Here is a 72,089-nt window from a genome sequence, read left to right as displayed (position 1 = left end):
GCAGTATGTTTTGTAGACTATGTTTCCAGTAATTCTGTGATTACTCTCCAGTAATTGTGTACTAATAATGCTAGTTGCTTATATACAACTTTGAAAATAAATATGAGGCAACTTCATTAGCAATGGACTCTCAAGAGTGATTTCATAATGAAGATAAATTTCCTCTATTTAGTATGGAGAGGCTGCAGATATATTCAGATATAGACAGGTGTAACATCACTAAACAGATGGAATTGAAAACTCACAAATATTTTTGGCTGGATTTACATCGGCTACCTTTTAGGAATTTAACTGAGGCACATAAATTAGATATCTGGTCTCATTCCATAGTCGGCAGAGATCACTGATCGCGGAGATTACACAGAGATCACAAAATAAGACAATTCAGGCTACCAGAGATTGGCAATCAAATAAGAGAGCAGACCTGAAATTAAAGACTCAGGGTGTAGCTCAAGGCTTTACTGGGCAATCTGGAAGAGAGTTTTATCATAGTTTTCAAGGCATTTAAACACCAGAAAGAATCCAAACGAGTTTTAGGATTGATGTGAATGCACCTTCAACAAGAAACAATGACAATGGTAATTCTGAACATATCACATCTTTCTGCACCACTGTGCTAGCAGGGATTATCTGACAGAAGTGGCGTGTAAAATCACAGCTTGTAAACTGAGATTCATTAACGATCCCTACTAAAAAGTGGAGATGTTATTGCATGACCAAGCCCATCCTGGAGTGATACCCATGCTCCTTGACCTACTACTTCCTTTCCACTTTTTCTTGAATGTATAGCAAATTTCTTGCTTTCTGCACCAATCTGATAGCTACTGAGCAGTTGCTGTGCTGTGAGCAATTAAATAGCTGTCAGGGGTGGCAATACATGATGATGGATTAGGCAAACCTTACGGTTTGCAATTTTGGTCAGTGAAATTTGGAAAGAACTTCAGCATCTTTGGCTGAAAGTCCCTCGATTAATGTCAGTGATTAATTATTAACAAATGTGCTGTTGTTATTTTAATAAGCCTCTCCATATGCTTATCGAGCTGTGGAAAAGCTCACACCTCTCTTAAAAAGTTTGCTTCACAATACAGTCACCTGTTCTGTTTCCAGAATGAGCCTGTATTCATCCCTGAGGGGACCTGCTGTGTGTGGAGGTCAAGTCCCACAATGTGTTGGCTTCACAATAACAGTGTGAGAGGTCACAGCACAACAGATACAATCCTCCAGCTACTATTCAAGTATGGTCTGGAGGTCTGGAACCAAACAAACGATCCACACAATCCTCACTTGATCAGTTAAAAAAATTCCCCAAATGCTCACCACTCTGCCAGAAATGAAAGTCACATTTTTGCTGCCAAAGGGATCTTGGAGGACCCTTCACAGCCAAAGAGCTCTATCCATCACAGACTAAGCACTAGACTCGCTGTCCCTGAATGGCTCCATCCACCGCCCGGCTCACAGCGACTCTCATACTCATCAGCAGGAGCCAAAACTGCACACTGCTCAAGGCACCTCCTGAGAAAGAGCAAGACATGGCAGTAAGCTCACCTCCATCCAAGACGTTTGTCCTTGAAAGAGCCCATCCCTTTCCAGCCAGTGCTGACTGTCTGCCAGCCATGGTTTATCCCCAGGTCAGCCACCTGCCCGTTGCAGAGGCCATTCTTGAGTTCCTGCTCTGTTGAGGAGTCTGGGGGCTCAACATGACCCTGGCAGATCCAAAACCCCTGTCATCTGCAACAGGGCTCCACTTTGTGTGCAACCATTGGGGTGGATTCAGGGTTGGCAGGAGCCTTGCCCTGGAGCAGCAGAGCTGTGCCACAGCTACCATTTGCTGTGTCTCCAGAAGGAGCAAGATCAGGCATGAGGTGCTGCCAGCAGCCAAAGCTCTGGGTGGGCACTGCTGACCTGGGCTCTGTTGCCCGCTGTTCCTAGAGTTGCAGCAGGGACCTTGGATGATGTTCTACATCAGACTCACAGGGAAGTTATGATGATAGACTGAATGAGCCAGCACCAGAAAAGCTGTTATTGGGCTGCATAGGGTCATTCTGACCCACAATACTCTCCTGGAGTCTCCATGAGGTATCTTGTGAAAGCCATCAGGTCCCCCAGAAGTATGCACGCAGTCCTGTGGTGAACAGAGCTTTGACTCAAGCACTAGCATGAAGTACCTCGGATGCATTTAATTCTGCAGACACTGCAGTGAGTAAAAGAGGCTGCCTGTGATGAGGACATCCCCCAGGACAGACACCCACACCTACCACAGTCACAATTTCTCCTTGAAACACTTAGCACACATAGTTATCTTCCTTAGAGAGGGAGTTATACACTGAGGGGGGGTTACCTGACTTCTAACCATTGCAGAATGTTGCTAAGTTTGACCTCTTTTTCCTTCTCTATTCACTGGCTGAAAAACTGACTTCAAACTCAAGCAGGTGCTAAAAATGAAAAATCAGATGTATTTCAATATTCATACATACATCAGTCACATAGAACATAGCCAGTTTCCTGGTAAAACACCTGTGGAGCCAGAGAAACCACTGCATATTAAAAATGCATTAAAGGTCATAGGTCAAGATTGAAAGGAGAAAAGACTTTGTACACTTTCATATATAATCTCTTCTACTCAGAGGAGAAGCATTAGCTTCATGTAGAAATGCCTGGGCAGATGTGTCCATGCCATTGTTGTTGTTTTAAATCACATTTATTTTCAGATCACAGCTTTGTTAAGATCATTAGTCTGATGACCTAGCAAGACGACAGTTAATGTAGTAATTTGCCCTGGGCTGTTTTATTTTATAAGCAGCATAAGGGAAAATACTGGAACTTGGAGTTTGGACAGAGAAGTGTGAATGAGGCTCCATGTACTGTGTCATTGCCTCTGTCAACAACAATGAATCTAACAAAATACTTTTTCTTTCCTCAAAAAAAATGCAAGGAATCATCTCATCCTGTGAAACAGTCATGTTGTAAAAACAAATTAATCCTCTTAAACTGTTTTGAATTTCTCAAATGAGAGAGTTAAGTGCTGATCCTCATTCCTGATGCTGGCACAGAAAAGGATAGGATGTCCCCTATAATGGATATCCAGGTGGTCATGATTATTAAAATACAGAAGAATAATAATGAACCAGACTCTTATTATGGACATCAGAGTATTGACTAGGAACATATAATATACATCAGTTCTTTCTTCCATATGTGTGCTCTGCATTTTCTGTATTTTAATATACTCAGAGGCAATGCTCAGACACAATTGAAGCAAGTAGGGATGGACTAGCAGTCAGAAAATGATCTGTAATTTAGTATTTCTTCCATGACTTTTGACTCCTTTACACCAACAAGCAAACAGACCAATGTTGCAAATGTATTTCTCATGTGGAACTCTATCGGCACTTGGGCTTTAAATCTGCATTTGAATCAGTTTAAGTAGTACCACTGAACACAAAATTTCACTATAACATGTACTTCACTTTGTATAGCTGGTAGTTGCAAGTAATGAGCAATCTTTAACTACACCACAATTTATTCACTGGTATTATTTCTAGTCCAGCTGCACAACTGCATATACTATCCAGTAAAGGAAGCAGAAATCAAACCACATTGCTTACATAGCTTATCATACCAATTCTAAATCTCAAGACTCACAACTGAAATCTTGCTTGTCCTGAAACACTTCTCTCAGCATCTTTGTTCCTCAAATATTTGCATTCTAAAATTCTCAGAAGGAAACACAAAACATTGCAGGATAGAATAATTTGCAATTGATGCTTTTTTTTTTTCTATTGTTCAGTGAGTCCTAGTCGAGCTTCCCATGGGAAAAAAAGTAACAAGACACAAACAAGAAGACATTTCAGGAAAAATAATAATAATAGACTGGTCAAGTGTCTTCACTGAAGAGACACTGAATCCTGACACTGAGATTGTTTACCTGAGGTAAAAGAACTCTAAAAGGATATGACAAAATATGCAAATCAATGACTAACTATGAGAAGGGGTATCAACACCTTCTGTAATCTTTGTCTCAACATCCATGAACAAGAGAACAATAAAATTAATAGGAAATGTCTTCCATCTGGCATAACTAAACTGCAGACATCTTAACCAACAGATCTGTGTCAGAATTTAATATGATTTAAGGAGATCAGACATTTGCAAAGATAATAAAAAATATCTACAGACATAAGAATAAATACTTATAAATCTTTTTGGAAAAAAAGTTTTACCTGGTTAGGTCTGTACCACTTATGACATTCAAGAACTTAAAACCCATTAAATAGGTATTACTGGCAAAGAAACAGATTATGTTTAAAAATTGAAGTTAACTGAAATAAAGCAAACACTTTAACAGTAAGGGGTTTAAACATTACCACAACTCTGGAGGGGTATAGTGGCTTCTCCATTGATAGGACATTCAAAGAAGGATTGTTTTTTGAGGGGGTTGTTTTGCTTTTTTATTATTGTTTTTGTTTTCCTCCTGAAATATTCTGGTCCATGACAGACCCTGATAAAGCAAGAATTACTCATGGAAATCCTCTGCATTCCACAAAAGGTCAGACAAGAGGATCAAAATAGGTCCATCTCTCTATAAAAATATCTATGAGTATGTAAGATTTGACCTGAAAAATGGCTTCTCCATTTTGATGAGTATATCATTCACAGAGAAATATACATGCAAAAAATTAACTGACTGAAACCTATATAGGGCAAGACACCTGGCTCTTGACACTTCACTTTCCTTTGACCTGTGATAAACTGCAGATGAATCCTTTAACCTCTCAGTACTCTTACTTTACAAACCATGGAGGAGAGAGACATGCAAATGATTATTGAATGCAGGTGCTCACAGCTCGGTAGTGGCAGAGAATGTTAGCCTCCCTTATGCATTGTAACATCTTTGAAATAAATGTCAACTGTCATTTTAAAAGTACTAAGAACAAGCACAATAGGCTGTTCCTGGGTAATTTGTCCTTCTTGGCCCCAGCTGACAGGCACAAATTTTCTGCATCTTCATGAATCACCTTAATGTAGTCAATCAGAAGATATGTAATAAGATTTGTATATTTGCAACTTAGCAGGGCTGCAAGATTTGCAATTCAGTTTTTAAGTATCAGCTGTTTCTTTTCACATTTATTCCAAAGGCTCTGGCAGCCATTTTTACAACAGATCGCATGGATCTGACTGTGTGACACCTCCTTCCCTAATAAGGAATTGGTTTGCTCAATATTCAGGCAAAAGACATCTGAGGCATAGTAAGGCACTGTGTTGCATCAAAAAAAGGCCTGGACATGCACGTAGGATTAACAGAGACCTCTGCTCAATGTGCAGCTGTGGTTTGGCCTGAGGGTCACAAATGCTGTGTCTGTATTCACCTGTGGGCTCCTCCAGCATCCCTGGAGGTAACAGTCACAGCCAGCTAACATCTTTGGGGAAAGAGGGTCTATGTAGCCCTGTGCTATTTAGTCCATTGCAGGAGTGTCTTAAAATTATCTTTCAAGCCCTTTACAACCATTAGCCACTTGGTAATGGTAATTAATACTAGTTAATCACTAGTATTAGTTATATTTCCAAAAGTGTTCACAGATCTACAAATCTTTCTTCTGTTAATGTTACATTCAGTGACTGCAGCTGAACCAGAAGGAAATAATCATCACCACAATTGCTTTTATTCTAGAAGTTGAATTAATTATTATTGCTCTTTTTACTCTTCCCATTTTTGTCTTGATTTTGATAGTAAAATCCCTTATGATGTTCTTATTGGAAGGGATGTGTGCAAAGTGGATAAAAGAACTGTCAGAACTGTATACCTGGACTACAACGTTTTCATCCTTCTCCTCTAACCAGTGAGAGACAGATGAATCATCTCCAAAGTACAGAAGCAGAAAGCAGGGATGAATTAACATCGTGAAAAGCCCACTTCCTTCTGTAACACAAAATGAATTGCATAGGATGCACTTATTTTAACTTAACGAATTAATGTTCTGACAAATGCACCAGAGAAAAGTTAAAATGCCTGCATGCTCTTTGTTTGCCTTAGTTTCTATATCCTGAGTGCTAATTTTGTAAGTGAAAAGAAAAGAAATCACCAGATATATTTAGAAAAGAAATCACTAGATATCCAGCTCAGTAGATGTTTCTGCTGCATGCTATTATTTACCTGCAGGATTCAAAGCTATGCACAAATTCTAAGGTCCGTGCCAATATTTCCACTGGTTCTAAAACAAGCTATGCTCCTGCTCCCACTGATGTAAGGGGCAGAGACTAACATTCATGCTGAGCATAAATTCATTCTACTCTGAGAGGTATTGAAAAGATTTGGTTTTTTTAAAAAAAAGGAGGAGATTATAAACATTATCTCCAGGAATTGTTTCACCAAGGGGCCCTAACATTCTGACATTTTACCAGAGAAACAACTGTTTTCATTCCCTGTTGAAGTCTTCTGGGTAATGGAAAAAGAAACAGCTTTCCTGTGCAGCCTCTGAGCCTGATAGTGGGAACATCTCTACAAACGGATCCTATCAACAAGCTGTGCTATATTTTTTCTTGAGGTTTTCTTTCACCCTGACTTCTTGTTTTACTGGATTGATTTATTATTTGGTATAGGCTATTTTATACACACCAGAAGCACATGCTGTGGATCAGTTTGCCTGTAAGGTATACCTTCCAAACTGCATATCAGATTCAGGATGTGAATCCCTTGTTATGACTTCGTGACTATTTTTTCATAGTAGAGGTGAGTAAATAGTGCAAACCCTCTTTCTCCTACAAAAATACTGACAAAATAGTTTTCATTCCTTCTTCGACATTGCTACATACAAAACACGTGGCAGGAACACATGTAGTTCACCACTAAAAATTTGCTGCTATGTATATGACTCTGTCTGAGCTGAAGTTTCAGCTCCTTATTGATATCCTGGTCACCAGGAGTATTGCAAACTCAGCTTCCCCTGGGCAAACATCACTGTGTGACAGCAAATCAGCCAGTATATACCACAGAATCTATCCAATTTTGGGAAGATTAATTTTTCATTTTTCTTAGCATTTCCAGTTCATTGTTTTTGGGAATCTGACACAAAGTTCCATATTTCAATAGCTAAATTCCTTTTGTTATCCAAACACATTAATTTAACACATATAAGGTAAGCTTATATGCAACTCTCCTGTGATGCAATGTGCAGTATAGATACATTATAAGAGCAGTCAATAATAAGCAGTCAAAATCAAAATGTCTTCCTTCCTTTTCGCTCCATGTCTTTGTCGGTTAAATTCTAATTAGCAGAGGACAGATAAATATGCAGACAGCTTCCATAAGTAGACTTCTGTACTCATAATATTATTAATAATGAAGATATTCCCCACTGTTACCATGGGACCACATGTCTGATAAGGCTAAACTGAATTACTGCATGTACCAAATATTCACACCGAGTAAACAGAAGAAAGGAGAGATGGTAAAGATTTCAGCTCAAACAATGACAGGAACTCAAACTTTTAAAAATTGGAATAATAAAGTCATATTTGCTCTGGGGATAAAACAATCTAGCAAGAATATAGTTAAGTCCTGTAGCAAGGATGAGAGGTGAGAATAGAAGAATTTAAAAGTACAGGATGTTTTCCTCCAGACATTTACAGTCATTATGACTAAGATATTTCTCTTAGTCTTTGTCATACAGCATTTTTTTCTTTAAAAAACATTCTAGTTTGGGGTTGGAAATAATAATAATGTAGTATGTGGGGACAGTCTAATGTTTGGATATCTTTTTAATGTATGGCAATATCTAATATGAATCTAAAAGCTCAGACAGTCCTTATAATACTTCAGGAATTTACACCTGCAAACTTAAAAAATGATAAAAAGTCCTACATACTGTGTGTGTCTAGTAAAGAGTGGAGAAAAGAATCTTTTGCTGCCATTGCATTGCACTGAATGAGCTGAAACCTCTTAATTCAATCAGAACATCCCAGGAGAACACAATTGCTTGAAAATTATGTTTGGCACTAGGTATCACCCTTCCATTTAAACTCCATCTATTCAAACAGCAAAAGAAAGTCCAGCTGCTCTCTGTATCCAGCTGCTCTGGAAAATCCACAGCTAGTACTTGAAGACATTAGATTTTAAGTTATTATATACACACATCATTAACTTTTAAATGTAGAGTAAATGGAATATTTTGATTATATCTGCTAGTACATGACATATATTTGAACCAACCATGAATTTTATCTTTTTTTAAAGTATTTATATCTCCACAAACATGGATATAATTTTCTGATCATTAAACAGGTTCTTAAACTTCCAAAAGTCTGACAATAAAAAAATAGATGTAACTATCTCAATTAAAAGCCACTAGATAATTGATTATTTGATGATACCCCTCTGCTCAGGCATTTTTGGAAAAATTAATTATAATGTCTAACTAAATTGGGCTCATCAACTCACTATTATTCAATGGAAATCTGTGGCATTTACTAAATGAATAGTTTGAATTACATTCTTTAAGTAAATAGCCAAGTTTATAGAGAGTGACAGTAAACTATCTTGTGGATACTGCAGTACAGATTGGTTTTTCTACCTGCATTGCAAGTGCAATTGATTTGGTTTTGGAATGGTTTTTCATCCTGTAAATAGCAGGAGAACATTTTCTCTTTTAACTCTATCTTTTGTATAACCCTATAGGCAGTGGGGTACATGCAAAATTCAACACAAAAACTGAGCCCATACTAAAAATAACATCACTTAAAGATAAGTCAACATTTGAACCTCAGACTGATTCCTTTCCAATTATTTGGTTCTTTGAAAGAGCTCCTGTGGTTTTACAGCCAAGTCAAACTGAACCCAGACAGGGGCTGTTTCCAGGCTCTGACCCAGATATGTCTGATTGTGCCTTGAATGAAAACCTGAAACCTGATCTACCAGAAACCTGAACTCTGAACTCTGAGGCTGTGTCTAAAACTTCAGCAGTGAAACTTCTTGAACAACTCTGGGTAACTGACACCACCAGCTTTCCAGACATTTTTTTTGGCCTTCTGCCACCTTCTTCCTTTCCCAATTCAGCCCATTGTATAGCAGCTAATACAAGTGTTTCTGCCAAACCAGCCCAGTGGGCCATTCCAAAGGCAAGAATAAATGGCCAGAGGGAGGCACTAACTGCTTGTCCTTCCAACGGCACTAAACATTTTATTGTGAAGTTTCCCCTTTAGCTTAGTTGCAGTTTCTATCCAGATCCTCATGAAGACTTCAATATCTACAGGCGTGGCTGCAAACAGTTGTTTGTTATCACTGAAGACTCACTGATTCTGACAATATGAGAACAGCAACTCACAACTTCAAGATTATAGGATAGCTGGTAGCCAGAGTCAGTGCAAAAGTGCAAGGTGTAAAATGTCCTTCAGTCACCAGCAAAGGAACACAAAATACATGGGAGACATTTAGTTTCCATTCCTTTCCTGAGGAGTTGGATGAAGATAGCAATATTGGTTTGTGTTTGCAGCCTGTAAAAGAACTGAGCATATCATATTAGTGTTCACTCTGGTTTGTATTTTCAAACACTGGTAAAACTGAAATGAACTGGAAAAGGAAATGCTGGTAATCCATCTTAATTGATTGACCAATATATCAACCCTTGAAATCTAACAACAAGCCATAAGGTTGGTGTAGCTTAGGGCAAATAATTGAAATAATGTTTTATGCTATATTTCCATGATGGAAACCTCCCTACAATGCACAAAGATCAATACTGAGAATGATAAATGGATGGTTTTGAAAGCTTCGGAAGTCAGCTGGCTGACTTCTAGTTCATGAGGTACGAGAAATATGTCAACCATTGCACAATTGCGCCATTAGTTTTGGAAACTCATTTAATAAATGTTTGTAAAAAAAGAACAAAAGGATTTGTGACCTGCCTGTTTAATAACTTTCTACACATGAGAAGGCAGCTCAGCTGTTTTCTAACTCATCAAACTTTCTTCACACCTGGGAAAGCAAAACTAAAGTCTAAATTCCTGAAAGTTTTCATTCTACACACTGAGTTTACTTTGTGAAACAGAAGTTTTATTGAAACAAATAGTAACTTTGGTAGAGAACCTGGATTTGACTTCAAGATTACCTGCAAAATGAGGGGAGGGTGGTCCAGTGCTCTCAGATTGCCAGAGGAAACATACAAAAGTGGAAAGGAAGAGTCAGCATTTAATATGACTTTCTCATTGATCATCCTGAAGGAAAACCTTGTCAAAACAAAGGAGCTAGGTCTGCTCAACTTCTTGTAAGGTTGTTAGGGATTACGCACTTAACCAGTGAAGATTTCTGCCTTTTCTTTCTTCATTTATTTGGGTGGAACTTAAAAATTATTAGTGAAGTCTGAAGACATTATAGTGACGGTCTCAAAAGGCTTTATGGTCATTCTGATGCAGAAGGTGTAAGCAGATTTATAAATGCCCTTTTTCTGACTAGGCAGAACTTTGAGCTTTAAAGATACATAGAGGTTTGGTTTAGTCTAAATACTTCAGTTAAAATTAAATAGCATATCTCCACTCCAGAGTGAGCAAATGCATAAGAGGCTAACAGGGTCTCACATTAGATATATATCCTATATGTTCTGTGCTTGGAATGTATAGTAATGGTGCATGGAGATTCTATAGTCCATATTATGAAATCCTCTTTTCTCCTTCTATACACCATTTAACTCTTCAGTGAAGCATATGCCAGAATCTCATCTTTCAACGACTTAGCGGAAAGCACTACACAAGCAATAAACTAAGAGTGAACAAGGAGGTCTCAGTTAAGCAGATGTTAAGAGTTCTTGGTCATCTTTCAAAATGAAGACCATTTACCTTCTTAGGACTCAAGGAGGTGAACTAACTCAACTGCTGCTGATCAAGGTGACACGGATGCCACCATCAAAATGTCCTAGCTTTTTGTATTAGACACCTCATCTACTCTCACATTGGAGATAACAATTTCCATTTCTCCTCTCCTAGTATCTTCCTATTTAGCTGTGTGTCTCTTTGGTCTCTTATAAGGTCCCACAAAGGAAACCAAGAAAAGGAAAAGGGAAATCAAAGTACATCACCCAGATCCTTTTAAAGATTACAAAGTGAAGACTTAAACTATCAGAAAAGAGTAGTTAGTAATCTCAGGACAAGGCTAAGAGAGCAGGGGAACAGGCAACCCAGAGATCTGAAGCCACATTAGGCTTTTGTTGGGTTTGAGTTTTGTTGTTTTCTTTTTTTTTTCCAGGCTGTGATCGCAGTGCAGCAAATACTTAACTGAAAGAGAAGACATGATAAACAAGGTCAGATGTAATGACCACGTATGTTGTGCTTTTGCTTTCATGGTACTCCAGATTCAACAGAAGATAGGAAAGAGGCAGCAGATTAAGGATCAAGGCATTCTTTTTGTAAAACAGAAAAGCAGGTTAAAATTGCCCACATCTGAGTGAGTTTGAACTTCCTGCACATGTTTTCTAATCATAAGGCACTTCCACTATGAGTATTTTCTCCCACAAATACACTTCAAATTTACTTGACTACTTTGTTTTATGATAAGCACAGTGCTTCCATGGTGCATTAAGTGTCATCTAGACAATCATAACCAACTGGATTCTCAGGACCCTGTGAACACAAAGCAGCTTTAAATGGAAGATAAGTACCTAGATATTGACTCAGTCACAATGGAGTTACCTCCACAGCAGGATCTTGGATGCCATATAAGTTCTTCCAGGGGAAGCATCACATGTATGGTTTCTTAGAATAGGTGTATGCTTCATTTTGCTCTTACTAGATATATAAAATCTTCTGTGGTTAATAAGGGCAGTGTATTTGATGGTTTCTTTAGGTTAATAAAACACTCTGTAGTGTACCAATTTTTTTCTAAATGAAGACTTGCAAAGTTAGAAAAAGGTTAGAACCTCAGTCTAAGTTCACAGGACTGTCTGTAATCCAAATCTTTTTGAATTTCCATACTCACTTTCGTTCTTGGATTGCTTCAGCCCCGAGATGACAGGTGGGTGTAACCTATCAAACTTACTGCTTACTACAAAATCTTCTCACACAAATTGAGAAATAATTATTGCACACAGCTACTGCATTGTACTTTGGGATATCAGTGAACACACATTACATTTCCTTGCCCTTTCTTTAAAGATGCACAGAGAAACAAGGTATTCTTATAAAATCCTCAAAATTTCTAAGGCATTCCTTTAGATTTCCTGAATGGAAACCTACAGAACAGAACAAGAGAGTTCAGACTGGCTTATTACCAACCCCCACTGCATTCCTCTAAACATTTTAAACCAAGCTGGATTGTTTTTATTAAGATAGATTTGAATCATGAAGTTATATAAGATTAATCCTTAACAAAGTCTGAGCAATGAGTCAGCCATGACTCCTTGATTATTCTTCCTTCACTATATTGTCCAGCAGATAGTAATTTTTTTTCCAAAATATAGTGTTTCTGGGTGGATAGAATTTCATATCCATACATTCAGATGCAAAGAATGTGGTCTTTGGAGGAAACCTTCTTTGTCTGTGTAGAACGAAAATAATTTTCTAGCACATCAAGATTTGGAGCAAGTCATGTGGCTTATTTTCAATATGTGCTACTTCTATATGGAATCTACCATGTTTTTTCAGCATTGAGTTGTGCATCCACGCTCTTAAGCTACACAAAAGGGCCACACAGCCCACACCATCCTCCCAGTGTGGAGCACCTGTGTATTTAAATATCTTGCTTTAAAACAAAACAAATAATTTCTTAGCATTCAATACAGAAGCAATTTTATATCTGTAGCTCCATGAAAGAAAAAGTGAGCTAGTACTTTGCAAAGTTAATCTCTTGAAACTCCTTGTTCTCCATAATATTTTCAGAAATCCTACAGATCAAGAACACAATATCGGCTCTATGAAAACATGAAGGAAGACATGGATGTGTGTCCACAGCATAAGGGTAGAGACTACTATACAATATGCTGCACTGCCATAAAGACAGTGAGCCTGTACACTCAGAACCTGCAGTGCCTCTGAAACAGAAATAATACATAAACAACACAATTGCCAGAAAAAAAGAAAAAGTGGAAAACATTGACAGACAACATTTTCAGAATCAATCTTTTATATTTTTCGTACTAAAACAACTTCCCCTTCTTGTTTTATATTTAAATTACATTATAGTTCAAAGTTTTAAGTCACAGAACACCTCTCACCAACTTCAAGTGCAGCTGTATGTGTGTTCCAAAGGATAAAATCAACAGAGTTTCTCAGCTAAATAATAATAGGAACTTTTAGCAAAATCAAAATTGCATGTTTTACTTTAACTCTTTATTAGTAACAATAAATTGGAAGGAAAGGAGGAAGAAATGATGCTTTAGGAAAGCACTTCAGTGTAACTGGCTGAACTGCTTTTGAGCATCTGTAAACAAGCTTCTGTAATGGGAACTGTCCTGGAAGGGACTGAGTTGTCATCAATACGCAGAAATCTGAAACGCTGTTAAGATTTCTTTCTGAGGTCCTGTGTACATCTGGAGAATAATATCTTAACTATGAAGCATACTGTGATTACTAATATTATCACTAGCTATAATCCAGGTGTTATTATCTTTACTTACGAGATGCAAATATGTATTTTCCTATCTGCTCCTCAACCCATCACTGTGAAAGAAAATAGAAAAATACTAAGTATCAATTCTTTTTAATTACAATTCTGACATATTTCTAAATAGAAATTCATCTAGAATTTATAGGCTTGTCAAGACAAAGAGGTGAACACATTTTTAAGGAGAGTAAGCATTTGGAAAAGAAAAAATATTAAACCATGTGTTTTGTAATCTTTATGACTGGAAAAGGATACCTGCTCTATTGCTCAATTGTTAATTCAATTTTGTTAATTGAATGAAATGGTCATCTGCTCTAGAAATTTCTTTTATTTAACAACTCTGTCTTGTATAACTCAGCTCAGAGGATTCCAAAGGAATTTGCTACTTCTGTCCTGCCTTATCCATCTGCAATTAATGAGACTGGCGGAGGATGGAAATGGATGAAAGTCCCTTTTATAAGACCTTTAAATTTATCTGGTGGGAATTTTTAACAATATGCATACAGAAACACACATAATTTTTCTGTACATTAGCAATGGGGATATGTGCAAAACAGATACTGGTTCTTCCTGTAAATTTCTGATATTTGAGCATGGAATAATAGGAACTTCATATTTTTTGCAGCTGTAAAATGACTACTCTGTATCTACCACCTATAAACTCCCCTTCAGTCTTTCCCATCTCGTAAATAGGATTATCTTCTTTTCTGATTTTGCTTTTGCTACTTCCTATGAAAATGCCTCTGTTGTCCTCATAAAAGCAACATATATAGGGCTATTTTTATCTTACTGTCTTTTGAGATCTGGCTCAAGACACTCTATGTCCCAGTTATTAGCTGGAATGAGAATTGGATCAAGCTGTTACCTCCACCATTAGAAACTGAAAGCAGAAAATCTTATACATAAGATGTGAGGCTTTGTAGTGGGTCTGATTTACCACTAGTGAAAGATTTGTTTAAGCATGTTCCCTGTGCGGGAACTGATATGTTCTATCACTTCAGCTCATCCAGTCATCCGGAGATCCCTTCTTCTGGCAACCCCATTGTTTCTCTCCCTGTAAATCTGACTTATTTTTCTGTCCACAGACATCACAATCTCTCTGACCTTTTTGTTCCTTAAGGCATTTTTCCCTCTAGGCAGGCTCTTCTTCAGGCTTTTCTTCTATCACAACAAAGGTCCCAGCCGCTTCTTTCAGTTTTTCACTGGGAAGCTAGAGGTTTGTCACTTCATCAAACTGCTTTGATGATTTTTATGAAGAAAAATAGTAGATTGGACCACTGCTGCAGACCTAGGGAACTGGTTTCCTATAAACTAGATTACAGATGAGAAGTAAGCTTTCAGGTTTCCTGGTCCAGACTGCAACTTAACTGCAGAAGTGGTAAGTAAAGCAAGAGGAGCTTAATACCTCTAAGTAGTAGTGGAAGCATGCTCTGTCTTAAAGAAAATGTTGGATCTTAATTAAATCATTAGTACTTACATATAAGTGGCCTCTCCAGAGTAAATTTAAGTAGAGTTACTTGGACTTGTAGCTACCTTTCCAATACAATGCGTCTTGTATTACGAACAAAAGTCCCAACAGAGACCTTGATGAATAATGTAATCAAATGAAATCTCAATTTCCCAGCTGTTGAAAGATAATGATAATATTGCTCTCTATTATCCTTTGATGATCTTGTCTAGTGAGATAGTTTGATCTTTATGAAAGAGCTCAGTGCAGTCTTACCAAACTAGCAGCATGAAAACATGGGAACTTGTTGAAGTACAGAAATTGTTACTGTCTACAAATGAAACTGTTAGCAATGGATATAGAGACCACGGGTAAAATACAGGGACATTAACAGGAGAGAACGAACAGTTTTGGTTATTTAATGGAAATACACATTTTTCCTTGATTGAGATTGAATTTCTACTGATTTTACATTTTGTTGCATGAATTAATTTCCTATTTCTAGTTGTTATTAGCAAGACAGTAAAAAGGCATTCAGTTCCCTGCTGCTAAAAAGTGAAAGGAGAAATAAATGAGAGATTATTTATGCAAAAAAAGTGTCAGAGCAAATATGAATCACAAGTTCAGCCTCTTATGAAAGCAGATAACACAAGTTGTCTGAAAGAAGGAATTGCACGTTTTCCTATAGAGTGCAATAAATTTCCTTTTAAAAATGAAGTAATTCCTGAGGTCTTGAGTGTAAGAATTATACTTAACTTATGGTTAAAGTGACAGGACTGATATTAAAATTTAATGTTCTCAGTATTGTCATGTTACAGTAAATCAAACTGTTAGAAGCTGTAAGATTCCTTCATTCTCTTTCTGAGAAGACCTAGACTTCTTTAATTTGAATGGATGTTAGCTTATGATTAAGAATCAAGTTCTTGATAGGAAATTGTATGAATTTTTGTCCCTGTAGAAATCAGAGGGAGCTACATAGATAGTTCATAAAACATGCAGTGCATTGCTTTGTCTGCCAGTGCCAACCAGCATTCTGGGACTTTATTAATACGATAGGTCATGTGGATGACAAGCCTGAAGGTAGAAATAGTGATCTAATGATTGTTTGGAAAATTCATACTCCCTTACTTCAAGGTATGGTGTAGGATTTTTTCTTATTAATGTGCAGAGCTTTCATATATAAAGGTAAAGGTAAAGGAAGAATTTCAAAACAAAAGATAATATATTTAGGTAATGGCAATAATTACTGTTAGAACATACCTGCTTCTTTTATATCCACAGATATTATTGGATCTGAGTATGACACAAATGGTATGGAATAAAGGATGGAGATTGTAGGGGGTCTGGCTGAGATGGAGTTCATTTTTCCATAGCAGCCTTCACATTGCTTTGCATTGTTAGCTAGAAAGGTGTTGATAACGTGCCAGTGTTTTGGCTATTGCTGAGCAGTAAAAGGAAAGAAAAAAGAAAAAGAAAAGGTTCAAGATCATATTCTAGTACCTCTACAGCCCAAGAATGCATCAATTGAAAAACTGTGTTGATAATATGAAGTACATTTGATTTGATGACACCTAAGTATCAAGAATGATGTTTGGAGCATCAAACAAGAATTTGTTTCCAAAGCAGAGGGTGGATGTATAACCTTCTCCATACATATATTGGTAGATGTGCTGAATGATAGCAAAATTATGGAAAAATAAAACTAGCTATAAATCATCTTCCCTTGTGCTGCACACCTTGCAAGTGCTGAATAATAAATATATTTTGCTTTAAAAGTTGCCTTTCTAAAACAGAGAAATGAAAAAGAAAGAAATACAACAGTGTAAGAGTCTGGCAGTCAAAAAGCTTGACCCTGAGTTGCATTTTGTCCTGCTGGCAAATGAAGGTGGAGCATCGGTGAGGGCAGAGATAAGCTATATGGAGAAAAAAACAAAAGCAGAGGGGTACTTAAAGGAAATGTTGGGTGGTGGAAGGACTCTGTAGGAGCTAGTTAAGAAGGCCAGTTTTATAACAATACCAAGATAAAGAGCCTGTGCCAAAAAGATTTGGAAGGCACAAGAACAAACTCAACACTCTGTGAACTGCTTTTTGTGAGGAAGGCCTCAACTGAACTGGCTACTATAGTTCTACCCAAAATCTCCTCATATTATCTGAAAGTCCATCCTTCCTGAGAGTTGTCCTCATGTTCAGAGCCCTACATTCTGCTGCGCTTCGCAGCTCAGAGGATGCCTGCCTGTTTCATCTTGTCCAAAACAGCCATAGAATAAATTATTTGAGAAATGGTTTCAGCAGATGTGAATACAAATATTCATAATTTAGGGAAGCCAAAGACCTATTTTACAAATCCCAAGAGCTCAGTTTGTGTCAAAGAGTTGAAACTAAAACTCTTGTAGGCTCTGAATGTAAGCAGAGAAAGTGGTGGTTTATTCTACAAACATCTGGAGCTGCAAACAAGAAAAAACATTATTATTCCCAGGCAGTCATCTTTTCTGATTAAAATTGGCAGAGTGGTGAGAGTGATTAATCTATTTCTCTTAGAATTTTATTGGGAAATTAAGCTGTTAATGAAGAAGAATCAGGAAAAGTTGCTTGTATGTTTCTTAGGAAATAAGGCACTATTGACTCATAGCTCATGTGCAACGTCAGCCTCCTTCAATCTTTCCTGTTCCACTAGATGCTTAGTTATTCATTGGAATAACTAAAAGGGAAATAAAAGTTCTGGAATTCAAAGATTAAGGTGACTAATGGAAAGAATATATCTCATTTTCTCTTTTGGAGAAAAAATTTGAGCTAGCCTAGATTTTAATAGATATTTTCCATCTTCCAGTAGCTTTTCTTTATGAGACAAGGATTCTCTCCTAAGCCTTTCTAAATAGCATCTGCACATACTCCTGTGTGATTTGTCCATCCTGCTCATAGGTACTTTGTTTTTCCTGTGCAATGAATTGGGACGCAATTAATATTTCTGACTTGGGACTGAATATTCTGTCAGTTGATGGCACCCCAGGTTTATGTGTTAAAGTTACCTAGACTAAGACTAGATTAACGAAAGGATTTAACAACTGTAAAGCGGAGAATCCGACAATGTCTGACAGTCAGGAATTGAACCCGGCTTCTCTTTATGACCCACGAGCACTTTTTCCTGAATGGATGGATTGAAGAGGGTTACCCTGTAGTGAGACTCATGTCTAGAAAGGATCATGGTAATCCCATACTCCTTCCTTCATGAGGGTATAATGATTCTAGTTATTTGCAGGTAGTTTCAGAATGGAGGTTCTGCAGACTATCTTGTATTTAGGGAACTAAAATAACAGCAAACAACAGTGGATCTTGCAGCTACCACTGTGTTTGAATTTATGAAGGTCTGAAATGTGTTCTGGTTGCTTTATTTCTGAAGCCCCACACCACTTCTGCCAAGTAGTATTATCATCTCCATCTTATAAAAGCAGATCTCCATTGTAAAGAGGCCTAATGCTTTGCACCTGGTCACAATGAGTAATTGGGAAAAGCTGGGAACTAAAATCAGCTCTTCAGACTTTCTGTCTTCTGCTTTAAGACCTTGTTCCTTAACAACAAAAATGGAAGAGTAGGTAGGGGGCACTGTCATGTATTTTTACCTATTTTTTTCACCACCAAGCCAACTACTTGACATTATTTATGAGAGGTTCCATGATTTGGAAGGGGAACCTGTTAAAAAGATGATTTTCCATCAGCCTTACTTACATATATCACTCAAAGTAACATTTCATCAGCACTGAAAGGTAGTGATGAGACTGCATTTTTTAATGTTATACATGTAAATTTTTATTTTAAAAAACACCTTCTTTCCTCTTAACTTCATCTTCCTGTGTGCTCATATCCTAGGCATGATTTATAGAGCACCCAAACATTTCATGAAAGACTGAATAGGAAAGCAGTAGCTTTTTCATACAAACCGATTTGTTAGCAAAGGATAAATCAATGTGGCAGGCAGAAATACAGTGGAGATTATAACACAAATGGTAAATGTGGAAGGCCTCCCGGATGGGAGGGGCGGGGTATTGTAGTGGGGAAATTAATGATTTACGGTTCAGAAAAGAGAAAGTGTGTGGCAGTGTTACATTGCCTTTAAATGGAGTAGGAGGTAGCCATAATTTAACACCAGCCAGAAACCAAGCTCCACAGAGCTACTCACCCCCTGGTGGGATGGGGAAGACAATCAGAAGGATAAAAGTGAGAAAATTTTGTGTTGAGATAGAGACAGTTTACTCAGTAAAGTAAAAGCTGCATGCAAAAGCAAAGCAAAACATGGAATTCATTCATGACTTCCTGAGGGCAGTCAGGGGTTCAGCCATCCCCAGGAAAGCAGGGCTCCAGCACTCATACTGTTTATTTGGAAAGACAAACACCACAACTCCAAATTCCCAGACTTCCTCCTTCTTGCCCCAGCTTTATATACTGAGCGTGATGCCATATGGTGTGATATCCCTTCGATCAGCTGGCGTCAGCTGTCCTGACTGTGTCCCCTCCCAACTCCTCGTGCACTCCTAGCCTCCCACTCCCAGCTGATGGGGTGGGGTGAGGAGAAGAATAGGCCTTGAGTCTAATTAAGCACTGATCAGCAGTAACTAAAAAAATCCCTGTGTTATCAACACTGTTTCCAGTACAAATCCAAAACAGAGCCCCATACTAACTACTATGAAGAAAATTAAATCTATTCCTGTGAAAACCATCACAAAGGATGGGGGAAGAAAGAACGAAAAAATAGCATAAATTATTTCTTTCTAAGACATATGGAGTGAAAGGTGGTGCTTTTTCAACTACTTTGCCACTAAGATTTTATTCAGAGAAGAATTTTTCATGGGAAAAGGAATAGTCTGGAAAAATTCCTAACATATTTATGAATTCCTAATATGCATGAAATGTGAAAGCCAGATGAAGAAAATGTTTGGTAGCACAAGCTGGAATATTTGCACAGTCAGACAGCTACTACCAGACAATTAGATTAAGGAAGTGCAAAGTGTGAACCAATCCTAAATCCCCTTAAGAAAATATTCTCCTCTTAAGGCAGGCATGAGCTGGGTATTTTACATTTCCAAATAATTTCAAGTCTAACAACTGCTATTCCTTAGCAATGGATTAAAGATTCCAAAACTCAGAATGGATTTTGTTCTGCATACAGATCTCTGAACTACTACCAATGGATCAACTGGTAATGAAGGGGCATGACACCATCAAATCTGGGTCATCCACTAAAGCCACAGACTCTGGTGAAACTCTCATGTTCTGCTCAGGCTACCTTATGCTGCTCAATCCATGGTCATCACGAGTTACTTATCCTTTAATTCTTTCATGTGTATGGACTACTCAAATAAAGTAAAGCAGTGTCTCAAGCACTTTCAACACAATTAAAACCATATCACCAACAAACACCTTTACTAGAGGGACAGTCACATACAATATTTTTGATATCTAATTTAAATGTCTGAATTAGTACCCTAACCTTCATACAGGCTGCACATAGGATAATCAGGGATGTTTCAGAAGGATATTCATCTAAGATTCAGCTCATAATGCAGAGAGCTCAAATGCCTAATTTGGGCATCTCCTTTAAAAGCGTAATCCACCTGTGAGTTATCACTACTCACAGATTCTTAATTGCAAGTGTTTTACAGGCACAATGCACAGCGAGGAGCATGAATTAGGATGCAAATCTAATGAAATATTTTGCTTTACCACAGCAAACACAATTCACATGGGTTTATTCTGGGAATGTAACACTGGCTGTACTCAGCCAGATCAAAACTTCATTTAAATCTGTTATGTCACCAGTATCAGAGGATGGTAAGACATCCAGGAAGCATCTAGTGCATAACAAGATAGTGAGCAGTGATAGTCCCCCTACCTTCCACATCTTCTGCAGGGTTCACTGTGTATTATGTTGCCATGTCTTTATAGAACAAGCTACTTCCTTTCACCAGCAGCACTCCCTTCTTTAATTTCTTTTAATGGTATCTTGTGAAGTGCTGTAAAGCTGAGTGCAGCTCATAGCTCCTCAAAGGGGCTCTTAGGCAGAGCTTTATATAGTCTATAAAGACTCTGTATAGTCTGAAAAAAAAAGGTTTTTGAAAGATGCTTGACAATCCTGTGAAGTCTTTTCTTCTGAGTAGGCTTTTGACTTGGGGATAGTCAGATGAGGAGAATTTGTAGACAGTTCAAATTTGGCCTTCTTTCTACCAAAATCACATGTTCTGTATGGAGATTATGTGCCAAACTCTACTGGTGATCCCATGGTGTCCTAGTTAGAACAGCTGGGACTCACTGTGTGGGTGTAACCCAAACTGTGTATTCTACACCCTCTATGTCATTTCCCAGAAACTGTTAACAATAGATCATTTGCAGCAGCTGCCCAGAGCACACCTGACCCCTCAGGCTATAAGCTGCGTGCTAAGAGGCCTGTGAGATAGAAGGATGCTCCTGTCCTCACACCCACGACTCATAAGCACCCATTGTGGAACTTCCCGCCCTAGGGGAGGTACTGGGCATTCCTGCCTGAACCTGAGGGTATATAATCTTGAGGTCTTGGGGCTTCTGGTACCGCCCATGGGATCCAGAGGAGGACCAGAACCCCAACCGGACTGCGACCACCACTCTCAACTAGACTGCAACCATTACTCGCACCAACAGGTTTTTTGTCTCCTTTTACTTTTGGACTCAGGGGACCATGTGGGGCTCAACATGGGAGCCAACAAATGCCATTCTGTTTATGCCCAGGGTGCTGGGTTATACATCTGGGTTTTTGCAGGCTAAAACCAATTGTTTGTCTGTATAATTGTATTTATTGTATTATTTTTATTAAGTTGTAATTCTGATTTATAATCTCCTTTGAGTTGGGTTCATTTCTCCTGCTGTTTTACCTTTAAACCAGCACACATGGTTTGAATGTATGCTCAATCATGAGAACTGGCCTATGATGACCCAGTTCACTACATCAGGATCACCAAATGTGCACCAACAGATAGATTTCAGCATCTGAAATGTTAGCCTGCATTTTATTTCAACCTGAATGTAAAATGCTTTCTGTACTTAAGCTTCAAGTAAACCAGTTCCTAAATTACATTTCTAAATAAAGAATCTGCAACCCCTAAAAGTACTGTTTACTCATCCTGGTAAACTTAACTGGGCAGGGCCTCAGCAGGTGCAAATAGACATAAGATTCACAAATGCTAAATATTACAAATGGATTTAAAACATTAAAAGAACTTAATTTTTCATGGACTTTACTGTAAAAATTTATTCCCTCTAATGAAATTTGAGTCTGTGCTTTTGAGAAAAGTCACAACATTATGTTCATGTAAAAAAAAGCTATTTTAGCAGTCACAGCAAATCATCACTATAGTCTTTAGTGTGTATCACTATCTGAAACACTTAACCTATCCACCTCAGAAGGAATCATTCTTTTAATAGAAAGCAACCAAATTTGTTAAACAGATAAAATATTAATTCTAAGCAATGGAATAAGATAAGAAAAACCAAAATCTTAAATTTCTTACCATAAAGGTTCAGCAATTCACTTCTGATGCACATTAATCATTTGACCTACTAAGGGAAAGAAAGAAATGTCCCCTAAATCAAGTTCTACTCAGCTGTTGGGAATAATATTTTCAATATTTAGAGGAAGCAGTGAACAAGAATTCCTCAGTTTTCACCGTCACTGAAATATTGAAATAGAAACATACAGCCTATTCAGTCCTCAGTTCCCTTAGTTAAAATGGATACTTTACAGGGTTTCCTTGGGCTTCATTAGTCATAAACTATAGCAAATAGAGTTAATATGGACAAGATGGGATGGAGTGTCACAAAGGTATTTCCCTGCTCAGAGAAGAAAGTGATTGTGTTTCACTCTAGTTCTCGGAGAAAACATGCAGAAAAAATGTTCACTTTTATTAGAATACAAAACAAGGATGAAAACACACATATATTTAATTGTCTTGGTTTACTTGAAAAAAATACCATTTTCTTCTGTTATCATGTAATAAAATTATAGAGGAGTAGTCAAGGTGAAAACGTTTTACACTCAGCCTTTATTCAAACTGATTGTCAGGGTGTCACTTATTGCCTTTGTAATGCTGTTGAAGTTCTTAGAGAGTGGAGAGATTCTGAGTTTGTTTTTCAATAAGTTTTCTCCAGACTCTTCATCAGTGACCTCAGAAATACAAAGAACTCCCACTGGAGGAGCTAGAAAAATCCATTCCTTTTTCAAAAACACCTTAAAAAATATGTTACCCCTTCCCCCACACACCACCATATGCACACAGATAGAGGGAATAAAATTGTATTAGCTATTAAGTTACCAATACTTACTAGGTAAGAATTAACTAAATTGTTGTAGAAAACAAACACCAACAATTGGGGAAGAGAGATGTAACTTAAAGCTAAATTGCAAACAAGAGAATATTTGTGAGAAGGAATGATTGAGTGCAGCAATAAAGAGAGAACTGAGACAGTAACTAGAGGCTGTGTAGATGGATATATTCAAAGCAAAAATAGATTCATTCTCAATATGAACATAAAAGTAGGAGTGTGGGGGGGTGAGAGTTCATTGCAGCAACTGTCCAATATAAATTTTATGATAAAAGTAAAACATCTGGATTTTACAATGTAAACATCAAACTGCAAAGGTCTGAGAGAGATGATCCTGGATCTGAACACCAGCCTGCTGTTTCAAGAACACTTGTCTATATGCTAAATATAAAGTCCAGAAAACATTACTTAAAGATACATGATCACAAGTGGAAAATAAATAAATTTAGTCCCAGATAAGCCATCTCAGGTTTTACACAAATAGCCCAATGAATATTGGGGCATATTTCCAAAAGCTGCAGTTCATTATTGGTGGACACTAGGGTCAAGTGAAAAGCTCACCATTTCCATCAATTTGTGACTCTAACTGCAGGTTACCTTTTGATTTGTTCAAAACAATCTTGCTACTTCGAAGCTTTTGTTGATTTGATGTATGTTTGCTTTCTGAACACTTTCCCTGAGTATTTACTTTTTGGAAATGCAGTTCAGCACTTCAGATGAGAGACTTAAGTCACACTGTACATTTCTATTTTTCTAGTGAATACGTACAACTTTAAAGCCAATTTCCAAGTCAAAGGTTCAAATATGAATTTGATATTCTCCAAGTATTTGTGAGAAAAAAGACCATTCTAAGAAATGCCTCCCACTAAAACTTATGGATTACAAGTTCCTAGGTGATATGAACAGAGTTGCAGCATGTTTAATAAAAATTTAAATTATTAAAAGACACATGCAGAAAATAAGTATAATAATTTGTCAGCCTCCTTCAGGTGCCCATTCAAGTAGACCCGGCCCTTGAGAAAGAGTTCTACTTGACATGCAAGCTTCTCAGACTTCCATCATTAATTTGCTTGCAAAAACAAACCCAACATCAGTGAAGGAAGAGTCAGAATGTGAACTCTTACAGGTGATTAATCTCTACAAATCAATGGGTCCAAACAATATCCACCCAAGGATGTTAACAAGGCTGGCTGATGTCATTGTGAGGCTGCTTTCCATAATCTTTGAGAAGTTGTGGAGATCAGGAGATGCCTAAGACTGGAAGAATGCTGGTATCATACCATCTACAAAGAGAGGATCCAGGAAATTATCGGCCCATCAGTCTTAATTTAGTCCCTGGGAAAGTTATGGAGTGAATCCTCCCGTAGGCTGTCACAAATCAGATGCAGCCTGTGATTGGGAAAAGCCAGCACAGATTCAACAAGGGCAAATACTGCTTGACAAGTACAGTTGTCTTCTATGACAAAGTAATCTACTTGGTTGATGTGGATTGAGTGGTCGACATTGTCTACTTGAATTTCTCCAAGGCTTTTGATACGGTTTTCCTCAGCCTAGCTTAGAGGTAGCTGCAGAGTGGGGTCTCCTGGGAAGATGGATCATTTTGAATTGTGGATTCTTTGACAAGTGGACCAGAGGATCTGGGTGAAGGATGCTGGAACACACAGCAAGGTATCTTGTAGATAAGGATAAGATTAATATGACTGCTAACCTACACAGTTGTCAGGGAACACTGATCCTAACAGTTAGGGATTGTTTGAGAAATAGTCGATTATTGGAGAGTTAATCATGGAAAAAAAGGGTGTATAAGGAAAATTTCCTTTTTTTTTTTTTGTGACTTCCATTGACAAGCAGAATCATCAGGTACTCGGATAAGCAAAAACGACATCAGAAAAAAACAAGTTTTAAAAAAAAAGTACAATTTTCACTAGAGCCGTCAGCCTGCAGCTATTACAAATGAGAAATTTATAAGTGTGTAATTTACAGAATGTGCATAGAAGCACATTTAATGCTGATACAAAGACAGCTGGGATGTGTAATGAGGTTTTTATAGCATATTGTGCTAGGTTTAAGGTAGGCATGTAGGTATAGCTTCCTCAGCAATCACTATGGGTTGGTTGAGGGTGTTTTTAAGTCTGAAAAATGTGCATATAAATAGGACTCCATATAAATTTACATAATTATTTCAAATCTGTCAATGTCTATTCTTTGGACATGATCCCTCTGTAATGTATGGAGGCTACATTAGTTGTGAGAGTTTTTTTGTAAACTGTCGCAATGCTACCAAGATGAGAAAACTAATCCCATGCTTAATGCATGGCTGAATCCTTCCGGAAAATGATGAGAGGCATCCTAGGGAGAAAGGACTACTCACCATAAAATACATTCTCAGTATATTTCTCCTCTTTCTTTTTTAAATTTCATTTTTTAAGCACATTTGCATGAAAAGAGGATCTCTGGCTAGGGATGTCGTTTGCATCCTCCCCCCACACCTTGGTATTTTAGAATCCTCATGTGGTGACTAGAGTCCAAATGCTGTCAACACCTAAAACCTTAATCTTTCAAACACAGCCACAGATTTCCTTGAACCAATCCACTAAAGACAGTGCAGCACACATATAGTGTGCAAAAACAAGGCCCAGATGAGTGTATGCTCTAGTATGATGGAACTAGTACTGCTGGAAGAAAGAAATTTCAAGGAACTGAATTCAGCTCAGGATTATTCCACTCAATAATTTCTTTGCCTGGAAAAGCTAGGGGAAAAGATGGTTTTTGCCAGTACATCTCAGGAGATGCTAATGCTACATGGTCTCAGAGGGAACCTGAGGGAACCATGAGCAGTGGTCTCAAGTGCAGACTCTGAAGAGATTTTGTCCTTAAGATGCTGCTGACCAGTGCCAAAGCAGAGATGATTCATGGCTCTGTGGCATGAGCTATGACTCTAGACTTTAATGAAGAGTTCATTTTTAGCTGAGTCCACAGGCTAAATTCTAGTACAGCATTCTTGACTGCAAAGACCACTGTAGTTATTGGATCAAAATTGTCAGCTTTTCTAGAGCTCTTTGGCCTGATGACAGTATTGGAGAATATTGTAAAGATATCAATGAAGTACATTTAAGATTTTAAGTACATTTTCCCTTCATTCAGAAGTGACCTCTTCTGTAGGAAATCACATCTGTTTATGTTTTGCTCCAAATAGGGAGAGCTTTCAGGTTGTGTCCATCTGTGTCTGAGCAAAAATTCTAGAAATGGGCTGCATATACACCCGTGCTGGTGTATTTTACCTTTGTAGTTGAAGATCCCAGTGTACCAGCAGAAGACATCCCACCTGAGGTGTTCACAACCAGTCAGAAATCATATGCCAGGTTACCAAAGCCAACAGAAATCTAAGGGAAAAACAAAGGAAGAATAATCAGGCTCCTTTTACTGACAGGAAAAAATGAAATTTTGAGGAGGAGAGAGCTGTGTGCCTCTGAGGAAGAGTTCTCACTTGGAATCTTACCACCAGAAAAAGTAGCCATTTTTGACCCCAGAACAAATACATAAATGCTTCTGAGAGCCAGATTTTGCTCCAGGTCAGGTATAGACTTGGAGAGAATAACATGAAACAGCAGTTTCATTGCATTTGCAGTGCACTTTCTGATTCCCAGTCTACTATTCAGTGTTAGCAGAAGTCAAAACCTTAAATTAAAATTCAACTTAAACCACAGAGTTTCATCCACTTCTAGGTTTAGTTGGGATTTTTACATAGTTTCCAGCTAGATTCGTAAGTCAGGCCATCATTTCCCAACTACACTTTACCCAAAGGTCTAAGAATCTCAGTGAATACTTAGATAGACCCCAACCTGTTGTTCAGGTTTCCCATGCAATATGGAACCAGGTGAATTTCCATTCTGTGGCTTAGGGCTTTGCTGAGGATCCTTTTCAAAATGCTTCCTGCATTCACATGCCTTCCTTATTCTGTTGTAGTTTGCACCAATCCAAATAAATGACGATAAATACCGAGATTATTTTATGAAAAATTAGACAACGTCATCTTCCTCCATGTTCTTTGTTCATAACTGGCAAGTGACATACAGTTGGGTTTCACTCATAGTTGCTGACCATTGCATACACCACTTGTCAGAGGAACATGACAAATAAAGAGAAGTAAAAGTATGAAAGAGGATAGATTTTGACTGGATACTGAAACTAAGTAAACATGACATGCAATTTATCAAAAGCATAAATACAAGCAAAACCAACATGTCTTTTTCCTCTAAAATGATATATGTTACCAGAGGGATATTTTAGATTTTTCACTTAGTGCCAAGGTAAGTTTAATTCCTCTCTAATCTACAACATATGGGTCGTATGACATTACACATTATTTGCATCACCAATAAAACAGTCCATTAATCAAACATGCCACCATAAACTCCAACAGTACAAAATGGAAGATGTGCTTAATATTTTAAGTGGAATTATTTGCTTGAAATGCTCTCTTTTGGTATAATAAACATCTGTTAATTTCAACACTGGTCAAGCATACTGACAATTATTATAAATCTCTGTTTAATTGAAGTCTTCACTGGAAATAAAAAACAGTCTGTGAATACATTTATCTCCAAGTTATCTAATGCGGTTTTATTTATTTTTTCATCAGCATAACTGTGCAAGTTTAGAATAGAATCATTGTGAAGTAACTAATAACTATTATTTGTGTAATTTCAATATTTTATCCAATCTTGGTCAGTCTGTAGCAAGTTCTATTAGAAATTAAAATTAAATTTATCTACAAATAGATAATTTTCTTTATAAAATCTAATATACTGTAATGAAACATTTGTGTGAGGCAGGAAATTATATGCACTGTTCATAATTCTCAATTCAGCATTTGGCTTGTAGCAGTTTCAGATTTGGAAAACAGGCATAAAAATAGATACAGGATTTACCAGTATTTTAACATAAACCACATTAATTAAGACTACGGAATTTTTTTTTCTCTTAAACAGACAAAGGCAGGAGATCTGAATTCTGTTATTAGCTTGATGAAGAAAATAAATATTTAAATAATCATTTTCCACACATTTACATTAACCTATCTGGCAAATGCCAATGCTCAGATAAACATGGGATTTGTTAGTCCCCATTCAGGAAATAAAAACTATCCCTTTGTCTACCAGACTTCATCTCCAGTACTCAAATACGGACTGAAGCAAAAAGCGCTTAAACATACGGTTGGCTTTAATCACAGTTATTAAGTCCCATTTAAAACAATAAGAAATTGAGGCTATGAGTTAGGCTATTCTCTAACTAGGAATACTTTGCCAAATCAAGGCTATACTTATCTTCTTCACAGGTATTAGTTATCAGTCATTAAAGAATATCCAAAGAAACTTGGTTACTAAGTATGGAAGAAGAGCTGTATGTGTGAGAATAAGTCTCTGAACAGCTACTAGCACTGGAGACTATTCAATATTTTCATTTTCACAACTCACAGTCTCTCTCTTTCAGCCTTCTGTCTGCAAAACAAGTACAAAAATACCCTTCCACTTAGGGTGATGTGAGACTAAAATACTCATGAGATACATTCATTCATAACCTACAATTAAAGGTGCTATAAAATCAAAAGGTGTTACTGCTGTTTATTAGAGAGCACATTCCATTAAAGGTCTCCAACACTTTCCATTAAAATTATTATTTTGAAAATTAAACCCCACTATTCTTATTAGGGAAGGCTAATCTATTTTCAGCTAGATTGAGATCTGACCTTGAATTTTATTCAGTACTCACAGGAATTTTTAAATTTTAGAAAAAGATTAATAACATGTTTTTATTGATTTCAGATTGCTTACATGCATGCTCAAGTTTAGGAGGTTTTCCAGTCAGACTAACTGTATGTATAAATTTAAGCAAGTGCATTCCTCTTTGTAGACTCAGAGTCTAAGAAACCCTTTTTTCACCATTTCTCTGAACCATTGCTCCAAACCTAATGAAAACAAACTTCTGATGACTTTAAAGAGAACTAATTCTCAGTAGTGATAGTAATTATTTTCCTGCTGAAAAATACTCCTAAAGTCCCTAGATATTTGAATTTGATGAGAATTCATCAAAAATAATATTTTCCAAAACATCAGACCAGGCATATTGAGCCAACCAAGAGAGAATGTCAGACTGAAAAGGGGGAAATTTACACCATGTGTCTGCTTAATGTAAATTTTCATTAGGTGTCATGCTATTCAGTTATTGTGAAATAATAAAATACACCCAAAGAGCGTTATATTTTTAACCTCTGGTTTTGATGACATGCAAAAGCTATGGGAGTAATACTGTCACCAGCAATTCCTGATAAAAAATAGTTCTATTTAATATGGTTGGGTGCAGTTCACTCTCTCTATATTGTAAATATAATACAGAATATCACATGTGAGTCACTAAATTATGTAACTGCTCATGCAAACCTGTACAATACCCCTAATGGCCCCTCATAAATCTGGAATGTTTTGCTATTTCTTCCCCTTCTCAAGCATCCAGACTTGGGTGTATTTCTTTTCAAATACTTTATTTAGTCGTGCAGATCTTTTTCCCCACTGCCCTCAGTCAAGGTACCAATGGGGTGAAGGTTCAGTATCAATCACTGTGCACAGCAGGAAAGCAAAACTTGGAGAAAATACTTGCCATTAGCAAGAGGTAGAGTTGAGATGTCTGCTTGACAAATTCTTCTTAAACCTAAACAAGGCAAAAAAGAACAAGCATGATGTTTCAGAGAAGCAGTCTATGGTAGACTGGATTTAAAAAGAAAATGTGGGAGGCCAGCACTCTCAACTGAAAACATTTAAAGTTTTGTTATTGTTTCTAAATAACAATAAAACACATAATAAAATCCTCACTATAGGAAAAAATTAAAAATTTCCAACAAGAGTTGATGGCACTCCTGATAAAATTAATTTTGGGTTTTTTTCCAATCAGAAAATGGCAGTCCATCAAAACATTCCAGAAATATATTAATATCCGGGAACTTTGACAAAAACACATAGAACGTTATAATGAGTCAAGGCAAAGTAAAGGATTTTAACAGTTCCATTTTCTCACTGCAAAAGTGAATTAGACCATCTCTGGTTTTTTTCAAAACAGTGTTTTTCCTTAGAATTTCTGCTTTTCTGACTACTCAGATACCCCATATACAGCAGAGGACACTCATTAAGAGCTTGTTTCACCTGAACATATATCTGAACATATATTAATCCATTGGAGTCTGTGTTTTGTGAGACTTTCACCACCGAGAAGACCAGAAGAAGACCATGGGATGCCACTGTGTTCCATGGAGTGGTGATACCTTTACTATTTAATCCCCTTCTGTCACTCTCTTTCTTCCCTGCCCCTCCTTTTTTCCTATTTATTTTGCTCTCTCTCTTTCTGCCTCACATTTATTGTTAAATAAAATCCATACTATTGACTTTCGCATATTATCTTGTTTGCACCTTGATTCAGGCAGAGGCATTTCTAATAATTTTAATAACCAGATCATAATAAGGTATTAAAAACTTGTCCTACAGTATCATAAAACGGTGCTGAAGCTATTGCTTCCAACTTCATATGTTTAGTATTGATAAGTACAAGCAGACAACAAAAACAAACAATCCAAACAATCCCTCCAGTCAACTCCTCTGTTGGCATCTTGTCAGGGTTTCCAAGCATATGAGTAGCTATATTTCACAATAATTTTGTAGAACTGTACAAAGTAGACTTGGAAGATCACGAAACCATGTAATCTACTCTGTTCATGTCAAGATCAACCATATCTAAACCATCCATCACCTTTTCTTTGTCTTCCTTAAATTTCAGTTATACAGATTCCATGTCACCTGAATTACACATTGATAAGATAGTATCAGTTCACTTTCTGTATTTTTTTCCTTTTTCTCTCTTGCTCTTATAGAAAATTCGCAGCTGTTTTCCTTAAGCGCAAGTACCAGTTCTAGTACTCTCAGTCAGCTGGAGAGTTGACATGGCTCTTAAAAAATTTCTTTTTTTTTTGAAGGTAAAAGACAGTTAATGCCTTAGAAAACATTTTCTTTCCCTGAAAAACTTTGTTTATCCAAAACAATTCTCCTTTTTGCTACCACCTGGAAGAGGGAAGTCTGAATTTAAGCTGTGCTGTTTGAGAAGTGTGATAGTATTTTGATTGTATTCAAAAGCTACTCATAAAATCTCTGGATCTCACAACTCTGATCAATATATGATCAATGCTAATTTATCCTATCAAAACAGAATGAGACTGTCTCTCATTTCTCTCTCTCTGTACAAAAATTATTTACACATAGCCTTACATAACTGTACTGTTTCCTAATTCATTTTGGAGTTTATTCCAAAACTGTCCCCTGGTATTAGGGAAGGAAAGAGGGGAAGTTTAGTCATTTTCTCCATGGACTCCTTCCAGGCTGAGGCATTACTTCTCTTCGCTTACTACCTCTTACTTCTATTGTGCTGTGATAAACCATTCAATCTGTGCCTTCCTATATCAAGATTCCCTTCTATTCTCCTTTGTTTTCAGACCTTGCCATTTGTCTTCATCTCTTACATTTCATTTGTTCAAAATGTTTGTTCTGTAATGAGGAACAGATCCCACCTACATAAAAGATAAATCTACACTTGCTCCTATAGATGTATCCCATTCTGCCACCCTCATCATCCTTCTATCCAGTAACAGCAGTTGTCTAGGACCTTACAAAGAAGCTGCTCAATAGAGAAGAAAGTAGTTACATAAAGCCGGAAGATACTTAAACTTAGTCATAAACTTAGTCTGTTTATGTACAGTCGTTAAATGAGGTAGTCACATAGTGTGTAAAGCTGCTTGGGAATCTTAGCCTAGACTACTATCTGGCAGCAAGGGAACATGTCTTCCCCAGCACTTGTTCTTTCAGGTTTTTGGCTGTTTGGTTTTTGTTGACATGCTCTCTTCCTGTACCTGCTCAGTCCCAACCTTTGCTTCACTTAAGTATCGTCATAGCTGATGGTGGAAAAGAGGTAACAATGGCAGACTTAACAGAGACAAGACCTATAGAGCCCTAGCAAGCAAGCAAGGGAGTTTATTACCAAAAAAACCCTCAAAACATCATTTCAGTCACTGGACAGTACAAGTTTGGTGAGCTGCTGATTGCAGCTCTGCCCTGTGCGAAATACTTACAATTCTCTCTTTGTTTGTAAGCTTTGTCTTTGTTTTTCCTGTACCAGTTCAGACCCATTAAGACCATATATTTTAACAATTATGATTTTACAGTCAAATATACAATGCATGAATTCACGGCGTTCAAACCCAAACGCACTCTCAAAATGCTAGCGCTTAGGGAAATAGTCCAGAGTGGGGGGTTGCCATAATATTTATTATAGCAATACCACAGATTCTGTTAGCAAAACCACTGCTGTGTCAGCATGTTCTGGAAAAAAATAATAAAAGGAACTATAAATAAAATGCATATATTTAATTAAAGATTAAATCTTTGAGAGAAACCTCTCCTTAAAAGGGACAACAAATATGGGGTTTGTTGTTTTATCTTTGTGATATATCTTATTTTTCTCTCCAATTTATATTTTATTAATCTTGCTGCTTATTTACAAACATAGTGATTATTCAAAAGATGAATGGATGGGTTTACAAAATCACTGGATACAAAGCTATTCATCTAATAAATAATCTAGTACCTACTATAATTATTCTACAGAAACATACCACAGAGGCAGTCATGTCAAAAAAGTGAATCTCCTACATTTTTTGGTTTCTGCTTTAAAACAGATTTGTTTTTCCTTTTTTGAAAGCAAGATAGCTTGTTATTCTTGACATACACAAAAAATAACATTTAACAAACAAACCAGAAACATTTGAACATATATTATTGCCTTAATATAATTGCTTATAATTTTGAAATGTTCCCCACTTCCCTGGGCTGCCTTGTTTCAGCATCAGTTTGTTTATAATTCCCTTCTTTCCTGCAAGTGCCTGTGAAAGCCCTGTATTTATGCTTACTACAGCGACATGTGACTATACATGATCAAAGCTGTTGTTCTTACAGATATCCTTAAATAGCAATGCAGAGCTTGCAGATACGTGGTATAAAACTTTTAGGATACTGTCATCCAATTTGAAATGCTTGCTTTTCAGAAGACAGCCTGCACTGCAGCCAGGTGGACATAGGGGATATTTGTTGTCTCAGAAAACATGTTCTAGGAATCCAAAGTGGCTACAGATTAGGTTTCTCATCTAAGGCTGGGGACATATACTGTTCTTCAGAGAGGCCTCTCTATGCATGAAGGCTGTAAAGGACACAAAAAAAAATTAGGGAGGTCGAAAGTAGTCCTAATTTTCAGTTAAAAATAAAGGACAAAAGAAAAAGAGAGGGTGATTTATAATCTGATCCCAGTGTCAGAAGAGCAGTCAGGAGGAGACTGAGAGAGGGGTGTATCATGCATATTTGTGACACCAGCCCACTGCTGGATGATGACATTTCTGTGGGGAATCTTAATCTGAGATTACCAGCTGACAAATATCAAGAATTCAGTGATCTGTATTCACATTCCAATGTCCATGGAGAATTTAATGAATTGCTCAGCATTCTCTAAGCATCTACAAATATCCCAGAGATTTCAGGGGGGCATTGACTCATTAAGATTAGTCAGTGGACAGGTGCTAGCAGCAGAAAGTGAACCCAATCATTTCATTACTCGCCTTAGGAGAGATGAGTAGGTAATGTAAAAGGCCTATGAAGTTATTGTCTCTCATCTCAAGGTATGGATGGCTAGGATCCAGAAGGACAACTGTGCATCTGAGATTGGTGCTTCCTTATCAAGGCTGAAGCCCTGTTCCTCTCTTTCAGGTCTTTGATTTAAACATGCCAGCATGAGCTGGTTATGCAACATAAGAGCTTGATAGATGACAAGGATAAGTATTTGGCATGAGAGTCATCTTGAAGTGTGACTGGGGAAAGGGTTAATGCTTAGACATACAGGTCTGAGCAAACGTGTGAGAAATCTCACAGTTGTGAAAGAAGGACATTACCTTTAGGGATCTTTGAAAACCTGATGGACAAATATATTATAGAAATGCCAAATCTCTGATGAGTATGTGGTTGTGTAGAACAGCCTAAAATGGGAGATGAATCCCAGTTATGAAGCTTGAGATGTGAATCCCAAACTTACCATTCCGAATAAAATATCAAATAGCTATAGGCCCTCTCATGTTAAAGCTTATATTTATTTCTGTTACATAAACCCATTCAACTATATAGGGCCTATAGTTTTATTAATGGAATAATAAAAAAAAATAAAATGAGTAATGTGTTACTAGATTAGTTTGAAGTATGTACAGACAAGGTAATAAAGATGTTTAAGTAGCCAAAATCCTTAAAAGATATTAATGCAATCAGATTTTTGAGATCATAGATTTTGAGGCAGAAGGTCAAGCTTTTATGCCAATGCATTATGTTAATTTAAAAATTAAATTTACCAACTGAGAGATAAAATAAAGTATCTTCAGTATATTATGGACTGCATAACCTTTCATCTCTAAGAAGTGAGTATTGGCCCTAGGTGTATTTTGGGAGCTAACTGCATGCTTGCAGGTCAGGGAAGGAACTGAGTGTAGTTTTCCCAACATACATTTTCTGATATCTTTCATTGCCCTAGATCCCACCAAGTCAAGGACATTTTAAGTATATCTATATATATATATAAGTATTAGGAACTGAAAAATTCAAATAACTTGATTTTCTCAACAGAGTGGGAAATTGCATCTTGTTTCTTTCTCCTATTGAAGTACACAATACTTGTTCTAATAACATCAGTAGGTTTAATAACTTCCATTGGAATGTTTAAAGGGGCATACAGACATTTAAAAGATGTATTGCTCATTGTTTTCCACTTAGCGGTCAACTGATCTTGTTCTCCTTTGGTGAGTGAATGTACCCTGCAGTATAAGTCTTGGTGCTGGTCACTGCGCTGTGGCCGTAGAGCAGCTGTGTCCAAGCTTGCCTTAAATGAGTTAGTTCAGGAGCTGGCAGCAGTTTACCAGCAACAGTGTGGAACTCAGCACTTACAAACAGCCCAGACATTTGCCCTGCAGGACTGTTTCCCAATAAGATTTGGGCTGTCACAGCTCTTGGTGTTGGAGCTAGTTAGCTGAAAATGAATCACTGCAGCTGTACTGTACTGGTGTTATTAGGCACCTGTCCTATTAGGAGGAAGTTGCTCTGATCCTTTAACAAGTACAGAAATTGGATTAGTTCTGTAAAGAACTTCCAGCTGGGAAAAAAGATCCTGTGAACTCTTATGCTGGTAATTCAGGGATGTATGTGAGGAACATCCCATGTCAAAGCAGCAGAGGATGGCTGTTTCTCCCTCTGTTAATACATCCCCTTTTCACAGTGCTCTTCCAGACTACACTCCCACCTCCACAGCCATGGTAATCATTGACACTGCCCATGCCTGCTGTGCATAACATGGTTCCCTTCCTTCAGCAATCATCCCTCTCCCACCAGCCTCTCCAGCTCTTGCCACCATCCCCAGTCAGCTCCACCTCTCATCAGGGAGCATTAAGCAAGTGGCGAGTATGGCCTGATCCTTCAGACTGTTGCCCAGAGAAAGTGGCATTAGTTTGGCATCACTCTGATGTACAAACACATCGTCTTTCCAAAGAATATGCAGAGCACTGACCCCTTTCACGTTTTACCTGAAAAACGCTTGACCTTTCACTGTCTTCACTGTGCTATGCAAAGCACTGTGCTATTGTCTTTGTTTCTCTCAACAGACCAACACACCTTCATCTCTGACTAGACTTTATACAGAAACAGCACGTATCACCATACCTTGTGCTGAGCCTGGGCTGGTAAGCACAGCTTGAGGGTACCACTCACACATTAAAAGAGGGAACACCAGCAAGCTCCCTGGGGAGCAGACTGACACAATGCTGTCACACTCCACCAATACAGAAAAGCAACTGAACGTGCACAGTAGCCAAAGCTGAGGTGTGTGGTGGTTTACTTTGGCTGAATGCCAGGTGTCCACCAAGCCTGCGCAGATTCCCACGCCCCACGGGGAGACAGAAGAAAAAAACATGACAAAATCCTGGACCTACCAAGGAGAAAAAGAAAGGAAGAAGCTAATAACGTTACAAACACACAGACAAAGGAAATCAACAGTAAAAAAATTCTACCTCCCTCACTGAACAGCATCTCGGACAGGCGCAGCTGTCTATTAAGCTATTCCCAGAAGGAAGAAGACCAAGTTAACTTTCCCTCCCCTTATATAGTGAGGCTGACGTAAAATGGCATGGCATATCCTGTTCCTCCTGGGAAAAGGAAGTGCTATTTGACTATACAAACCTATTACAATCTCCACCCTTTATTCCACACCATTTTATGTCACACCCATATCCCCATTATCCACCTACATCCTGCACTCATACAGGTCTTGTCTTCTACAGTTGTCTCATCGCTGAGCACCAGCATCAGCTTAGTTCGGGTTCCCTGTCTGGTGACTTTTCCTGCAACATACAACTCAGAATACAAATTAGTTTTTTCCCAAGGTTAAATCTCCTTGAGGCAATTGGGTTTCCCAATCTTCTCTCATTATCCACCAGGTGTATCCGGGTCCTTGAGCAAAGACAATCCCATGAATGCATTTGTCTTTGCTCGAGGGAGGGTTAACCCAAACTGCTTTACCTAACATACCTCTCCAGTGAATTACTAGGACTTTGTCTCCATCCACAGTGTGAAGGGGCTCTGTTTGGGCAGGGACGGTTCGATTGACGGAGCCTCTAGTGTTGACTAACCAAGTAGCTTTCGCTAGGTGCTGATCCCAACTTTTGAAAGTCCCCCCTGCCCAGTGCTTTCAAAGTAGTTTTCAGCAATCCGTTGCATTGCTCAACTTTTCCAGTGGCTGGTGCATGATATGGGACTGTTAATATCATGAACACTTTGGTTAGATACTCTAAAGCCACACCGGAGCTGAAGCAGATAATTGAAAAACATAATTTTGGCTTACAGACCTAAATTGCTTTCAGTAACTGTATTAGATGCCTAGACATGGGCTTTAAAAGAAAAAATTATCACAACAATTTTAGATTTCTTTGTGCCCACTGCACTGGGTTTCGCAGTTTGTATTCTGAGTTGCCTAGCAGTTAGGAATAGCAATATTTACTATAGATCATGGAAAAAATTAGACTATATAGGTCCTCATAAAATCTATTCTCCTACTCACAGAGGGATTGTGAGTAGGAGAACTCACATCATTACTGACAAACGTTTGTCTAATCAAAGCCTCTAAGGTTGTGAGCACCACAGTCCATTCCGGTGCTTCACTACCTCTACTTTTTTGGTTTGGGTTTGGTTTTGTTTGTTTTATCTGATGGCTAACCTGGATTGTTCTTGTTGAAGTTAAGTATTTCTCCCATGAATAGTGGGAAGTGTATAGCATTTTGGATCTGATTTGCTTTGATTTCTTCAACAGCAAAACCAAAATACCAGATGAGCTTGTTAAAAGTAGCAAATGCTTTTACATTCCCCATGAATCAGATCTTTGAAACAAAAGAGACCACTTCTGGTAGCATACAGGAGGGATTTCATTCTCTACAAAAAAGCCACTGCGATTTTATGATAACAAAACAGAAATGCTAGTTGCCACAACTGATTTACCTTTTTGTTTCTAGCCTAATGAGCTGCTGAAAAAAGTAGATGTGGGTGAACAAAAGAGCTGATTGAAATAAGCACAATATTGATAAACTAAGTGTTGAAACACACAGTGGACTAAACCTCACAATTTTCTACTGTGTAGAAAGATAAATTGAGGAAATTCAGCTAACACTTGTTAAAGTTAGGAAACATGTCTCTACTCTGATTAAATGTCATCAAGGATGTATCATGTTATCAGACATGAGATGGATTCCACTCACTACAATTAAACATTTACTTTTCTTTTCACCCTCATCATTAATATAGCTCTCTGCCATGCTGAAATGGCAAGGTTATAAGCATGCAATGATAGAATATCATGAGATACCTTTATCTATCAAATAAATAGCACAGAAATCAATAGCATAGAGGAGGAGGATCCTGGGAATTCTGAGTGAATGCAGAAAACAGATATCTGCAGGTACGCCAACATCCCCATGTCTGTTCTGTGACAGATTGTTTCAACACAGCTAAAGTGTTCCCTTTATTGCTTTTCCTCCTATAGCTATAATATAAACAAGTCTCTGGAGACCTTATACTTGTTCCACTTAAATATTTGGGCTTGTATCTATCGGAAAACACATTTCCCCCCTACCTTCTTATCCTCCTGAAGGCACTTGGTTTTCATAACTGAGTAATATAATATCTGTTCTGCAGGAGATATAAACTCTTTCATCTCATTGACACTAATTAAATATGATAATTGTCCAGGTAGGATAAAGTACAACACAATGCATTTGAGAAAGCAAGCCAAACACTTGTGACTTATGACATTCCTACAACTGAAGACTGAAGTAAGGAGAAACTGCTATTGAACTTCTGTACAGTCATATGTCATTCCTACAACTAAAGACCGAAGCAAGGAGAAACTGCTATTGAACTTCTGTACAGTCAGAGCACAATATTCCTGCAGAATGTTAGGCAGAATTGAGTTCTTAATATTTCTAAACTGCATAATAATAAAAATACATTCTATTTTATTACTCTAAAATGGAAAAAGCCACACAAAGTTCCTAGACAGGTGATGTGGTGAAGCATGTTAATTTGGATCAACTCACTTAAAAAAATAATAAAAGTTTTTGCTTAATCTGGAATTTTTAATATTTATCATTTTTTACAGTATCAGAAAATTTCAAAGTGCCATTTTGACCCTAAGTCTTGAAATTCTTCAGTTAAAAAAATATATGAAAAGAAGAGACTGGCATCATTTAGTGATTTATTTTTTTTTTTTTTAGGTGAGGACAGTAAATTCATGAAAATGACATTTCCACGAAAACAGCTTGAGGAACTAAAGATCACTAAACTAATTGGTATTTTCCAAAACCAGAATTGATTCTGTTAGCCATATTCCAGATGTATAAGAATCACAGGCCAAACCTTGAACTCTGCAAAGCACCACAAAAGAACTGCTGAAGGGTAGCGTGGGCAAACAAAGCATCTTAGGTATGACTAATTGAAAACAAGAGAAGAGATAGGTTAGCCTGGTGAACAAGCACAGGAGTTAGGTTAGCTGTTAAATCTGCAAAGCAGACACTATTTGTGGTTTTTAAATCTACACTGTTCTGTTGCTATGCAAAGCCTATTTATTTGTATAATGCCCCATCACCTTCATGTGAACAGTTTTGGAAAAGGATCCTTACTCCTGAACTACAGTAGGAATAGGAAAACCTAAGCAAAATACTTTTTAAAATGTCAATCACAAGAGAGTAGTAAATATGCTTGTACCAAAAAGACTGCCATTAATTTTAATGAGATCTTCTTATGTGGAACATTTACAGGTTTTGGTCCACTGGCTAAAGTGTAGAATGTACCACTGTTGGTAATAATAATAAATTTCTTCTTTAATGTTGTTGTACTATAAAGTAATTATAGGTGCATTTGATGTGGAAGTGATAGCTCTGGAGTTAACCTGCTCTACTTTATCCAAAGTGTGTTCAAGTCTAGCTGGCCCACTGGGCAGCTACTGGAGCTGATGGGATGCATCCAGGATTTTGGACACATTTGATTCCCGTGCTCAAATGATCTGTTTACAGTTGAGTGAATTGGGGATAAGGCTGGAATCTTAACCTCTGGATCACTTCAGTTATACTGCATGTCATCTCTAATTCTTCTTTTCTGTGAACCAATAGAATTTCAGACCAATTGCTCGAGGGAGTGGAATGATGAACAAAGTTCCACATTGCTCATTGAAAATTGGAGAACTAAGAGATTGTTGCATTGCTAATCTGAAAAAGAGTAAACCACTAAAAGTAAAATATTAGCTGTCTGCCCTTGTCTTCTGACTCTTCAAACAAAATTACACGTAACTAGTAACCAGACAGAATGATCCAGATCTCCTTTTGTGTGGAGACCAAAATTGCTTCGAGGCTTTACTTCGTTATAAAGATGCCAAGCCTGACTACAGTCTTACTTGGTAAAACCAGAGCTAAATCCTATTGCCAGACATGGTCTGAGAAGACCATCTTCTGATAGGCAAAGAGGTATGAATTGGAATTCATCTAAGTTTTCTGGTAAGTAAAATTTCTAATTTTTCTACGTACTTTCTCTTTGTTTCTGTGTGATAAAAGGAGCATCCTGTGAGAAGTTACAGGCTCTAGAAGAACACTTAACAGTGTCAAGACAGGTCAGGAAACAGGTAGTTAGTGGGCTTAGGAAGCAAGGGAACCATGCAATGTTTGGAAGTCCAAGGTGACATAGTCCTACTAACATTTTTTTCTTCTTCCTGTTAGGAACAGAGTAAGTTGATGATATTGGCCACTTCCATAATTACAGCTTTACAATCAAAACTTTACAGAGAGTTATGCTGGATATTAGAGATAGAAATAATATATTTCTGTATGTGGACTGAACTTTGTTTTTTAATATTATTTGATCTGCAATGTCTGCTCACTCGCATGAAGGATGAAATAGAAAGTTTTGGGGTTTTCCACCACAGTCTGTTTAAATGTTTCAATAGGCTTAACTCACCTCTTCACACAATTGCACTTTCATAGCCCTTTCCCATCCACTTGTCAGCTCTCTGAAAGGTCCCTCTCAGATTGGCCAACATGAACACAATCAAATCATATGGGGGAAAAATCAAAACCAAAAAGCTGAACAAAATAAAAGACCTTTCCATCATACAATTTTGATTTAAATTTGTATGTATCTAAATAATTCCTTTGGTAAAGCTTTTTACAGTCCCTTGTGCAAGGCAGCAATCAGCTGTTAAAAGGAGATAAATGAAAGAATGGAAAATTATAACACATTTCACCTGCATATTGGCTTTAACACAAACATCATTCATTTTCCAAGGTGATTAGTATTGTGCTGGCCTGCAGGGACCAGGCAAATGAAAAGGGTAAGATTTAATACTCTATACAACATGCATAAAGACATTCACATCCACACACATCCACAGCAAAGGGTTTTTCATAGCTATAGAGCTTGTTGTAAAAGCTCCTTGTGAATGTGATTCATATCTTAAGACAAATTTAAAAACTAAAGAGCCATATACCAATCACATTTATACAGAAGCAAAAACAGAATAACACCACTGATGTCCACACCATTTGTCAAAGTTCAAAAAAGTAAATGAAATATGAATCTGGCTTGAAGTCCTTGCCAAGTTCTCAAGCAACAATACTTTCTTGATTAAGCAAGAGGCTATGAAGTACAAGAAGCTATTGTCCAAGCAGCTGGCAGCGATTGATTAATAATAACACTAGCAGACATATGAGACATGCTGAAAGTTATTGAATTCATTAAGCTAAATTCTGTTGCAACTTGAAATTACTAGGAGTCTTGCCACTGATCACTGTTTAGGCCAGCCTGACATTATTTCCCACATAAAATAGGAAATAAAGCAGTAGCACCAAAAAAAACATTGAAAACCAAAATCAGATAGAACCCTAGGAAACACAAAAATTGTGAAACCATTTCATTTTAGAACCTGAGGATGGATAACTACTCTGGTAGCAATCAAAATAAAAAAAGCTTATGCTACAATTCAGCAGATATCTTTAACCCAAACACACTATTAGCTAATATAGTAAAATACTCATGACTGATGGGGTTTGGTTTTGTAAACTATTTTTGTTTGTTTTTAGCGCAGACACACACATGCACACAAAAACCAGAAGAACAAGGCTATGATCCCACAGTCACAAGAGGAGGTTCTAGTGTCCTTTTTGAGTCCATGCACAAAGGAAAAATAAAAATACTTTTAGTATTGTAATTAACATTAAAAAGTCAGAAAAGGGTGTGCAAGCCATCATGTAAATGATGCAGCACGTAAATGATTAAGAGAATGTCAGATAAATATTTTTAAGAGTTCCTACAATTTTAATTCCTTCTTCCTCTTCCTTTTTTTACTTATGTTGTCATTCTAATTGAAGTCACAAATGGTTCCTGACCCCAAAACTCCAAAGCATCTTAGTGACTAGATGTAAAAACCCAGGCAGGAACCCTAACACACTTGTGATTATTATTGCCAGGACATTGTCAGTCAGGTCATGCCCTATGCTAATTCAAAAGATGAGAGATTAACCTGGCCATTGAGAAATTTGCTGCAACCAGCATAACCAGCTCTTACAGCTGCAGGGCAAAACACAAACCAGCTTAATATAATAAACTCTGGAGAAAAAAGCCAAAGAAGGGGAGGGATTTCTTGCTTTCCTGACAATGCTGACATGAGGAAGATTTGCCCTTCACCTGTTGCTCTGGGACATCAGAGATTAAACTGAGGAATCTCAGTTATGCTGTTATGCTGTAAATGCCCTTTTCAGGTATAATGGAAAGAAAACAGGTTGTCCAGACCCGAAGGCAAGGAGTCGCTGTTCTGGCCTGAACAAATTCCCTTGTGGGGACACCTGAGCTAGCTCTCAGGAGCCCAGCTCAGGTGTGGTCAGCCATACAGCTCCATTCTTCTGGTAGTCTGTGTAGACTAACAGGCAGGATAACGAAGCTGGGAAGGAAGCTTTTTGAAGTGATCAAACTGCATTTGATACCAAGAGAAGTTGCTCAATATCTGGCACACCACTGTTACTGGAAGAAAAAGCCAACAGTGGAGAAAAAACAGTTTTGAGGAGGTGGCAGACTTGCAGCGTGTGTGACAGAAATTCTGGAAATGGTTCTCCATGACTGGTGTTACAAGCTCATAATCCATGTATGTTATTACTCAGGATCCAGTACAGGAACCAGCAAGTGGAACAGAGTACAAGCAGACTGGGATTGGAATGTGCATAAGGGAGAAGACCTTGAGAAAGGTTGAGCAAGGAGATCAATGAGAGTGATGACAAGGAAGAGAAACGATGTTCAGCTTGGGTCTCAGGTGTGCATTAGCTGATTGATGATCTCAAGACAAGAAGCTGATGGAAAGGGAGGAAACTGCATAAGGAATTTGAAGCCTGAGACTGAGAAACATCATTGGGGAGGGTGCAATAACAGGCCACAGGCAGAGACAGCAACTGGCTGAGGAGGTAGAAAAAGATAAGAAGGAATGGCTAAGTGAGAGCCTGGTTATAGAAGCAGAGCAGGGAAAATGTGAGTTATGATCACACACAGTGCTGTTCTTCCAGTATTTCCTCACATGGGAGCCAACAACTTTGTAATTTATGCATCCTTTTAACCCCCTTGGAGGTCGAGTGAAAAATAAATTCTGCAGAAATGAGGTCAGCTTTGCACTCCTTCCACGGCTCAGGCTGTTACTAGTTTATTCTTTCCCCCATGCTACGGACGACCCAGAAATAAGACATGTATTCAAGAGTGGAGACCTGTGTCCAGCCTTTGCTGTTGGACTTGGTCATCTTGCAAAGAAACTGATGATAAATTCAGTGATTCTAAGAGACATCAAACACAGAAGTATATCTGTTCAGAAGCAGTATTCTCACTTATAATTCAGGCACAGATGATAAAGAGACTGTGTGTGGAGGATTTCTGCTTGTATTCTTCTCTTTTGCTTTTATGTTTCTGTTCTTGAAGAAATCTTTGGAAAATAGCAATTTATTCAGGGCCTGTCACACAGCTGAGAGTCTGCTGCTGCTATCAGGAGATACATCTTATTTCTGTTGAGCTGATTTGACAGACACTTGTAAAGTTTCTCTGCTTTATGTCTCAGTTCCAGGAGATATCCTTACAGAAACAGAGCATTTTATCTATTTCACTTTTGACTAACAGATTATTATTATTTGTTTCTTGTCCCAAACCATCAATATTTGGCAGTCTATCCTGAGCCACACTGCTCACAGTTCTTGCTCCTGTTTGCTAGATGAGCTTTTCCGTCTTACCAACTTCATTTTCCTGCACATAGAGCTGAGTGGTGAGGCTCTTTGGGATATTGTCAAAATATCCCAATGATTTTTCAATAGAAAACATCATTTCTGCAATTTTTTTTTCCTGGGAAAATAGAATGGGTGCACTTAACCCGCTCCAAGGGCCAGTACAGCTCACAGAATATGTCACTCCAGAAATAAATATCTGCATCCTAGCTCAAGGGTCAGACGCCACTTTGTAGGAGATGGCAAGGAGGTAAAGACACAAAAACAAGAAGGACCAAGGGATCTGCAGATAATATTTCTGTGAGACTCTGTTGCATATTATGAACATGCAACTTGAGGTGAAAACTTCATTAAAATGAGATTACAGCACCTTTTAACAGATGTTTCTGGGATGGAGGAAAGGAATCTGTGATCTGACTTCAAGCCATTTGACCATACTTACATAGTGGCAATATCATCCAGTAAGCCCTGATATATCAAGGTGTGATAGCTCAAAATGTACTATGCAAGTTTGATCATAAGCCTTTAAATGAAAGCTGGGCTTTGTCTTTCTTTGTCTTCCCTGTGAAGCAAAATTTTTTACCAGTTACAATTTTATCCTGTTTTACGATTAAACCAAATCCTGAACTTTTTTCTGCATGGCAAATATGAATTTGCACATCTGACTCAAATTTAAAACTTATTATAATCCTGATGGTCTCATACTCCAGAACCGTTTTTAAGAACTTGTCCTGTCTTAACGTGCTGCAGAGCTTCAAACAAGGTGAAGGATAAGCCAGGCAAAGCACTTCACTGCACTCACCTCTGCTGAGTCCCCTCTGACAGCACAGAAAGTCGCAGCAAAAGGGAGAATTATTGACAACCTCAAGGACTTTAGAGCTCTCTGGTAATCAAGTGCCTCATTTTCAGCAGTTTAACAGTTCCCAAAGAGCCTCAGTACACAAGCATGGAGACAGGCAGACAAGAAGCCGTCTACAGAGCCAGCCAAGCCCTATGAGAATGGCATGTTCTTCTGTACACAGTGGATAATCAAAGCACATCATCCTAGTTATTTCCCACCTCCTCATTTCAGCTGAGAATTTTTCATAGCAGGAAAGTATTGTGTATATGTTGCATAAGCAGAGGGTGTATTCAAATCTCTTTTCCTTATGCCACACCAATCCTTTTCTCCCTAAGCTTTCATCTCTAAAGGAGGTCCTGTCAAGCTCAGGCCCAAAATGCCATGTCAAGAAAGTTTGAATAACTGCTTCTCTTTTTTTTTTCCTGGGCTGTTTCTCTGTTTAACTCACAGACATATTTTAAATAAATGATCAAAAAAATTTGCAGTTATGCCTCCAAAGCATTAAAGAAAGTAATAAGTGGCTTTGGGACTTCTGGTCATCTAATTTTGGTAAGATATGGAAAGCTAGCTGAAGGTGTCCTTGAGGCTATTTTCCAAGGCTGAGACACCAGAATATTCTCTTGACACAGAATGAGGAAAGGAAAAGAAAACAAAAACAATGCTGGATCGACAAGGCAGAACTACAGATCAAAGGAGATCCCTCAGCGTTACACTGTTCACCTCTTGAATTTTCCTCTTGGCTTTTCCTGTGTTTCCAAGCAGTCACATACAGCTTTTAGTTTTAGGAACTGCATGTCACTAGCAACACAGTTATAGTTTCACTGCTCAGGTTTTCTGAGCAGGTCAACTGGCACTGCAGCTGCCCCTACACCCTGCCCCTACACACACAGACAGACACATCCACCCACACGTGCACACTCTTGCATTCCCAATGGGTCACACGAGGTAGTGACCACATGCACTGTTGCACTCAGCCTAGGCTAAACATAGCAAACCTGACTGACACAAGAAACAGAATTAAGACTAAGGAAAAAGTTACAAAAATCTCACTGCATCTCTCCTTCACTGTGAACCACTTCATCTCTGAAAAGGGGATAACAATAAGCTTTCACATTAAAGGATTATTTTTAAAATCATAGAATCACAGAATGGTTGGCTTGGAAGGGGCTTTAAAGATCACCCAGTTCCAACCCTCCTGCCATTGGCAGGGACACTTTCCACTAGACCAGGTTGCTCAGATCTCCATCCAACCTGGCCTTGAACACTTTCAGGAATGGGGCATCGACAATTTCTCTGGGCAACCTGTTTCAGCTCATCATCCTCATAGTCAAGAATTTCTTCCTTCCTAATCTATTCCTACCCTCTTTTTGTTTTAAGCCATTCCCTCATGTCCTGTCACTACAAGCTCTTGTAAAAAGTCTCTTTCCATCTTTTTTGTAGGTTCTCTTCAGGTACTGAAAGGCCATAATTAAGTCAGCCTGAAGCCTTCTCTTCTCCAGGCTGAACAATCCCAATTCTCTCAGCCTTTCCTCATAGGAGAGGTTCTCCATCCCTCTAATCAACTTGGTAGCCTCCTCTGGACTCACTCCAACAGGTCCATGTTGCTGGGGACCATTCCTGTGCTGGGGACTCCAGATCTGGATGCAGCACTCCAGGTGGGGTCTCACCAGAGCAGAGTAGAGGGCAGAATCCCCTTCCTCGACCTGCTGGCCACGCTGCTTTTGATGCAGCCCAGGATACATTTGGCTTTCTGGGCTACAAGTGCATGGCCACCCCATGTTCAGCCTCCCATCCACCAGCACCCCGAAGTCCCTCTCAGCAGGGCTGCTCTCTATCCCTTCATCCCCAGGCTGTATTGGTAACCTGTCCTGACCCAGGTGCAGCACCTTGCACTTGGTCTTGTTCAACTGCATGAGATTCTAATGGGCCCACTTCTCAAGCTTGTCCAGGTCCCTCTGGATGCCATCCCATCCTTCAGGAATGTCAACGGTACCATTCAACTTGGTGTCGTCTGCAAATTTCCTGAGGGTCTGCTCGATCCCTTTGTCTATGTCATTAAACCAGATATTAAATAACACTGGTCCCAATATGGGCCCCTGAGGAACACCACTTGTCACTGATGTCCACTGCGACTCTGAACCAGTGACCACTACCCTCTGGATGCAACCATCCAACCAATTCCTCATCCGCTGGACAGTCTGTCCATCAAATCCGTCTCTCTCCAATTTAGAGGGAAGGATATTGTGGGAGATCATGTCAAAGGCTTTACAGAAGTCCAGATGAATGACATTTGTAGCCCTTTCCCTGGCCACTGATGTAGTCACTCCATCATAGAAGGCCACTGGGTTGGTCAGGCAGGACTTTCCCTTGGTGAAGCCGTGCTGGATGTCCCAAATCACCTCCCTGTCCTCCATGTGCCTTAGCATAGCTTCTAGAAGGATCTGTCCCATGATCTCCCCAGGCACAGAGGTGAGACTGACAGGTCAGTAGTTCCCAGAAAATTAACTAATTAATTAACTAATTCATTACTTAATTTTCCTTTAGAAATAAATTAATCTTCATCGATAAAAAGTATGGTTAATCCAAAAATGAGCTGCAATTAAAAAAAAGTTAATTCATTGCTAGAGCAGCATCTGAACGAGTTTCAGAATTATGTAGAAAATTACACATAATACTACATGACAATAAGAAAATAAACACTGAAAAGTATACTTCCATGCATTCAAAAAATATATTGTACTGTTCATATACACAAAAACGTGTCCTTTTTCTGACTGCAAAATTTTAAATCAGTTGTTTTATATGAGAACTTCTATGGCTTGACAAAAAGCAAAAAGGAGAAATTTTTCTAAATATATTAAGAGTTTAAACATAGACGAAAGAAAAACATTGTTCATAGTACTACAGAGTGGAACAAGACATGGAGTTTTTGAAGATAACCTTAATGAAAAGCTCACAAACAGATTCACAAGTAAATCAGTCTTACTTCTTCTGGTAATGATAATCCTTACCATACCATACCTGAGACTTAACCATTATCATCAAGAGAACATTTTACACTGACTTCAGAAGACTAGGCCTGAAAGCAGTGTAATAAACAGAAACTGAGCAAAAGGTGTTTTAATTAAAGAAAACTTCCTACCAATAAGATCTACCAAGACAGAGATCTTTAAAATTGTAGTGCTTCTTCACTGATTTCTTGTACAAGTCACACAAATCTTATTTCACAGAGCAATCACTGCAATGTAATTTAAAAGCAAAAAAAAGTCAGCACTTAATCAGATCAGTATGTGTTAGTCAGAAGACTTGCACATTAAGACAACAATACATTATAAATCCATTTAGTAGAACAGCCTTTAAGATGATTTGCTCACTTCCAGAGAATACTGTGTTGACAAAACCTTTGCAATAGCACTTACAGCTCTATGACATGGATTTTCAACTAGAGTCAGCAGAAATAGCACTTAAAAGTACTTCAGACAAGTTCATTATTCGCATGATGCCCTGGCTATTCCCTCAGATAGCCACTGTCACAGCGGAACTGCTCTGACATTCTTTGATATAACACTCAAGCACAATAACTTTCTAATTCAGTAACTTATAGACTAACACACCTCTTCTATGAGAGATGAGAAAGAAGAAGGTGAAAATCCTTCTCTCCTGCTTCAATCATTTCATTGCTATGGTTAGCCATGGAGATATGCCTCTCTTGGAAAGTTTTTGTAAAATGACAAAGATGGATTTGTCTGCACTGTGGCTGTATGGGACACCCACTGAATTTATCAACACCATTTAATATTAGCATGAGCTCCATTATAACTCCAAAGAGGCATCTTCCGGCTTTACTCTTTCGCTTACATTGTGTGCTCTGTCCTCTACACAGAGCAGGGCAGTATTCCAAAGGGAAGCAAATTTTTCAGGAGCTGATCTGATTCAAATGAACATTTTCCTTTCCACAATCAAATTCCTACAGCTATGTAACTCCAACAGGTGGAAGGGAGATAGCAAGATGTTTGTACCTTATAAATGAGATACAAATGGCCTGCGGTGGTTATAAAGGAAAGGACAGCGTCAAAAAGGCCTACACTGTGTTGTAGGTCACTTTATAAGAGGTGCAGATCCCCTCATAGATTCTTTGCAAAGCTACAACATCCTAATTCCTTGTGTTTCATCCACTGAAAGGGTCCACATCATTGTCTAAAGAGCAAGAATTTCCAACTATATTTAGAAAGTCTAAGTCATCTCCTCACCTTTGCTCATGTAAAATACACCATTCCTGAAGGCAAAGGGCTTTTTGTCTGTGACAAAATAGGCATTACTATTGAATTAGGTCCTAAATTTGGAAGTCAGTTAATCAGTGCATATACTAGCTGTCTAGTGGACACTAGGTGTCCACTAGGACAGTTTCTACTAGGTGGAAATAGCAATTTGACATTTCAAAATTATAACCCATATTGTCATGACCATACAAGTCAAATTTACTGGAGAAAAAAAAAGCAGTGAAGGGGGTGAAAGGCCCTTATACATATAATGCAGTCATCAAAACTGCACCTGACATTTGAACATATGCACAGATGCTTCTTACGCTAAATAGGGAAAAATATAGGAGTTCTTATTTAAGTCTCTAAATGCCCAGTGGGAAATCTCTTCTAGACTGGACAATCTGTTGTATTTTTTAAATGGAAAGTGAGAATTCTACACCGAGAATCACCAGGAGCTTCAAAACATTCTCTCTGTCACATAATGACAACAGTGAACTTCCTCAGTACCTTTCTAGTTACTGCATTTATTTGTCAGCCTGGTCCTCAAAGCCCAAGTTTATTCTGCCAGGAAATAAGGAGGAAAGAATGGAAACAGTTGGCAGGAGAATTGTGTGTTCACCATACTCCAGAAAAAAAAGCAGGGGGAAATAGTTCCTTCACCTTCCCAACTTGACACATATAATAAAGTGTTTTGATAAAATTCTGTATGTGCAGCTGTGTTCAATAGAGTGAAGCACTGAGACAGGAACCACTGCAGATCAGGACTGAAGCGGTTGTCATGTGAAGATCTTAAATGTCAGAGAGAAGCCAGCAGTCAGTCATCAAAAATGAGTAAAAATTCATAGCCTGAATTACATCTTACCCAGCAAGGTTTTGTATGAATTACAAAGGGATATGGGATATGTGAGATTTTTTGATTAAAAATTATCCCTCTTCCCAAAGCAATCTGTCAATCACCACCTAAATTTGACTTAGATAACATGGTGGTGTAAACACAGACACCTTCAGAACTGCACCAACAGTAGGTCAACTGTCCTAACAAAATTATTATTACACATAGTGAGACACAAGCATTAATCCTTAAGGAAAATGGTTTGTGAAGACAAGGCAGACTAAAGCATCCAATTCACACTAAATTATTCACTAATTTGCTGATAGAAATCTATTCTAGAAAGAAGATTTAGCTTTTAGTAAGACCATTAACATGTTTTGTGCATTCATATATGTATGCATATGCACCAACTCTGGAACTAAGTGTTTGCAGCACTTTAAGCTCCAGGAGTTCAGTAAATGGAGACTAGGCTTGGTTGGCAGCAAAGTGGGGTCAAAGCGAGTCCACACACATGCGTATAAATCTAGGCCATGCATCAACCAGAATAACCACTGCTAACTCAAGAGGCCTTGCCTTACTAGCTATATCAGTCATGCTGTTGTTAACAGAACTTCTTCAACTGTGATGCCGAAATAGCTATCAAAGAATACATCAGCATCTGCACCACTTGCTTGTTTTAAATCAAGACTGCCTATAGTTTAAGTGTAGGTATCAGTCTTAAGATAGAAATTACTGGCTAAAATTTGACAGCCTGCTATAGGTAAGATTAGATTGTCACAATAATCCCTTCTGACCTTAAAAATTTATTAATTTTTAATAAAAATTAATTTAAATCAAATTCCATCTTCTCTCTTTTATGCTGCTGCATTAAGATAAATTATGAGGTTCTGTTATACAAAATATTTCAACATAATATTACAGAATTAACTCCGTAAGAGAATATGTCTGTGCATGGGAGTAGAAATGCCCTTCATTTTTTAAATTTTACTCACCTTATAAAATAACTCTCTCTCCTAACTTAAGCCTCAATATTCATAAAACAGTACCCCCTAATACTGCATTTATATACATGAAAGTGTAAATGAAAAAATAATCGGCTACATGAAATTCCCCAGATGTTTGCAGCTTACTGGGCAATGATTATTTTTGTTCCTACCTGATGATATCATAAGCAGAGAAAGGGTACTTCCTCTGAAGCCTTGCAAATCTCTCAGACTGTCCATGGATTTACTAAATAACACAAGGTTCCAAAAATCTCTTATCTGTAAAGTCAGACAATAGCATACTCTTTAAACTAATAAAAGAGCTGCATTGTCTGTTAGAGCAAAATAATAAGGCCAAAGCATTTTCAAAGGCAAAGAATTGTAGAGGATATTTTGTCCTTTTCCCCACCTGTCTTTCCTATGCACAGTTGAGACTTATTCAATTTGCACTTCCTGTCCCATCATGAGTATTCCATGTCATCTGTAACTCATCTTTTCCCTCTGCTCTATCTCACGGTAGCTGACCTATGTTGAAACAAGAGACCAATAAATTCTGTGGTTCTGACAGACTTTCAAACCCCAAATACTTAGGTGAATTTAAATTGGTTAACCACAGAATGGATAAAAATTCACTAATGTGTGCATACTCCTGGATACAATGCTTCATCTAATCAGTTTTTTAGCAACCCTGATGACAGCCACGATGATAGTTACTGTGTAGTGAAAGAGCATTAACAGCATTTTACATTTATATTTTTTTTGCTGTAGCAGAGAATTTTTTAGTCTAATTTCGATTCTCATTACAAAAGTCTGATTGAAAGTAACAAACCTAAAAGAAAAGTGATCTCATTTAATTGTAGTGCTTGGTTACACTGCATTTTATAAGGTTGCTTTCACTTATTTTATATAACTGGGGGGTTGTTAATGACAAATAGTAAGAGGGTTTCATTTAAAATCCTACTCAGTAACTTGATATGTCTCACTACTAGAAAGTGCAAACAGTGAAGAAATTATGGGCTTAATTTATCTTTTTTTTTTTTATCAGCCGTGCGTTACATTAAGAAAGCCACTTATTCTGAGTGCTGTTGGCTCAACTTCTTTTGGAGCTGGCATATGTTACATTGCAGTGACTGATCATTGTGTACTGCTGCAGCACTATGACAAGGGGATGGATAGCAAAATAATAAGTATCTCTGCGAAAGGAAGGCCAAAACATCCCTCAGTTTAAGACTAATTGCAACAGTGTTTATCTCTGAAGACTCGTGAAGTATAGTCCAAGAGCACAATGACAAGCTGCCTGGTTGTTACTGATCACACAGTACTGCCATTAACAAAAAAAGACATAAACCGCAACATCCATATAAAGTGGGTAAAACTATCTTCATTTTGCAGACAGTTTAAAACATGGAGATTAAATAACTCGAGTAAGATGATGTAGCAAGTCAGTGGCAGAGCCAGGAATACAACACCAGTCTTTATTCTATGCTGAGTGCTCTTGTCACTGGGCTGCTGGATTAAGATAATAAGAAGGCTCCACCCTGATAGGAATTAAGAAATCCCATAACTTCTGCTTGCAAGCAGGGTTTGGAGCAGTTTGGCACTAGCATTTCAGTGCAAGAGGTGGTTCACATCAACCCCTGCTTCTGCTCCATAGCTAATGCAGAGGTCATGACCACTTCTTTCCTCTCTTTTCATTCTTCAGCTGGATAGTTATCTCTTGAGGGATTATTAAATATGGTTGCACTATACATTTCAAAAGGTGTGAAACTCATGGCTTTTTCACTGGGACATTGTACAATCAAACAACAAAGACATGTTTTCTCCATGTTGCTTCTACTACTGTTATACAGCCAATCAAATCTCACTCGGTGTTCCTATCTCATAAGGCAGCAGAATCACGTAAAAAGAAGAATTAGCACTAGTGATCTACTAGCAGAAAGGGAGAAGAAGCAGCAGCAAATGGAATGAAAAGACTACATTCCTCACCCTTTGTGAGAAGTTAGATGAAAAAATATGAGCAATAATGGATAACTGAACAGACAGGTTACTACCTCCATTGAAATGTGACATTTCCTCAGGTGAATGACTTGGCTGGTTGATAAAGATTGGCACTTTTCTCTCCACGGTGGCCACTCCTGAGTGCTCAATTTATTAACAAAAAAAAAAGAAGACATAATACACCATAGCCATTGAGAATTCTCGTGTGATGACAGTTCATCTATTTGAGTCAAGGGAGAAACATACTCTTGAAGTTTTTCCGGTGTGTTTGGGTTTGAAAATACAACCGTTCAAACTATTTTTAAGCCCCAGTTCAGATTAAAGTCATCAACAGACTCAGAAGTTGATATAAACAGGAGATTTTAATGTAAACAAAGCATCAAAATCTAAGCAGAGAAGATGCAGAGAAAATCTTTAATGGTCTTGGTCCTCAGCTAGTAATCCTGAAGGATTGTGGGAAATAAAGTCCAGAAAACACAAACTACTTTGATTCTAAAAAAAAACAATACCAGAATAGGAAAACTCTTTCCTAAAGATTATATCAGTCCCAGAAAAGTCTGTTCAGCTGGACATATTTACCCTAAGATTTTTCAAGAATTTGGACATGGATTGAAATTTGTGCTATGGTTTGTTTGGACTTCTAACCTGACCAAGGAGTAATTTCGATCATTTCTTAATTTTTCACATTGCAAAAACCTTCAGTAACAATGTTTGAACCAATTTTATCTCCTTAATGATGTCTTCACTATAACAGCATTCCAGGGCCAAACTTATCACTTCCCACTGACTTACTAAGGGTGGAGAGGAGTGTGAGTCATGTTTCATCAAGACATCTTGTGTAACGTAACTTTTTTTTCCATTTGAGTACGCAGAAATAGTCAGATTTTGGAGCTGTTAAATTGGATTTTAAATGCTTTGACAGATATTATATTTTAAATGGGATTAACCTTTCTCTTCAACCTCCAAAGTCTGAAAAAATTATATACATATATTCTGCAATGATACTAGCAACAAACAGTTAGAATCCACCAGGTGAAAACTTCAGTGATGTAGCATGTAGCCTTAGGCAGTGCACAGCTAGACAGGGAGCAGGGAAGAAAAATGGCATGGATAATTCTGAAATGTATTAATAGACTCAGCCAGGAACAAAATTGCCATGCTACATTAAGAAGATGCAAAGACACATGGCAGCAAGCTCTGATGCACCAGGTATAGCACAGAAAAACTAGAAGAGTGGTAGTTCTTCAAGAGCAGAAGCCCCAGGGAAGAAATCAGTTTCTTCTCCCGTAAACTTGTGTCAGAAACATGGACAGTCTGCTGGGAAATTAATCTTTCCTATGCCTCTAATTTTTCTTTCTTGAAACAGCAGAAGGAAATTCCATGGAGGTAGCTTATATTTAAGACTGATCAGAAAATAATATTTCTTCTCTGTCAAATGGCCAGGGTTTTAAAAGGGGTTCTCCCTGTACATTAGGAGAATCTGTGGATTTGCAATTATTTTATGAGAGGAGGGGGTTTGCATTTTACATTTTCTTGTTGTTTCTTTTTTTGATGGAAAACAGTACCCTTCCTTAGAATATCCAGCTGTTCATAGGATAGGTCAACTCCATGGATTTTTGAGAACTTCAGATTTTACGTCAATGTCCTAAGGACCAATCTACTGGCCACAAGGTCAGGAGTTCACTGTTCTATTATGGTCTGACCCAAATTCCACATTAGAAATTTTCTTGAGAAAAGAAGTTGGTCAGAACTTATGCTTTTCTATGAACTTCATTTTTATACTGAGATGACTAAAAAAAAACCAACCAAACAAACAAAATGACATTTTGCTGAAAATTTGATGCCTAGTCTTCTCAAGGACCAAAATTCTGCACTTTCAATAGCTACAAGATAAATCTCTGCCCTCACCAACATCTGTCTCTGCCATAGCCATTTCCAGACAAATCAGAACAAAGCAGGGCAAAGGCTATCACTGCCTTGAAAATCCCTATCCACGCCTTTCTTTCTTCCTGCTGTTGCTGCTAGAGACAAACGATTTCAAGAGCTGTATTTCTTCAAAGCAGGGTGAAACTATCTTCATAAAAACAACAAAACAGAATAACCTTTAAGAGAAATAAATCCCAAACATAACCTCTTTGTCACTGCTGTTAGCATCCTCTGATTTCTTTCTATGAGCTTCTCAAGCTTTGACCCCTTTTCCCTCATCTTGCCTGAACAAGTTGCTGTGCTCTTCATGCCCTTATCCATTTAGCCTCACAAGAAAGGATATGTGTTTATCTCTGCTTTCAAAATGGCTAGCAGGCTGGCACAAAAACAAAACAAAACAAAAATAAAACAAACAAAACAAAACAAACAAAAAACCAACCAACCAAACAAAAAAAAAAAAAACAAAACAAAACAAAACAAACAAAAAAAAACAAAGCCAGTATTTCTGAAATATCCAGGCAACACAACACAGGGCCTTTCATAGCTAGATGGTTAGCAACCTCCCTCCTCAGCAAATCGATGTCCACAGACATAACCCCACACTCGCTGCATAATCTCTCCACTGGCTGTCTCTGAAGACCAAGAAGTGTCTGATCCCATAGACCTGACTGTAACCCCTACCAGAAGGGCCATGAGGCAGGAAGCAGAAAAGGAGGGAGGACCTTACACGTCTGTACAGGGAAGCAAAGAGATGAGAAAAATAGTGTCCCTGGATCCCACAGACTGCAGGAATGGCAGGAGTCTTCAAAGCACAGGTATATTTGTCACTCCTGCCTGCCTGCCATTGCTAGGGTACTAAGACCTCATCACTTCAAATCTATCCACAATGTATTTCTTATCTGCAAACAAGTTACTTTGCAGCAACAGTGGCTCTTTGCTTAAGGAACAGCCTTCTGGTGTGGATGAATCAGGTGACAAGCATCAACATACTGTAACTGAAGATCTAGGACTCTGTGCATGCAAAATACCCTTCCAGCCAAGAATGTGTTTCATATTTTTTTCTAGCACTCAGAAAAGAAAATAACTTCTTACCAGTGATATTATGCAGTTACTCCACTAGCTCAAAGTGGTAAGAATTCAGCTGTGCCTACAACCTACGTTGAGACAGTTACACCGGTTTTATAGAAACAAGACAATATCAAACATTAACTGCTCAATAAAGGTAATGAAAAATGAAAACAATTATTCACACTGTTTCAGGAACCCCTCACCATAAATTCATCTGATAATGTTCACATTCCTGTTGGCAGGCTACCACATGATAGGTGTTCTGTGGAGTATATTTACATAAATGTCTGCAGGAAAAAAATCTTGACTTCGAAATTCATTTACTTGCAAAATTGAATTTGTTTCATATTCAGGCTTTGCAGTAGTGTCTTCTATGAGGAGTGTAGGGTTAGCTGTTAAAATGTTAGGCTTTGAAAATATCTATAGTTGGTATAAATAGGGATGAAAGAAAATTTTCTGATGAAAGAAAAATTCAGGTCATCAAATTAAAGAAAAAATACTGATATAGTGTAAATGACCAACTATCTAATTTTAAGATACAGTTCCACTATGTGAATAAAAATTCCCAGTGAACAGTCCTAAGGTATTCCTGTGTAGATATTTGTTTTTACAAAAGATTTAACAAATCTTAAAAGCAGCAATCTCCTAGAAAAAACTAACTGCAAGAGGAAAAAAGTCTTAATTTGTAAAATAAATTATTCATTGAGGATTGTTTCTCCAGATGAAATTTCTATTTCGAATAACTGATTTCATTCTTTCTTACTCTCCCATATTCTTTTCTTCTCTTCCTGCAAAAAAAGAAAGTTTTCTTCCTTTTCACAGAAGAAAATATATAAAGTCAAGATTTTTTACACCCAGTGTACCAATTTGAAAAAGAAACAAAGGAATGTATTCTTAAAACAATACATTTCCAATATGTTTACCCCTTGCATAAACAAACAGAAATGGAGTTTGCAAGAAATATTAAAGTTAATTTAAATTGCAAATCCGACCTTATTAAAATGGCTTTGCAGAGAGCTATAAACAAACAGTATGTGAGCTGGTAATGTAGCCAAAATAATAGAAGACATTCTCAACTAGCATTATAATTAAAGTTAAAAAAATATTGTTTTCACAGTTCTGAAAATCTCTGAAGGGGTGGAGGAGCTGGGAAGATGTTTTAAGGAAATCTAAAGTTTGGTGGGAAAGTATTTCAGTTAGACTTCTCCTTTAAGAATTGTTGTGACATTTACTCTTTCAAAATCGAAATAAATTCTGATTATTAAGCACTTAGTAATTTAATGTGTTTTGAATACTTTTCTCCTACAATTACTACATTGCCTCTTAATGTTTGAAGCACAACCATTAAGATTTACTGCATCTTCTGTGAGAATAAAAATGGAGCAATTAAGACTGTGCTTGTATCTGCAGTGGATGTGGAGAGCTAATAAATTTCAGAATTAAAAGCCAACAGATAAGCTGGGCTGCTTTCTTGGTTTATGGAAAATCTATACCTAAAGGTCTATTTAAACCAGTGTATTGTTAGCAAGCAAATTGTTTCCTCTTACTTACAAAAATAATACAGGCTGCAGAAGATCAGGAAAATTAGATGAAGCAGAGGTGAAACTCAACAGGATATTTCTACCACCCCAATATTCTTACTTGATTATGGCTCTTTGGTACAGCATGCATGGCTCTTGGCAAGTGTAAAGGAGTACTAGCTCTCTGTGTGTAGATGTTTTCTGATCACAAATATACTGAACTGAAAAATGAGCCATTTCCCTCCAAAACAGAGGCATGATAGAGCAGGGAGGCAGTTGTGCTAAAAGCTATAGGGCTGCAAAGATATTATTTTATGTATGTAAGGTGGTTTTTTTCCCAGGAACATTCTGTGTTTAAGTTTCAAATCCCCCATCAGCCACATGCAAATCCTGGAAACTTGGGTTTATAAGATTCTATGGATATGATGAATGTGTATTTGCTTTCTCTGGTCCCTGTATACAGAACTTGGATCTACTCCAACTGAGCCTGGAGTCTAATCTTTCTGTGAAAGACTCCAGCTGAATTGCGAGCCACAGAGCACTGGCCTCTAGCCAATCCCACCCTGCAGTTCCTCTGGACTGTTTCTCAGGCCCCTTCATCTATGCCCTCTTCTACCTCACCGATACCTCGCGATGACGTGTTGGCCTAAAGGCTGTGGGCTATCAGGCTGCATCATCTTTTGGTTACTTCTGGCATAAAACCAACAGGAATAACGGCTTGGTGAGATGCGTCATCTATATGACAGTATAGCAAGATCAACACAAAATTTCTGGGTGCTAACAGTGAATTCAAAAATTTGAGCACCCGTCATGTGACAAAGGAGCTAAGACTCCAGCCTAGTTCCTTATGCTAGAAAGCCTGCTTGGGTATTCCTCCCCATCTGAAAAAGAGTCTTCAGTTCCTGTTGGCATCTGAACAAATACAGACTCGTTTTTAGATCAAGAATAAAGCAAAAAGAATTAAAAATTAAAACAGAGACTCCCCCTTCCCCCAATCCTGTTACTGAGAAAGGAGAGAGCAGCAGACGTACACCAGTGCCAGACATGCAGGAATGTGATCCATGTGGGGATAGATCCAGGGACTGGAATGGAGAGGAAATGTAATGTGAGCCAAATCCTCAGCCAAGGAAGTGCTACCTACATCTCTATCATTGTTATGAAGGAAATCCAGCCTAAGAGAGTATTTTGTATACCACAGTAGATGGAATGATTGTCATGGAAGATACTACGTGCTAGGGGATGACTACTAAAAGAAGCCATCATACATCTTTAGTTCCCTTTCCTTCGTACATTTTGTTGCTACATGTTACCAGATGAACATGAAGTAGCCTAAGCAGGACCATTAAATGCACACTCAAAACTAATTCCACCTTTTTGAGTAGAAAGAAAAAAAAAAAAAGAAGCTTCAAAACTACTGCAGGTATGGCAGATGTGACTACATGAATCAACACATACTCTGTCACACCAAGAAGGTTCTCAGAGACTTTAACTGACATCAGTATTATCCAGACAGCTCTGATTACAAATCTTGGAAGCTGTATGAAGCAGACCGGCATATCAGTGCAAACATCTGAATTAGTTCAGTTTCCCAATAAATTATCTTATTCTAGACTGGGGAATTTTTCGCATGGGAAAAAAGGGAAGATAGGTGTTCCCAGGCTGGTAACTTCGATTGATTGTTTCCAGTTGTCAGTGTGAAAATCAGTCAAATGATAACAAAAGATTTCCTTTTCATATTTTTTCCTGCAGCTGAAAAATTACTCCTGCTTCCAAGTAGGATGTCCAACAGATTAAAAAACAGTATAAGGTTTCCTAAGTCACAGACAACATCTAAATTGCTATCTATCAGACCGGAGAGCCCAACTGTTTTCTGACCCATTACAGACCATGGAATAGGGGTACACATATCATGATTAGGGTCATGCAAGTAAGGCCATATGATGGTTATCAGTGAGGTCATGAAAAAGGAAAGAGGAAGATGCTGAAGTCAGGCTCTCAGAAGTGAGAAACTCCTGAACGGTGATTTCGTTTGCACACTCCCTCATCCAAAGTCCTTCCTCGGCTCTGCTGCTGGGTTGCCTCCTCAAGCTACACAAGATTTCTGCCCCATCTGCATTTAGATCAGAGAGCTGCCCCACAGCACCTGTTCTGAGAGTCACAGGCAGTTCCTAGGAGAAATCAAACTGCATAGCTCTGACTGGAGCACGTTTTATGAGAATAGCAAGTAGTTGAGTAATCGGTCACTTGAAAGAAATACAAGGCAATGGAGAATGCTCAGAGAGACTCAGAATTGTAGTTTAAAGTTTACTTGTGCCCTGGGTATGGAAAATGAATTATTGCCTTCCTCTTTGCAGCAATTTTTTTATACAGATTAGAAGATCAAACAGCCACACACTAATTTTTTTCCTCACAATCCATGTTTCTCTAGGCTTTTGATTATTCTCATTGCTCTTCAATTACATCCACATATTTCTTTGCAAATATACAATTCACACTAATAATAGTCAGCAGATGGGACAACCAAATCCTCCAAACCGAAGAAAGGGAACAGCTCTCAAGACTGAATTTGCTACTTAGACTACAAATTTTAAGAGAGGGAACTGTTTCTACTGTCAACGGGTATAAGAATACATAGCAAACTTCTCTAGATTCTTTTCTTGAACTATTCCATAAAATGATTCATCAGAAGCAGAGAGACACATAAGAACTAATAAGAAAAAAAGTGAGATATTTTACTTAGAGCAAAATAAATAGAATAGAACAGAAGAGAAGAGAATGTTTCAGTTGGAGGGTACCTACTACAGTCATCTAGTCCAAGACTCCAACTAATTCAGGGCTGACCAAAAGTTAATTATCAAGGGCATTGTCCAAATGCCTCTTAAACACTGTCAGGCTTCGGGCATTGAACACCTGAATTATGGAACCAATGGTACCCATACTTTAGATGGATGATATAAGATCTGTCTGCAAGAAGAAACAACCCCCTAAAGCACTTGATGTCTGCACAGCCCAGTGTGTGGGCTCACCGCTTTAGATATATGTGAAGCCATTGCCTGAACCCAAAGTGTCACATGCCTGGCACACAGATGTCCCTGAAGATACATTTAAATCTGTCTCTAACTTATAAAGCTGTTACCACCTCTGCTATTCTAAACCTTTCCCCACAAGGCACTGACTTGCTCTTAAGCAAAATGAGTGAAACCAGCTGTGTGGTTTGCCCTGCATACTAACACTGCTTCTGAGAAAAAACACTGCAAGCACTATCAAAACAGACATCTCTGAGCACCCCTCATGCCACATGCTGTCTGTCCTACAAGCTTGTTTGTATTTGCAGAGATCCAGAGGAGTCAAGGGAACACTGTTTCCTCCCCAGTTTTTCCCTCCTCTCCTTATATTTAATAATAATAGTAATTCACTGTGAGCATCTACAAGCATGCAGGGCAGGAAACCTCTGAATGTTAATCTCTGCAGAGAAGTTAATTTTCTGGATGATATCATAAACTGAACTATATTGTTTGTTTTTATTAAGCTACAAATAATCTACCTACATACTCCTTTCCTACTCTCCAGCCTCCTACGTGCTGCCCCTGCACCAGACTGACTGACACCAGAAACGAAGGGGAAGAACAAAATCGAATTTCCAAAATAAACTCAGAAAGTACATTGCATTGCTGCAAAGCACATTTTGCAGAGAGCAATGAAAGTAATTTCCAGCACAGGCCAAAAAAAAATATCCTAAATCATGGGAGGGAAATGCAAATATTCATCGCTGGGAGATTATATGCATGACATGCCAAAAATGAGCTGAAAAATTACATTCAGAAGCAGCCACATGCAATAACTCTGACCTTTCCTTTGTTACTGCATTAGATAATTATCAGACCAGGAAAACCATTAAGAAACACACGACAGAGGCATTACAATGCTCACAGCTTCTTTCTTCATGGGGTTGTCTGAATTCAGTCAGTTATTATCCAGAAAATAGAAGTCAGCTCTTAAATGCTAAAGGATAGTATTCTGCTAGTCTATAGCCCACAACAGGTGAAAATATCAGCAGAAAGAAAATGTATCTTTACTATGAAGCTGATTATCAATTCGTAATAGAATTGGAAATATATTGAAGGCACAGTACATATATACTGTATAGCAGTCAACATGTCATGCAAATTGTTACGGAAAACACATTGTCATTTGGGCGGAAACTCTTAGAAAATCCAAGAGATTGCTTGCAAAAATCAACAACTGTTAAATCCTCACATATCAAGGGCAGAATAAAGTATGAATCCCCCAAGACAATCCTTTGACATCAAAGAAAGGAAGCTCACCTATAAAAGGGAGAGAGGCACAGACCAGTAAGGAGACTTACTTTTATTTGAGTCCCCCAAGAAGCAGGACACGAAGTCCTGATACCTTGTGACTATCAAAGCAAAATGTGACAGTTCAAAAATGCTTTGGGGTAAGAAAAGTGCTAGAGACTGATGGAGATTGACTTAGACAAGTACAAAATATAAGGCAAATAGAGTTACTGTTTGATTAATAAAGCAATAGCTCAGGCCCTGAAACAAAGCCAAGCTGTCACATGCTCATTTTCTGGAGAAAAATTGACTCAATAATAGCCTCAGGGGGCTGGAGAGTTCAGTGAGGAGTAAGACACCAGGACAGACTGACCCAGAGGGCTGTCTGGCAATGAACCTACAGAGTCAGCTCAGCTTTGATGGTCAGCAGGAGGGTGAGTAGGACATGACGTTGCTCTTCACAAGGAGTATGTGAAAAAGGTTAGTACTAAGCACTGTTTTAATAGAGGGAGAGCTAACAGGTGTGCACTTGACATTTCTGAGTATAGAGCCAGGCAGAGAAGCTTCCTTTGGAAGAACCAGTGGGAATTTCAGGTAGCGAGAGCTAAACATTTCTCAAGCCCATTGGGCAAATATTTGAAAGAATAATGACACAATAAATGCGGCATTTTATAGCCTCAGCTAATGAGCAAGCTTCAGCACCTACAGCTCTAACATAATTGAAAAGCAGAGCATTACTTAACCTATTTCTCATCAATGTAGGTGTTTCATCCTCAAGGCTCAGTTTAATCTCCTTCCCTCACTTATTCCACCTGTGATCTGCCAAGAGTATTTCCCCCTTTACTAGGCTGTTGAATTCTGTCATCTGTAAAAAGCAGGACTATTAACTGGAATAACTCTCTCTGGAATTTGCTTATGTTCTTTGTTTTGATGGGTAAGCACCAAGTCCCACTGACTTTTTCCCCTCTCTTCTGTGGTGATATTAAACACATGCACTGCTTTTACATGATCTATCAAAAGGAAAAAAATAAATTTTCATACAGATTTAGCAATAGTCCTATTTAGAATAAAAACAGATAAATACATAGAATAGACAGGCTAAAGAAGATGACAAAAGAGCAAGGTACCAGTCTGATGCAATATAATTGCTACAGATTGACAAGGACTGAGGTGCTGTTCACCCCAAAACTCTTCCTCAAGTCCACATGAGTTGTGGATGCTCAACCTATACTTTTGATTAATCATAAAAATAGCTCCTGAATCAAATTTGACCAAAGTTTTTCAATCTCAAGATTTCCCTATCACTCTGATATCACAGAGCAGAACAGGAACTGCTGGTTGCTACATTCCTGTAAAAGGGAGGTCAAAAACACTTTTGAGAAAATGCGTCTTGATGTCAAAATCCTGAAAATGAAGAACTCTTCATTGGAGAACCAGACCTTATCTCTTAAGGCTGTTCTGGAACTGCTCAAGCCCTGCTTATCCCTTCCTTAGCCCTTTCCTTGCAGGAAATCTCCAGACAAACTGGAAAACCTAATCTTCATGTTCCCAGCACTGACAGAGGTGGGAAAAAAAATTAGGGAAAGAACTCTTTTGTTCTTGATGAAAACCTTTTAAGTTGTTTCTGTCCTCGGATAAAGATATGAAAAAGAGCGAAATCTGGTTCTGCAGGTCACTCTTACAGTCCAGACTTTATAATAGACACAAGGGTGTCAGTGACCCCTTCATAGGATAATTATCTGCTGCCATGCTTAAAGGAAGTTGTGCCTGCATAGAACTAGTCCCACTGGCATGTTTACAGCTTTAAGCCCTTTACAAAGGCCAAAGGGGTTTAGATGAAGGAAGAAAGGAATAACTGTTTAGGGGGGCATTTATGTCTAAAAGGAAGTGTTGGTTTAAAGAAACTTAAGCACTAATCTTCTATTTCTTGTCTCTGTAGCAGGAGTAGAAGGCTCTATAGGCAGCAGAAGTGCTTACTTGAGAGAGGCAGACAACAAGGCTAAGTGGCATCCCGGACAGGGAGCTGGGGCACTCACACAGGACAGTCAAGACAGTGACAAATAGATCTGCTGCCCTGGGCTGGAAAGACCTAGTTTTCTCTGTAGAAACCTTGCCTGCAGCTTCTATAGCAACAGGATAAGAAAGATGCTGAAGGTGGACATTATTTTTTCCTCTATGCTGAGTCACCTGCTCTGCCATGAAAAGCAAGTGAGCTTGTCTCACCCTGAGGCGGGTGGGTTGTTTCTGTAGTTTGGAATGAAGCATCACAAAGAATTTAGAGCATATCAAAGTTGTAATCCCAGTACTCTGTATGAAATGGGTCCTGCACACCACACCCATCACTGGAACACAGACACAACCATAGAGGGACAATGACGAAGAAGAAGATAGTGTACCACTAACCAAGAATCAGGGCAGGTAGGCAGAACATAGTGATATTGTTACAGGTTACAGGGCTCACAGCCTCAGTGTAGCAAAGCCTGCCACTGCCTAATCAAGTTCTACAAACAGGCCTTATCTCATACCAAATCTGACAGACAGTTATTGAGGTGGTACTGTGCATCCTAATATCACTGTGCACCTGATACATGGGCCAGTGAGAGAAACCTCCAGCTCAGTGGCTTCCAGCATCCTGGGTTTCCCTCAGAGTTTTCCTGTCCAAGTTCTGGACAGCTTATGATGGCTGATGAGCTCAGGGCCCCCAGGTGTTAGTGCTCTGGGCATATTCTGGGATAATCAAAGGCATTTGGTTTCACCCTCAGATGACTCCACCAGCTGCCGCAGGAGGAACTATGGTTGTGCTGCACTATACAGGGAAAGTCCTTCTATCACTGTCCAGGGGAAAATTACACTCCTGTGTAACAATATACATTGTTATTTTGGGAGAGTGTTTTTGATAATTAACATAGTGTCCAAAGAACCCATGTCACTGAGCAAAGTACATTCCAGAAAGCAAACCGCTGCAAAGAACCCACTCCCACAAAAGCCAAGACTAGGAGTAGGAAATAGTCACATCAGCAGGACTGAGGAAAAAGGGATTTACTAACTGTTGTGCAGAAAGCCTGTGGCCAAGACCGGCTGCTTTGAGACTTGTCAATCTAATAGCTAAGACACAAGATGCTACTCCCTTTTCAAGCCCAGCCCTGACCAATGTTCAGCTTGATTTTTGAGCCTTTCATTTCACTTCACTTTCACTGCTTAAAGTATTGATTCTTCCAAGAGAAGGAATATATTTCTTTGCCTCTCTGAGGTGCCATGGCAATTAATATGGGTATAACTTTTTAGGAAGCTACAGAAATGGAAGGCACTGTAGAAGTTCAAAGCCATATTATTATATGGCTCAGAAAATGATACAATATGCTGACAGAAATTATGCAGTATACTGCTTAATAAACTTACAGCCAGCATAGTAAAAATTCTGTCAGTAATAAACTCCTTTCCCAGTTGACTGCAGACCTGTGTTGCTAAAAATTATCACCCCCTTGAAGGTCCTATAGCACTCCACCTTCATACTCAGTAAAATGGTACCCCAATGACATTGGCAGACATTTAATTTATTACCTACAGGAATGAAAAATACAAATAATTAACCTTGGAATTCTTGGGCTTACTCCTAAATTGATGCATTAAAAAAGTAATAAGATTTTATGCACACTTAGGTGCATAAGTTTTGTGTCCAAGTGAGTATGTCATCAAGATGTGGACCTGCCTATATTTAATATCCTGGAGGTAATCTTTATTTCCCGTTATATTTCTCTTCTTTGCTTAGACCTTATTGCAGAATCATCTGGGCAATCTGTACTCATGTCCCTGCCTGGCTTGCAAAGTAACCAACACACATCCAGAAGGCTTAAAAATAATACAGAATATTCATAAAGTATTAGTTGATATTTGTTAATTTTGAGCATGATGTTAGCTTATCCTATTATTTAAAAAGTAGCCACAAATGATGTATTTGTGCACATGGGTGACTGGGGAGAATAAACACGCCGCCACACATGCCAATAGCCAGTAAAATTAATGGGACCATTTTGAAAGGCCTCTGATTTACTTCCTGTTAGGCATAAATGATCTGGACATCGATTATCTGATCAAAAGCATCATCTTATCCACTCGGCTGTCAGCACTTTTTAAATGGAGAACAACACACTTAGAGAGTAATTTGTAAATAACAGAGCGAAAGCTGTTCATGTAAACAGATCAATGCACAAATGCATAAAGAGAATGAGGCCTCTTGACAGATTACTCACAAAAACAAGTTATTAGAATTCATTAAATATGCATTACCAGTTTACCAGCTTTAACTATCACACCACAGCAGATGACGGATTTCAGATGTGCCTCAACAGTCTGAGCACAACATATTTGAAGTATTTGAATGCCCACGAACTACTGGTTTAAATCCAGACATCAGCATAACCTTTTGTCCTTTTATGGATGATAGGCCACATATCAGGATGTTTACTGAATGCAGATAAGACTTAGAAAGCAGTCTCACCTGCCAGGATGATAACAATCACATATTAGTTTTTCTCTAAAGGAAAAGAATTAGTCAACAGTGTCCTTGGCCAATCTTCTCAAGTCCAGCATGAGCATGCTATGCACAACTCACATTTTTCTGCTCATTGAAAAGCTGTGGAGAGTGGCTTTTTATTTTACACATATCACATATTTCTGTTTCTGCATAGTCCCTTACCTTGTCACATTGATCTGAAAGCTTAGCACAGGACACGAAAGCTACAGAATCTGTCTATCCATTACTAACATCACTAGCAAAGAAAGAGTGAGTTTGTTACTCCTGTCCAAATCAAAAGATGACCCTTAAGCCAGATTTAGCTGAATTCTAAAATACATCCCACAGTCAAAACAAGGGACACACAGAAATTGTGGGGATGGGGAGGAGTGCAGGGGGAGGGGGAGAGGGAAGCCCCTAGGGCCCTCTGACACAAGGGTTGGGTTCTCTAGTCTCTACAAATAATTTCTATTTCAAAGGCTGTTGACGCTATGTGATTTTCAGAGAGACTACAGCAGGGTATGACAACAGAGTGCTTGTCACAACCATGGGTGGGATATCCAGATTTAAGAAAAAGCTGCTGTCTGCACCATTTGATTCAAACTTAGTGGGGCAGACGGTACTGACCCTACCCATAACTAGTCAAATAAATGTTAGAGTATGCCTGGTCAAACTGCATCAGTGGAGTCTGCAATTCATTACAGAGCACCAACTGTGCAGCTAGAAAGATTCTATCACCAATGCCAGAGCCATAAAACTTTACCAAAAGGTTTAAGCATCATCCTGATGAGATTCTTCTTTTGCATTTGTTATGAGAGAGTACTCATGACTTGGAAATAATTTAGAGAAAAATTATTGTGTGAAATACACAAAGTCTAAGACCACCCAGGTTTCCTCTTGCACTAAAATTTGCTTATGAATCCTTAAAAAAGTACACAAAAAATAAAGGAGAGCCGAGCAAGTCATTTCCAATGGATAAAGAGAGAAGTGCTTTTCCAACACAATAATGTCTCAAGAACAATACAGATTCATCATACTGTGGGAAACATCTAAATTCTTTTGATATATGTACAGTACTGCTACCCTGTGATATGTCTTCAAAGAATGTGATGGCCAAATGCCACAAAGCCTTCTCAGAAATGCAGTATAGACCTAATAAATACATAAATAATCCAACATTTCTTTGACATTTATTGACTTCCCAGGGGCTCATGGAATACGAAAGACTGGAATTTTAAGCAGTGTTGCCTTGTGTAGTTGAAAGGCAAAAGATGGAAGGATTTGGTTCACCCATAGTCTAAGATTTAAAGAGAATACAAGAAGCTGAAAGTGGGAGCAGAGGAAGTAGCTAGTGAGCTTTTTCTGAAACCAAAGATAGTATGGGTACAGATCTCTCATACAGAGAGCAGAGTGCCTATAACTTAAATCTTATCTATCAAAGTAAGCTAGGACTGGTGTTTAATATTTGTATTCCATAAAAAGAAACACAAATTTAAGGTTGAGCACAGTTAAAGATACCGTCTCATGTCACAGAACCTGAGATTTCTCCCTTGTCCAGTCTATTAAGATACGGATACTGCCAGAATCATTCAGTGCAAAATCAGGAAAAAGAGTTTTACCCCCGCTACTACTTGACACCCCCCCACACCCTCCCATATAAGACAGCAGTAAATAGAAAAAATATTTTGTCATTATTCAAGTATTTAGTCTTTCTACAAGATGCTTTCAAGTGTGGTTTATCAAGATATTCAGTTTGGAATAGAAGAAATGCACTAAAGAAATAATTTTATGAAGCAAAACTAGCTTTACTGGTGATAGCTGGTCCAATATTGTGCTTTTTTCTTAAATTATATTGTGGCTGTAAGCAACACACTGAATTGCAAAGCCATAACTGTAAATAGTTTATATGTCTTTGTGTGTACATATCAGGAACAAAGTAGAATATAAAGACAATGGAATAGCTCATACTCCAGTTCAGCTATTATGCTTGCAGAGCTTGATTTACTCTTTTTAATAGTGTGTCTTCTCTATGCTGGAGCTGTCTTAAGCATCATTAAAACACTACATTTTTTTTGCCAGCTAAGAATGTACAAATGTTTTTACAACAGCTCATCTCAAATGCCAAAACTCATCTGACAACAATTGTAAATCAGCATAAGATGAGGCTGAATCCAGAGTAAAGCCACATGTATCCCCACAAAATAGCAATCAACCTCAACATTATAAAAAAACAGACTGTCAGTTTAATTTCCAGGACTAAAGCAGAGAAAACAAGGGTCCAAATCCAGGCATGCCAACTCAACTGCCAGGCTGTGTATTGCTCTGGTGTGAACTCTTCTTTCCTCTCTCTGAAAAATCCTGATCTGCTCTGGAATGGTAATTTATCCTTTTAAAATCAGCATTAGGAAATGCTACCATGAAATACGTATAGGAAGCACTGAAGTCAAGCTTGCAGTCACCTGTTTTGGTGCTTTTGGTTGAATCTTAAGATAAGGAGACATGCCAGATGCACCAAGTGGATTCAAGAAAGGACCACACTGAAAAAATCTCCTCTTTTTAAGTTCTTATGTTCCTCAAGCAACAAATCCAGGACAGTTATTAGTCCTCTTGTCTCACTTTTGCACATTTTTTGTGAACATAATGGATCTTTTTGGTTTCTCAATCTGAATTCTCCTACAGTTAAAATCCTGATCTGGATGCAAACAATAAGAGCTCAAAGAAAGAGGTCACAGAGGCCATAGTTTCACTGCAAATGATAACAATTATAACCATGATGAAAAATGTCACTGCCTTGATATCCTTTCCTCTCCCATTCCAACCACAGGCACAGGTAACAGGTACCCTGTATCACACTCAAGAGGATGCTGCAGCAATGAGATGGCTTTGAAAGTTGCCTGTTGGTGGGTCTTTCAGAAGCTGCTGCAGAAGCAGTTTTGAAAACATCAAAAGGAATGTATTGCCATCCCTCTGCCACCCCATCAGGTACATGTTAAACACAATCATTAGCTTGTGAGAAGCTGATTCTGGTTTCCTCAGCCTCCTCATTTTCCCAGATACCTGACTGCCTTGAAAGAACTTAGGAAGATAACAGAACCATGTGTTATTGTTATCTCCAAGTGGAATTTTTCCTCAGAATTTTCCAAGATTGAGTTCTTCCCATACCAAAGACATCTTTTGTCACAGAATAGAAATTCCATTTGTCCATGACGGTTATAAAAAGGTGAATAAATAAAATATGAAAAAGAAGCCTTATCATGAAATTCATTGAAATGAAGCTAAATATTTAGCCATACTTAACACAACAGAAAAATGCCTCTTGGATTGCAGAATCACAGTTCTCTTCCTAAAGAAGTCCCGGTATGCAGAGCTCAGATTAAACCTTTTTTGTGTGCATAACAACTGATCTTTCATGTCTCAGTTTTTGCATTGCCTTCACCAAACTACAGTCCAGGTTTTAGTATTCCAGTTCTCCAGAGTAAATGGCAATACACAATGCTGACTTTCTATAATGCAAGCTGTTATTTCTGGTGAGGAAGGGAATTTTAAAAGGCAAGAGCTGTAATTCTTGTATTGGTTCTCTGATCTATAATAACAACATTTTTTCATTTTTGATAGAAATTTTATCAATAGATTTCAAGACTGGCACAATGTCACTGGCACACCATCTTACAGACAGGGAGTCTCAGATACAAGAAACTCACATCAGTCGCTTGACAAAATTTTGACTTTAGGACTGGTGCAAAACTGAGTAATTCTCCAGTAACTCAAACATCTCAATTTCAAGTACACAAGGGTTTTTATAATTCAGTATTAGAACCCTACCAACAGGCTGACAATATGTCTGTGTTTGGCCTATCACCCTACAGGAGTATCAACAGTACTAAAAATTACTCACAGTTTAAGATGATATCATTCCATCCCCTTGGTCTGAAGGTGAAATCCTACCTCCCAAACTTCCTTTATCAGCTGAGATACCTTTCCATCTCTTCACCAAGAGAGTTTTAAGGACAGATTGCACAACGAGGACAGAAATCCAAACAGAAACCTCTACGGAACTACCTGCAGAAGGGCTAACTACCCTAAACTCAAGCTGAAGGTCACCAAGTTCCCTATAGTCACTCCCTCTGGGAGTTAGGTCCATTCCCACACTTAAAACATCCTATAACTAGCAGAGGGTTGCTCCCCAGCCAGCTATTCCCTTGGTCCAGGGCCTGGCACAAGCCCTACTGCCTGATGCAGTGTTTTTCACATTACAGCTCTCAGCAGACTCTGCTCTGCCGAGAGTTATGTACGGCTCTCTGAGGCATCAGATTATAGCTCCTCTGTTACTAGAAGTCCTCCCTATTACCTTTGCTGCTCCGTGCTATGTATTACAGCACGAGGCAGCCCAGGCACCCAGCAGCATTGCAGCACTGGGGCCAAACAGCTGGTTTGTCATTACTGATGGGGAAGCCAGAAACAGGAGCTCTCACCAGCGGCTGGCAAGCGCAGATTTACAACAGCAATTCATCCAGCTCTTCCTTCTCTCTCAGGAGCTAAAGGTTCTGTCCTAAGTAAATTCACTCACTAAATAATGCAGAAGGAATGCTTCAAAACAACTCAAAACATTGTTAAGAGGCTGCCAAGCTGCATGCCTGCACTGGCTACACCAAGCTCAGTCATCCTGGTGTTATCCTGCTGGCTGAGACAGAGCCCTGTAACTCACCCGCTCCAAAGATACTTGCAAATAACCACTGTCCTCTACAGGCCATATGGTATCTTGGAATCTCTCTTCCATTTTCTTGTATATGCTTCACACCCAAGCACATTCTGGGTAGGCAATTTGCCTTCAAAGCACTGTAGGTGAAAGGGAAGACCTGTCAAGGTTCAGTGACCATATTTTAGTCCCCTAGCACCTCATGGAAAGGTTTCTTTCTCACTTTCGCACAAGAAGTTAAAGTTATAGCAAGGAAAGGCAAAATGAAAACCTGAGATGTTCCTGAAGATCACTTCCTGTCAGAGCAAACTACAAGGAAAAGAGCCATGACCCAGAAGCACAGAGCACCTAAAGGCCTGTAAAAACAACCAATGCTCAGAGGAATTTCATAAAGAAAATAGACAAAAAATACCCAGACAGTATTAAGGTTATAAACCAATAAGGAAAATTTCTGTAGTTTTTCAAATACGTTACCTCTTGTTAGACAGGGGCATGACACTCCCACAGAAAACATTATCTTCCTCCTCCACAAAACCTCACATGAAATACTGTTCATAAGAGCCACCTAAGACAAATAAGCATCACGTTCCTTGCCTTGTACATTCTCCCCGCCACACAAATGATGTATCCATCCTTTAAAGAAGAAAACCTCATGGGTGCCTTACGTAAAAGCAAGACTAAAGAATAGTCTCCACTTAAGTTTCAAACATCCTCTAGGTATTGTTATAAACTCCATCAAAATCAGAAACATTTCTCGCTTTGCTTTCCAGAAGGCAAGGTATAATGATACATTTTCATGACAGGATCTTGTATATTTGTTTTAAATT

This window comes from Pipra filicauda, unplaced genomic scaffold (assembly GCF_003945595.2).
Source record: "Pipra filicauda isolate LSUMZ 115617 unplaced genomic scaffold, ASM394559v2 scaffold79_size2787110_pilon, whole genome shotgun sequence".
Classification (NCBI taxonomy): domain Eukaryota; kingdom Metazoa; phylum Chordata; class Aves; order Passeriformes; family Pipridae; genus Pipra; species Pipra filicauda.
This window is presented reverse-complemented; position numbering follows the sequence as displayed.